General features: G+C 47.3%; 1 protein-coding gene across 7 annotated transcripts; it reads right to left on the reverse strand.

The window, feature by feature from the left end:
- Window positions 1-35,416: 35,416 nt before the first annotated feature.
- On the reverse strand, window positions 35,417-59,626 carry TENT5C (terminal nucleotidyltransferase 5C). Of its 7 annotated transcripts, none has more exons than XM_020906165.2 (4): window positions 58,827-58,910; window positions 44,376-44,421; window positions 43,071-43,233; window positions 35,417-40,943 (listed from the first exon to the last, which is right to left on the reverse strand). In XM_020906165.2, the coding sequence occupies exon 4, from the start codon at window positions 40,915-40,917 to the stop codon at window positions 39,742-39,744; it is 1,176 nt and encodes a 391-aa protein (XP_020761824.1). In that variant the 5' UTR covers window positions 40,918-40,943; window positions 43,071-43,233; window positions 44,376-44,421; window positions 58,827-58,910; the 3' UTR covers window positions 35,417-39,741. The 7 variants fall into 7 exon arrangements, with proteins under 7 accessions (XP_020761824.1, XP_020761821.1, XP_020761822.1 ...); XM_020906162.2 differs by lacking the exon at window positions 43,071-43,233 and adding an exon at window positions 43,355-43,472; XM_020906163.2 differs by lacking the exon at window positions 43,071-43,233.
- Between the last annotated feature and the right edge of the window lie 12,165 nt (window positions 59,627-71,791).

Consider the following 71,791-nt stretch of genomic DNA (forward strand, 5'->3'; position numbering starts at 1 on the left):
GCATCCTTCTGTAAGATGTACCATTGATTTATATGTAAGACAGACAAACTTGTGGTGCTCAGAGAGGTTAAATGGCTGGGCCAGAGTCACACACCAAACCTAGGGTTCAATCTGAGTGTGTTCATTTGCCCTCAAGAATCCTGAAGAGGGTAAACGGTCTAAGCAGCCCCCCTCCCTGCCTTGCTTTATGTGACCCAGCTTTCTGTTTTGAGGGGAAGCAGCTTATTTCCAAAAGGCAAAAAGGGAAGCAAAGTCAGTATGACATCTGGGAGTCTGAGGAAGGACCCATACGGGTCAGGCTCATGCTGACAGCTCACAAACACCAGCAGACATCTATGGTCTAAAGCCCATGACTCTTTCCAAAGTCTAAAGTCCATGGAAATGATCATCCATCGCAGTGCAGCACCAAGGATGAATATCTTCAAATATCTCATTTTCTTAAGGGATAATACAAGGCCATGAAATCACTTAGTTTTATACAGAAAGTAAGCAAGAAACTACTTTTATTATTATTAAGTGGAAACAAAAGAAGCTTAGCAAAGCAAAACTGATTCACTAAAGCAACCCTACAGGGAAGTGACTCATGACTTCATATCTACAATTGTGGGGTAAGAGAGGCAGCCCTGGATTTGGGGTCAGAAAATATGGGTTGGGTGATCTTGGGCAAGTCACTTACCCTCACTGGGCCTCAGTGTCCTCCACGGCCCTGCACGTGCTTCAGGGGGATGGCGATGAGCACAGGGCCAGCACGTGTCCTAGAGGGACAGGTGGGGCCTCTCACTGTTTTCCCCAAACACTCTGCTCATGACATCACCATGCCCTCTTTACCTTGTGGGATGATTTTCTGCCTGCTTCACCGCAGGTCTCATCAGCTCCACCACCTGCTGCACTGGCATGTTTAATGAAGTTGTTTTCCAAATTTATTATTTATTAATTTTTGGCTAGCCGGGTCTTCACTGCTGTGTGGCTTTTCTCTAGGGCTACTCTCCAGCCGCGCTGCTCAGGCCCCTCATTGCAGAAGCTTCTCTTGCTGGGGAGCACGGGTTCTAGGCTGCACAAACTCAGCAGTTCAGCTCTAGGGCACAGGTTCAATAGTCGTGGCCAAGAGCTTAGCTGCTTCGCAGCATGTGGAACCTCTCCAGACTAGGGATCAAACCTGTGTCCCCTGCTCTGGCAGGTGGATTCTTCATCACTGAGCCACCAGGGAAGCCCTAATGAATGTTTTTTGAATGAACTAACAAGTCTGAGGAGCACAATGCAGATTCTGGCTTTTTTTTTTTTTAACACAGATAACACATGAATCAAAATGCAAAGAAACTCATTTTCTAAGCCTTCCGATGACCCCAGACCTATGGGATGCAGCAAAAGCAGGTTTAAGAGGAAAGCTTATGGCAATACAATCCTACCTCAAGAAACCAGACCTCCCAAGACCCATTCTTCCCTTTCCTGGGATCCACCCTGTGGTCCCGTCATCCTGTCTGTTCCATGACAGCTGTGGCCAGTGCTTTTTCCTCCCTCAGGGATGATGGAGGAGGACAATGATGAAGGAAAGGGTCACGACACTGTGACTCTGGGGACAGGGCCAGCCCCTGCATGTTCCTTCTGTCTGGCAGCCACCCAGGACTTTCCCCTTCACACTGCTTGTCCTGTGGCCTCAGGAGACTGTGACCTAGAGCTGAGAGACAGCCGGGCGCCCTGTGCATCACTGTGCTCCAGGCAAAGATGGTTTCTTAGGAGAAACAGAGCCAAACAAACAACAGAAAAGAAAACAGCAAACGCCAGGAGAGGAAGCAGAGGCAGGGGCAGGGTGGAGCAAGAGGAAGTGTGTGCAGAGCGGGCTTCTCTGGATGCTTGCTCTGAGTCTCGATATGGCTCAAGGTTACAAGTCTGGCAGGGCTGGAAGAGGCCTTGGAGACCGTAGAGTCCACACTCCTGCGTCACAGATGGGGAACCCAAGGCCCAGAGAGGGGAGGGAGCCACCCAAAGCTGCACAGCTGCATAGAGACAGGGCAGGGCTGGGCTCACTGCGTTCATGGTCTGGAGTGCGTCTGGGGGCCTCCGTCATCACCTTCTCATATCGCCCCCCCAACCCCGCCCACTCTGTTCTTGGTCACCAACAGAAAGGCAGCTTTTCTGATGGTATTCTGCAAGTGTAAACCCAGTTGGAGCTTCCCAGGTGGCACTTATGGTAAAGAACCCGCCTGCCAATGCTAGAGACATAAGAGACAGCAGTTCGATCCCTAGGTCGGGAAGATACCCTGGAAAAAGGCTTGGCAACCCACTCCAGTATTCTTGCCTGGAGAATCCCATGGGCAGAGGAGCCTGGCGGGCTACAGCCCATGGGGTCTCAGAGTCAGACATAACTGAAGCGACTGAGCATGCATGCAGACATAGTTGATCCTGATACAAAAGATGTGTCCAAAAATGTGTGCACTGACATTAGGGGGTTGTGACATGCAACTCCGCACCAGCTGGAGCCTAACCACGGTTTGGGGAAGACACAGGGAGGTGTGACCAGCCTCTGACTGTCCCCAGAGCACCTGAGGTCTTCCAGGAAGAGGCAGCCGGAGCAGGGCAGCTGCACCCTGCACTGACCAGGCTGTGGGAGACCACTTCCACCAGCAGTTTTCCAAAGGAGGAATTTACTCGGGACACTAATGTAAAGCCCCTCCCCCGGCCCATCCATCCTGCTCCTGGGGTCTGATGGGAATGGAAAGGACAAAGGAAGACAAGCAAAAATCCCCGGGTTTCATCCCAGCTGTGCTGTGCAACAGCTGTGTGACCTTCGGCAGATCCCTTCACCTCTCTGGGCCTCCTTCTCCTCACTTGTGGTGTGAAAAGGTGGTCTGCCTGAGCCCTGAGATCCTTCCAGCCCCTAGACTCTCTGACTCACACCAACTCAAGGAAGACTTACCCATGCCCGCCCACCAGGGACTCTCTCCTTAAGTGGCTTCCTCTGTGGCTCTGACCTCAGAGTTTTGATCACGGGAATCCTCACCCCTGGAGTGTGGAGATGAAGAATGACTCCATCATTCAGAGAGAAAATTCTTCTGTAAGGAGAAGCTCCTGCCTTTCACTTTCTCCCATCCGGTTACCTATGGAACACGCAGCTTGTCGTAGCTCCCAGCTAACCAGAGTTAAACCAACTTCCTCTGTGGGTGAAACATCAGTTTGTTTGTTTGTTTTCAATTTTATTGAAGGATTATTTATACACTATCATGTGGAACATGGATAGTTGATGGGTGAGAAGTTGCTGTTTAACACAGGGAGCCCAGTCTGGAAAAATTAGCTTTTATTTCATCCCAAGGGCCTCAGCAAAGAAACCACTTGGTTTCTTGATGCTGAGGACATTCTGTATCTAGTTCTGTGTGCTCTTTCCCCCATCACTGAAACTCTTCTTGGTACTCATGATCTAGCTGCACTTTAACCTTGTATATTTGTCCTTGAGTTTGAAAGGGGGGGGGGTGTCCCTCCTCTATTCATATACAGGCTGCATTGCTCTCATGTGCACCTTACACTGACACTGTCAGTCCCCATGTAGTGTACAGCCTGGGTAACTGTCCATGGCAACCCTGGTCTTTAGAGTGTCCTGTCTCATGCTTCCTCAAACAAAAGTTTAGCTTCTCTTTACTTGTGACTTCTCAACCCTGACAGCTGAATGGAAACCTTTAAGAACTGGATTCCTGGGACTTCCCGGCGCTCCCAAAGCAGAGGGCCTGGGATCCATCCCTGATCAGGGAACTAGATCCCACATGCCACAACTAACAGTTCACATGCCACAACTAAAGATCTCATGTGCCACAACCAAGGCCTGGCACAGACAAATACATAAATAAATTTAAAAAGAAAAAAAAAAAAGAACTGAATTCCTTGTACAAAGCCAAGTGGTTCATCTGGGATGGGTCATCAGCCTCTGCTTACCCAGCACCTGGAACAGAAGAGGAATGGGTTTTGGGCGGCACAGTACCAAATTTGCACAGCTCTTTCTGGAATACCTGGACTTACCTGGGCTTGAACCCTCTCTCCCATCTTTCCTTCTACCTCTATCACGGACGCTGTCTATCAGGGAGCTCTTGTTACAAAACTGTGAAATACCAAACAACCAGAATGCTTCAATGACATACTCAAGGCTCCTGGGGGCTGGGCTCAGGGCTGTGGCTCTGTCGCTGCTGCCTCAGCCTACAGACTGAAGTTCTGCCACGTGGAGCAGGAAATGCTGTGCTTGAAGTGGAGGAACTCCAGAGTTGCATGGCAAATGGCCTGGACTACAGGATAGGTAAAGAACTGGGGCCTTGATGAAATTAATCTATGACACACCCAACTCTTGTGTGGTCATCAGACCCTCCCCTCCTGTGTCTTCAGCTGCTCCCTCTCTATTTGATCAGACCCCGACCCAAAATATATTTAGATTGTCCTTGTCTTAAGACAAGTGCTTGCCAGGTGGCTCAGGGGTAAAGAATCCACCTGCTAATGCAGGAGAAACAGATTTGATCCCTGAGCTGAGGAGATCACCTGGAGGAAGAAATGGCAACCCACTCCTGTGTTTTTACCTGGAAAATCCCACGAGCAGAGGAGCCTGGTGGGCTACAGTCTATAGGGCCATGAAGAGTCAGACACAGCTGAGCACTGTGTTTTGAGACAAAAGTATTATGTAGCCCCCTAAGCATGGCTTCCCTGGTAGCTCAGACAGTAAAGTGTCTGCCTACAGTGCGGGAGACCTGGGTTCGATCCCTGAGTCAGGAAGATCCCCTGGAGAAGGAAATGGCAACCCACTTCAGTATTCTTGCCTGGAAAATCCCATGGACTGAGCATCCTGGTAGGCTACAGTCCATGCGGTCACAAAGAGTCGGACACGACTGAGAGACTTCACTTCACTTCTAAGCATTTATCACTTTGTGATTCCCTACCTCCATTCTTTAGGAAATTCTTTCCAAGAAGGAAAGAAATAAGGACATATGCATATAGTATAAAAAGAACATAAAATACAGAACGGTGCTGCTCATAACAGTGAAACTGGAGGTAATGTAAATTTCAAAAGAGGAGCAAGAATTTGGCAAACTGCTACATATGGTGGGTGGATGTTCATTTATACAGACATTATAAATGATGGTTATAAAGATGATGCAAAAATATTTTTTTAAAAACCCTGTGAATCAAGTAAATTGAAAAAATAAAATTTAGGCCACACAAACAAAATATTAACAAATGTAGATATTAAAAAATGTTAACAAAATAACCATAACATGTGAAACTGATGAAATCCAAATAAAGTCTGTGGATTTTACCAAAGCCAATTTCCTGGGTTTGATATTATATTTATATAGGACATTATTATTTGGGGAAACTGGTTGAAGGGTATTTGAGACCTCTCTGTTCTATTTTGTCAACCTCCCATGAATTTATATTTATTTCAGAACAAGAAGTTTTTTAAAAAATCCCCAACAGTTACACAGAAAAAAATAAAAAAATTAAAATCCTGGGGGGAAGAAAAGTTATATGTATTGTGTGGGTGGTTTTCTTCCTTTTTCTGAAATTTTTCCACTTCCATGTCATAATGTAGGGGAAATATCCACTGTATTTTTAAGAAAGAAATCCTAGATTTTCTCAGCTGGGCCTGTGCCCCTCCTGCCCTAGGCACAATGGCTGATGACTGTCAAGGCCCCACTGTTGCTCTTTCTCTTATTTATCTCTGCCATCTGCCTCCAGACAGCATACTCCCTGAGGCAGGGACTGGGTCTTATCACCTTTGTGCATCTCTCTCTCCATCTTGTGCCCAGACCAGGGCTTCATACAAGTGTACTCAGTATTCAACAATACGTGCTGAACCAAAAAACTCCATTGGATCCTGGGGATCCAGAACCGATGTCAAGGTGTGTGGAAGCACAATTACTTTCAAAGGGCTCACAGTCTCCAGACAGGTATTTGTGCATAACCCAACCCAGCAAAGCTCTATGCAGGGTGGAGAGAGGATGGTGAGCATAGAGAGGAAGAGTCAGCTGAGCTTTGGTGGCAGGGAGGGCTTCATGGAGGTGGTGACACTAGGCTCTGCCAAAGAGTAAAGAGTCAGCTGGCTGCTCAGAAGGGCATTTTCCAGGCAAAAAGACACCTTGAACAAAAACTTGGGGAAGTAGAAGACCCTGGGAGGCAGTGCACAGACATTTGAATCCATCACTTTCATCCTGGGATATTTTAATTGGAACTATTTCTAATCAGAATTACATAAACATTAATGACTTTTTGTTAAGAAAGTATTTTCCAGCATGAACTCTACTGAGCCAAGTTATTTTCTTTGTCAATTTTTCTATCATCATGCACATGTGTTCAGTTGTGTCCGAATCTGGGACCCCATGGACCATAGCCCATCAGGCTCCTCTATCCATGGGGTTATCCAGTCAAGAACACTGGAGTGGGTTGCCATTTCCAAATCCAGAGGTGCCTCCTGACCTCAGGATCAAACCAAGTCTCTTGTATCTCTTGCATTGGCAGGCAGCGTCTTTACCACTAGTGCCACCTACTCTGCAGTTAAATTGTCTCTGATTTTTCCTTATTTTTATTCTACCAGAATTATTTTTGCCATCTCTTCTATTTTTTCCCTTCTGCATTTGAACAGAAAAGGTCTCATTTATCCATCTGTCTACTTTGTTCATATCAAGTTGCACTGATTACTGATGAAAGCTTTTGCCATTATGAAGATGTATATGCCTTTATTTCTACAAGCTTTGACTTTGCTGGGTCAAAATGTATATATATATCAATATGGCCTAGGATTGTTAAAATGTTATTAGTTTTTTGACCAAAAAACCAGTTTTACCAAGTATTATACAATATTTGCCATTTTTGCTTTTATTTTGGTTGGGTTTTTTTCTACCAGAAATATTTACTATAAATTGAGTGAACTCATGAGCATTTTTGTGTCTTAGATTCTCCATAACAAAACTGAATAAATCTGTGAGACACACAGAGAGACAGATGAAGAGAACTATCACACAGGGGCGAGACAGAGACGGGCAAGGCTATGGCGTGTTGGTGACCTGCCTGCTAGCCACAAGAACAGGAGGGTAGAGTTCACTGTCTGCTTTTGTTTCGAGAATGAAACTCAGTTCCCTTTCAAGGAGGCCAAGGAAATCCAGACTCCCTACAGATGATCATTCACAAACTCGAGTGCACGATAGGAAATCACTAGGCGTGTGAAGACACAGAAGAATGCAACACTGTGGACAAAAGGAAAAGGGGTGAGTGGTTCGCAGTGGACATTTTTAAACAGGGGGAAAAGGCACAGCTGTATATTTCAGAAGGACCATCAGGTAGCCACTGAGAAAGGACTGGCCCAGGACTGGCCCAGTGAGTCCTGCTAGCAGAATATCCTGATGGCTCTGAAGGATGATGATGAAGATGTAGACGAGGCCCTGCATATCTGTGAGTTTTGTGTTCGCATTACAATGACGAAATGTCAGAGCTGAAAATATCTTAGACGGCATTCTATCTACCCCTCACATTACATATAGGGGAAGCAGGACTCAGAGACGATAAGTGGTTTCCCTAAGATCCCACAGTCTTTTCAAAGATGAACCTGGATTAGAACCCACACCCCATAATTTTCCCACATCACATGGCCTCCCTACGACTACCTTGTGCTAAAACAGGCTCTCCGAGATGACTCATGTGTGTTCTCAAAGTGACAAGCCCCAGCCATAGACAGCACCAAGGTGTCATTTCTTCTTTCTTCTCCCACACTGAATAGAGAGGTTTCCCTTAAGCCATCACATAGAGACCTAAAGTCACCATAAACTTGTGACACTAATGCCAGTTACTACTTTGCTTACATAGTTGAGATCTGAGGCTTCCGATACTAGGATTTCTAGAAATGTATGTGCTCAAAGTTCACAGTTGAGTCTGTTTAGTTGCTGAAGCAACATGAAGAGGCAGGGACTGTGGCTTTGATTCACGATGCTGCCCAGTTCACAGAATCCAGGGGAAAGGAGCATACATCCCATGACCTCAGTTTGTGCTTGCAAATGACGTTGTTGGAAACACACAGCAGCAAGTGAAGGCAGGCAGTGGATGGATCATGGCCCCTTCCTGATCCTGAGCACAGACATGAGCATCCACAGCAGCACTATAGGCCTTTTCCCTCCCAAGACAGCTGACCCTCACCTAACCCATCCCTGGGCTGCTCTAGTCCAATCTCTCAGAAAGTGCTATCCAAGTGCTTAACAAGTCTGACAGTAAAATGGGCTCCCTCCTGTAGAAGTAAGTGCCCTCCTGTCCCTGGGGCTGGTCAAGCCTGGGATGCACAATCCAGCTGGGTCTTACAGTCCTTCCCTGAGGGCTTGGGCTGGGAACTTGGTGCTGGGACTTGGTGCTGGTGCTCATGGTGGTGTGCTAAGAGGACCAGAGCGGCTCTACTGGGAGTTGGTCATGACCTCTGAGGCTCCTTCCTACTCTACAATGGACGGAATTCTCCTACTGGTTACAGAAGGAAAGAGTCTACCCTTTACCAAGTACTCTCTGGGTCGTGTAGGTGGCATTGGTTTATGTACATCTATTTTTTGGGGCTCCAAAATCACTGCAGATGGTGATTGCAGCCATGAAATTAAAAGACGCTTACCCCTTGAAAGGAAAGATATGATCAACCTAGAAAGCATATTAAAAAGCAGAGACATTACTTTGCCAACAAAGGTCCATCTAGTCAAGGCTATGGTTTTTCCAGTGGTCATGTATGGATGCGAGAGTTGGACTGTGAAGAAAGCTGAGCACGGAAGAATTGATGCTTTTGAACTGTGGTGTTGGAGAAGACTCTTGAGAGTCCCTTGGACTTCAAGGAGATCCACCCAGTCCATCCTAAAGGAGATCAGTCCTGGGTGTTCATTGGAAGGACTGATGCTGGAGGACCGATGCTGAAGCTGAAACTCCAATACTTTGGCCACCTCATGCTAAGAGTTGACTCACTAGAAAAGACCCTGATGCTGGGAGGGATTGGGGGCAGGAGGAGAAGGGGACGACAGAGGATGAGATGGCTGGATGGCATCTCCGACTTGATGGACATGAGTTTGAGTACACTCCAGGAGTTGGTGATGGACAGGGAGGCCTGGCGTGCTGCAATTCATGGGGTCACAGAGAGTCGGACACGACTGAGTGACTGAACTGAACTGAATTTAGTCCTAAGAGCTTCCCTGGTGACTCAATGGTAAAGAATTCACCTGCCAATGCAGGAGATGTGGGTTCGCTCCCTGGGTCAGGAAGATGCCCTGGAGGAGGGCATGGCAACCCACTCTAGCATTCTTGCCTGGAAAAATCCCACGGAGAGAGGAAACTGACAGGCTACAGTCCACAGGGTTGCAAAAGAGTTGGACACCACTTAGTGACTAAACAACAAATTTAATCCTAAATACAACGCTGCAAAGAAGACATCCTCATAGCCACTGTTTTCATTAATCAGGAAAGCTGGGCTCCAGAGATCTAGTCTTTGCCCAAGTTCATGCAGTTCATCACCCACATCCTGAAGGCGGTGTCCTGTCGGCCACGTCACACTACCTCCAAAACTACAGCTCTGGACGCATACCTGGGGAAGCTTTCGGGTTTCTGTGAGTTTGTAACTGAGTGTACTCATGACATACACTCAATGTAATGGGAGGAGGTCTGGAAAAACAAAAATATGTTCATGAGATGTAGCAGCTGACACTTGGGTATTTCTGACTCACATGTTGTGGGGTATTCAAATCTTTACAAACCAACCAGAAAAAAAGTTGAGGGGGGTATGTGTGGTTGTGTATGTGTGTGTGTTCACTCAAACATCAGCATCAGCACATGTGTGAACAGTGCAGGAAGCATGTTTCCACAGGTGAACAGCTCATTTATTTCATTTCTCAACGCACAGAAAATGAAACCAAACCAAAAAAGCACCTGCTTTTGTTTACAAGATGGTCTTCAGAGATCTATATGACTTGCAATTTTAACTTTTTTTCCCCTTGGGGTTTCGAACCATTTATTTAATCGTTAAAAGTTACATGAAGTGGCATAGTCTCAGTTCTTAGAAACCAGTCTCAAGGAAACACTCATCACGACTTACCCAAGGGAGTAGTAATTAAACTCTTGCTGGTCAGGTTCTCAGGAAATTCTTATCTAGGGTTTGCATGCATGTGTTGAGTCCAGGAAAACCAGACTGGCCCAGCAGGCTTAGTGGGGGCCTGGTGAAGGGGAGGGGAGGAGAGACAGGCTGGTAGATTTCAAGCCAGAAGACCTGCATTCTTTATCTGCTTTCTTCTGGAACTGCAAGAACCCAGCAGGACCCAGGGGCAAGCAGCTTATTTTTAGAAAGTGTTTCAAGTCCTCCGCCAGCATACTCGGGCATGAAGAGAAGAGCTTTCTGGCCCAATCAAGAGGCTGCCAGCATCCCCAGAGGGAATAGAGAGTGGGAAGAAGGGGCAGCCTGGTCAGGACTGGCAGCCTGGTCAGGACTGGCAGCACGGGGCCTCTAGCTGAGGATGCTCTCCTGCTACTGCTCAGCCACTGGCAAGCAGGCTTCGGACCTGGAGCAGAACTCCAACTGCCCCAGCAGGGAGGCATCCTGGTAGAGAGGGGGCCTCAGTTCTGATCTGCCCCCCCGCCCTCCTGCCCCATTCCAGGGCCCACAGAGCATCCTCAGCCTGCAGCATACTGCTCAGCCCATGGTGGACACCCAACAGGCAATTATTCCTTTTGACCTGCAGAGCCATCAAAAGAAGCGTGGATATCCTAGCCACTTAAGAGGAGAGAAGTTCTAAGTGGATTCCGTTTCATTCAACCTTTAAAGAAGACGCACAGCACACACGGGTCCAGGGAGCAGAGAGACAACTGAGTTGTGGAGGTAGTGAGGCGGTGGTCCACCCATGACAGTCGTCAGCAACTCAGCACAGCCTTCTTCCTGCAGAACTAGAAGCAGCCTACGGGCTCTCTCAGCAAAGCCACTACATGCGGTGAGGACTGGCCCTCAGGGCGGGATCTATCTGCCATCCTGACAGTGGCGTGTGCTCTGGCCCAGCTTTTGTGCTAAGTTTGGAAAACAAGGCGTGAACGAAAGCTCCTGAACTCCAGAAACTCATAACTAGGGGAAAACAAATGCTTGGGGGGCTGGGGGGCCCCTTCCTACCTGCCTCCCTGACTTGGGCCACCTGCTGCCTGGTGTGGGAAACGAGATGCTTTTCAGCTCAGGAAACCAGGCATGCCCACAGAACCACAGGAGACGCTGGGGGTCTAACGCAGAGTCCCCCATTCCCCACAATGGGGTTCTGCTCCTTCGAGGCAAGCTCCCTCTCTCCTCACATCAGGACCGCGAGTCTCTCCTCTGGGGTCCCTGTCATGCTAGGCTGCAGGCTGTGCCCCTTCCCCACCCCAGGCAGGCCCCCCTTTGCCTCAGTGCCCACCTTCTCCCACCCTCACACTAGAAACGACCAGGTTGCAGTGATCTTCCTGAAAGCTGCTGGATGTGAGATTGCTTGGAAAACCCACACCGAGCTGCTCCAGAGACTGACTTTGAGCCGTTCTTTGGGTTGGTAAAGCTCAGCTTCCCCGGAGGCTGTGGTGTGCTGGAACACCGTGGCCTCAGCGGTCTCTTCAGTTCCTCCAGTGTGCATTTTAGGGCCCAGGGGTCATATGCACAGCCAGCAGCCTGGGGAGACACTTGCCCAGGGCATCCTTACAGGTGATTCCACATGACCAGCAGGGAACCTGGAGCATGCGTACAAGCAGGAGACAGTGCTGTGATATCTTCATTTATGCTGTGCTCAGCACAGCCCCAGGCACTTTGTCATCATCCTCAAACATGCAGGAAGCCCCTGCCTGGGGCACATAGCTTATGTTATGTGGCAGCTACAGTCCTGTGGGAAAGAGGCTATTCACATAAAGTGACAAATGCCATCCAACAGCTTCTGGGCTCAGAGCTGGATCAATAGGACAGACACACACAAGCCCACGCAAGTTCTGGGAAGCATATTAACAAAAATAAAGTCAGAATCTGAATCAAATTCAGGAGGAGAAGGGGGTGACAGAGAATGTGATGGTTGGATGGCATCATCAACTCCATGGATATGAGTTTGAGCAAACTCCAGGAGATACTGAAGGACAGGGAAGCCTGGCGTGCTGCGTCTATGAGGTCACAAAGAGTCAGACAGGACTGAATGAGTGAACAACAACTTAATCAAGTACCAGTTTAACTTACTCATATATCGATAGTTGGTATTTCTTTCAGATTCCTTAGAAAGCTAAGTTGAATCTTTTGGACCCCAGGAGCAAAGAATTACTAGGCAAGGTTTTTCAACTTCTTTTTTTGTAAAAAGGCAATAAATCATTTTATATTTTAAATAATGATTACTTTACAAATGTCAAGTTTTTAAGCATTTGCCTTAAAAATAATATTCTATCAGGGTCTGTGATCTGGACTTTTTTTTTTTTTTTTAAATGATGGGAGAGATTTAGCTCAGGGGTTAAACTGAAGAAACCAATGGAAATTTGGCATATGGTTGTGTCCACATCTGTGTCAACTCACCGACTCACACAGAACATCAGCTGCACCCCCCTCTTTCTGCCAGTATAGACTGTGCCATTTGGACCGTGGAATGGGCTGAAAAACAGTCAGGTCCATCTGCTTGTGGGAAACTCAGATGTTCCTGCTGTCTAAAAGAATCATATCCCCCCAGAGGGTCAACTCAGCCGCACACATATTCTCTACAAAGGGCCTTAGAAGCCTGTCCCTTGAGATGTCTTTCCCTGTGTTGATTTCACCCTGAGTAACCCCTTCTTTCGCTTGGGTAATTCCCAGCCATACACCAGGTCTCAGCTTAAATGTTGCGTCTTCCGGGAAGTCATCCTTGGCTCTTGATCAAGTCACATCTCGACTTAAACATCTGACCACCATTCCTCACATTGGGAGCCTCCAGTTCCATTAGCTGTATGTCCTAGGAGGGCAGGGACTTATCCACCTGTCTTGCCAAGGTTCAGCTCCGCATGAATACCGCATGGCAGTTATGTTAAAAAAATATTCCATGAGTGAGGGAGCGAATGAATGATTGAGTGAGCAACAACCTTGAGGCCTGGGTACTCTCATCACTTTTCAGGCATGAGGCTCTCCATGGCCAGATACTTGGGGGCTGTTTACAGGCAAACATACTTTAGCTCCATATCGAGCAGAAAGAAATGTGAATCTGCCACAACACCCAGCCCCAGCACTCTTGAGGGCAAACTCCAGCCCACAGAACAGACTTGTACGGATCTTCATCCATCCATTCACATACTGTCTGTAGCTCCTTCCACCCCGTGTTGGCAGAGTCAAGTTGCTGCAACAGTGTAGGCAATGACCTGTTCACCATCCAGCCCTCTGCAGAAAGTGTGCCAAGCCTTGCTCTAGGACCACAGAGCAGATGAGGATCAGAAGGGGATGCAGGGACAAGCAGAATTGGAGTAACAGGCAGCACAGGGGTGAAAGAGGGCCCAGTGACATACAGACCTCCTCCAGAGGGTGAAGGTGCAGTGGGGGCAGTGAGGGTGGGAGACTGTCAAGAGAGGAGGTCAGAGCCCCAGGAGGAGCCTCTGAAACCCTACATGTGCTGAGAAGAGTGTGAGCTTTGCTGTAAGACAACTGGGCTGGATCCTGACATCATCATGGTTTACTAGTGACTGATCTTAAGCAGTTCACCTCACCATCTGGACCTTTGATTTCACCTTTCAAAGAGAAACTGCTTACGTCACAAGGTTTTGGTTAGAATTTGATGAAATAAGACTGATCAAGTGACTCTGAGCGCTAATACAGTGCTGAGTTTTCCCAGACCCAGGAATTTGACCCTGCTTCTTCCTTTCTAACTATGGGTCCCTAGGGAACACTCTGCCCGTGTGCCTGCTTCCTCGTCCCTTAGAGGAGGAGGTCGCGGGTCCCAGCAGAGAACTGCTGTCAGGACAGAACGCCAGCCCACGCAGGCAAGCGCCCGGCACAGAACCCAGCACCAGGGGCCTGCTTCACTCTTAGCACAGAGTTGTCTGGTGCAGACCTAGATCCCTCGTGGGTACTCGGAACTGCAATCCCCTCCCAGCCTTCCTCCTGTCTATTGGCAGGACCTGGTGCCAGGGATTTACAGTTCATCCTGCTCAAAATTTGCTGGATGGCTATGGGCAGCCATGGGGCCTCTCTAAATGGCTAGATCTTGGCTTATTCAATGAAGGGATTGGTCCAGGTTGTTTCCAAAATCTCCTGGTGATTAAAAAAAAAAAAGTCTTGGAAACCTTGTATAAAACATCCGGCTTCCCCAACTTCTCTCTCAGGGATTTTGATGCTGGTGGTCTGGCCTGGGACCGAAGTTGGAATCTGTCATTGAAACAAGTCCTTCAGGTGATCCTTGACATCAAGGTGATATGGGAAACACGGATCAATAAGGCTTCCCTGCACACGCCAGTCCCACAGCCCATGCACGTGTGTGTAGGCTGGGGAGTGGGGGAGGAAGTGTGTCCTTGGTTAATGAAACTGTTAGCTGGGCACTACATTTCAAAAAGACTTCAGATTTTAGGTTGTCAGCTTTCGAGAATTAGTCACCACAGGATCACTTTGACGCCCAGGCAGCCAGCATTGCAGAAGGGACCTGTTTGTCTCTGTCCTCTGACTCATGGCTGATTTCTTCCAGGGACCTCTGTCCCTTCCCAGAAGAGCGCTGAGCCGAGACCTGCAGCTGGCGTATCCTGTCAGCCATTGCAGGCTTCATTTCCTCGAGTTTCTAGAAACCCCTCTCGGCACAGGCCAGGGCTCCAGAAGGCCATGTTTGAGGGAGGCAACCCATTCCAGTATTCTTGCCTGAGAAATCCCAGGGACAGAAGAGCCTGGTGGGCTACAGTCCATGGGCTCGCCTACAGTCAGACCCGACTGAGTGAGCACGCAGGCACGCCACAGCCCGCAGGGGAAGCCCCCAGCGGCGAAAGCCCCGTATCAAAGGCAGGAGGCAGACTGGTGGGGGCGGCAGAGAGCGTGGATGTGGAATTAGGGCCTGTGGGGGTGGGGTGGGGGAGGCAAGCTGAGCCCACACCTGCCCATCACAGCTGCAAGCCTGGGGGCAAGTCTCTTTGCATGTCTACAGCTGCGTCATCTATAAACACTCCTGCACAGAACTGCCACGGGGTCAAAGGGAGCCTGTTTGGAGCTCCTGGGTGAGCCCGTTGAGGTGTCGTGCGCCTGTGCCATCCACACACGTCACCACTCTCCGGTGCTCTTGAAAGCTGCACCTGCATGCCACCAAGTTTCTGGTGGCGAGACCTAGTTTTTCTTAGCCCCTTAGACTGTGGAGATGCAAATAGCAGTGCACCTGGAGAGTCGCTGAGGTTAGGTACCCCTCTTAGCCCTGTTTCTGACCTCAGGATGAAGGCATGAATGCACAGCCCTGTCTTTTGAGGCAGGACAGCCCCAAAGGGTGAGATAGATAAGCCATCACTTACCTGAAGAGTGGATGGGGAGGAGACAGCTGGGTGGTGTGTGGGTGGGTTGGAAGAGAGTTCCAAGCAGGGAAGACTCCTCATAGACAGGCCCTGAGGTTTGAAGGAACTTTGCATGTTCAAGGGTGTGAGAAGCGCTCACTGGGGACGGGGAGATAAAAAGAAGCCACCCGCATGGGGCTCTCCAGGGAGGGCATTGGAGCTGCGGAACAAGATACTTTTGTTTTATTTGTTTTTATTTAGGAAATATCTCTTTGTTTCACTGCACTGAGTCTCAGTTGTGGCACTTGAGATCTTTGGTTACCGCATGTGAACTCTCAGCTATGACACGTGGGATATAGTTCCCTGACCAGGTATCAAACCTGGGTCCCCAGACTTCCCTGGTGATTCAGTAGGAATCTGACTGCCAACGCAGTGGACCTGGGTTCGATCCACTGGTGTGGGAAGATCCCACATGCCAGCCAAGCCCGTGTGCCACAACTACTGAGCTCACACTCTAGAGTCCAGGCTTTGCAACAAGAGAAGCCATCACAATGAGAAGCTCGAGCGCTGCAATGAAGACCCAGCACAGCCAAAAAAACACCTGCCCCCATTGGGAATGCACAGTGTTAGCCACAGGACCACCGGGGAAGTCCCACAAGATAAAGATGATTTGGGGGGAACAGACTGACAGGACCAGGAAGCAGAAACAGAAAGTTAGGTTCTGAGCTCCTTCTCAACATGCTGTTACTTGCAACAGTTCATTTAAGTCTCATGGCATCCTTATGAGGTGGCTGCTATTACCCCTGTTACTCTGGGCCTGGGTAGCCACGAAGGAATGGGGCTCAGAGAGGTGGTAGCTTGCCTAGAGACCACCCAGCTGGTGAGCTGTGGGGTCAGCATTCCAAGTCCCAGCTCTTGCCTCCTTAAGCCTCACTGCCTTTTCTGTAAATAAAACATCTGCACTTAGTGGTCCTTACCTCCCATGTACTCTTCGGCCCCCAACAATAGCACTTTGTCCCCCTTTGGTCTCTGCATCTGCCTCTGCAGTCACCAGGATGTGCTATGTCTATTCTCTAATCCATGCCAACCTCTGATGCTGCCAACCACTACCCCCTGCTCTCCTTGACTCCTGAGACATCACACTCTCCTGGTTCTACACCTGCCCCTCGGCAGCCCTAAGTCCAGCTCCCTGCAGGGAACTGAATTCTACCAACAGGTGAGCTTGGAGGTGGGTTCTTCCCCAGTCAAGCCCCAGGTGAGACCCCAGCCCTGGCCACCTTGAGTGGACTGTAACCTTGTCAGACACCCTGAAGCAGAGGACTCAGCTAAACTGTGCTCAGATTACTGACCCTTAGAAACTCTGAGATAATAATGTCTGTTGACTTAAGGTGCTAAATTTGCACTAATTTATCCAATGGCAATAGGAAATGAAGACATTTAGACTCTCCAACTGTTTAAACAAATGGAGGTGAGCTCTTTCTGCTGTAAGCAGGATGTACACCTAACAGAATGCCCCAACCCCGTGGGACCAGCCCATCTCACTGGCTTCTCCCACACACCTTCCCCTATACCTACTTTTCTATCATGCCTTGAGCCTATGCTTTCTCTGTCTAGAATATCTGTCCCTTTTCTTGACCTCACATTTATACCTGGACTATCTGCAATGACACCGCTTCCACGAAACCCTCTGAGATTGACTCCTGCTGGGGGATTTCACAACTATCTACTCTGTCCACCCATGTCCTGTGACTGTGTGAGCTGAGATCTCACCCACCACTCAGTGCCCTCTATCTCATCTTATTATTGAATACCCAGGGCCTATGACATCATAGGGATGCAATAAATGTGTGTTGAATGTATGCAGAATCCAGGCCAGCACACCTCCTCCACCACGAATGCCACTGCCAGCTGAGGAGTCTGTAACCACCTTGAGTAGAAGACAAGGCCTGGCTTTCACCATAGCAGCCCACTCGAGGAGTGTCATCATATGTTTTTATGTAAGTGGGGAGAACTACCTTCACAGGAGAGCAGATCTGGGCGAATGAAGGGCCCTTTTGTTGTGCTTGGAGCCAGGATGGTTTAGGATGTGTAATCTGACTCCCAGTAGAGCAGAGGGTAGGGGCGGGGAACAGTGGCAAGCACTGGAACCCATGGGGACCACAGAGGTGACACAGATCATAGGAAACTCCAATCGGGGAAAGGCCAAGGACAGAATATCTGATGTTCATTTTGCAGTTGTCAGCATTGCTGCTAGGGTAGCAAGATTTAGAAAAAAATATTTGGGGCATGTTTGTGTGAAATAAAGATTTAACTGGATGTTTTGGATATTGTTTGGATATATACTTGCTATGATATAAATACCCATTCCTATAAATTTTCAGTCAAGTCTACAATAAATACTGTGCCTTGTATGATTATATGCTATTTGTGCATATAATTTAAGTAAAAGTCTTTCCCTGAAACTTTTATTATAAATATATCTCGCAGACTTACTAGGTTGCGAGGTAAAACGTATTTCTGAGTTGTGATCCAATTAGTTTGAAGGTCACCAATTTATCAAATGAACACCACAGACCATAACATGGAACATGGAAACTGGGAGAGTAGTCTTTTTCTTATCATCACCCAGAATGTCAGCCCACAGACATTCAGTAAAAGCATACCGCTTGAAGGAATGAAACTAGAGGGTAAGAGAGAGGAAGAAAATAACACATGTCAGAAAACTGATTGGGCAATACTGAGAGCAAGTATGGCCTTATCTCTGTGATTTCTGGGCACTGGGGAAGCAGAAGTCAAGCTGCAGAAGTAAATGGAGATGAGACAATGCTGGCGGAGACTGAGAGGCACTTGTTATGTTTTGCATTGAAAACAAGAACATTCAACATGTGCCCAGAAGTGATGATACAAGAGAAGCACACTCTATTACTGTGCTGTCCAATAGCAGAACCACTAGTCACATGTGGCTATTTAAATGAAGATTAATTTAAAAATGCAGCTCCTTAATCACAGCCGCTGGGCTTCTCAGGTAGCACTAGCGATAAATAATCTGCCTGCCAACGCAGAAGCAGGTTCGATCCCTGAGTCAGAAGATCTCCTGGAGTAGGAAATGGCAACCCACTCCAGTATCCTTGCCTGGAAAGCTCCACGGACAGAGGAGCCTAGTGGGCTACAGTCCATGGGGTCCCCAAGAGACACGACTAAGCGACTGAGCATGGTGCGCGCACACACATACGCACACAATCACAGCTGCTAGATGGCTACTGCACTGTGTCTAATGAAGTGTTAAATGGCTACCATACTGCAAAGAGCAGGTAGAGAACATATCCATCATTGCATAAAGGTCTATTGGACAGTGCTGCTCTAGAAAAACATTTAAATTCCTCATGCCCACGCAGGCTTCAATAAAATAAGCCTAAGTTAAACCAGTGCGCACTCCCCAAAAAACTCCTCCTACCTGAGACATTCTCCAGAACCAGCAGAAAAACTGTTGGGATTCCATTACAATTTATACACAGTGAAATCGCATCAGGTCCCGGTGAATGAGAGTCAACTCTGGGAGAGTTCAGTGGGGACCTCACAGATGCTGCTGGACCTCAGATGTGGTCTGGGGGCAGTCTGGGCATTCCATGTCTTCGTGAAGTTTTCTCACCAAATCCAGAAAAGGCCCGTGATGACTAGAAGCCACTCACAATCTTCTGGACTAAATGAGCAGGGAAAAGGAAGGCTGGGTGTACTGATGGAAGGCATGAGGGTCGTGCTCAACAGAACAGGTTGGAGTATTCAGGCTAGACAGAAAACTGTGAGTAAAAGGCAGTCATCACAGCCAAAGTCCAGTTCTACAAAATTCAAGTGACAGAGAACCAACAAATTCTGTCTGTGATTTCCATGTGTAACATTCATGAATTTCATATGGCATGTTAATAACAAAAAGAAATGTGACAGAAGGCGAGATGTTATTATCCATCAGATCTGTCTACTGAGGCTCTGTTATTAGGGATCCTTCTGACTTGCTGAAGTGGGAAAGTCACTTCTGAAATTTTCAAAATAAAATTTCCAGTGATATGGGAAAATCTCTCTCTTTTTGAAATTACCTTGTTCCAAAAGATATTTTCCCTCCTCTGCTCAATGTAAAGGTGGCTTTTCATCATAAAAAATTGTTTACTTCTGTGATTTATGACACCCTGCATTATCTTATCTTTTCTACAGTAAGATGGGAATTTGGAGGAGGCTCTAAAACCATCTCTGAACCATAGTCTGTGATGAAGCTGATAAAAGGTAAGTAACTTGTCCAAAAACATGAACATGACAAATTCAAAATCCCCTGCAAAGAAAAACATTCTATTCAATAATATAGTTGGATCGTACAAACATTCTGTTGAATGAGAGAAACATGTTCTAAAAGAATGAAATTTTAAATTCATTTCTATCAAGTTCAAAAGCAGGCAAAACTAGACAATGGCACCTAGAGGTACATAAAGAGGTGATAAAACTATAAGGAAAAGGGGGGGAAAGCTGTTACAAAGGTCAGGAGAGCAGCACCTGTGGGGAGGAAGAAGAATGATATAATTCCAGGTTCTTGTGGGACTTCTGAGGGACCAGCAAGGTTTTATTGGTTAAACTGGGTGGTAGTTATAACAAATAAGAAAAAGTGAAGTGTACATCTCATCTCATTGATTAAAAAATTACTTTTTAATAGTACAGATGAACCTATTTGCAATGCAGAAATAGAGACACAGAGAACAAATGTATGGACACCAAGAGGGAAAAGGGAGATGGATGAACTGGGAGGTTGGGATTGAAATATACACACTACTGTGTATAAAACAGATAACTGGTGAGAACCTATGGTATAGCACAGGCGGAAGAAAAAGAAGGTAGAGTCTGTCTGCAGGACGTATATTAAGTTAAGCTTAAAAATGCATTCCAACATATAGTAGGTGCAGACAAATACTGTTTGATTTCACTTATATATGAGATTCCTAGAATAGTCAAACTCATAGAGTCAGAAAGTACACTGGTAGATGCCAGGGGCCAGGGGAGCGACAGGGTGGGGAGGGGGATGGGGAGCTCGAGTTTGAGGGGACAGTTTCAGTTGAGGCAGATGGGAAAATTTGGGGATGGATGATGATGAGAGGTGTAAACAAGGTGAACGTACTTAGTGCCACTGAGTGGTACAGTTAAATGTGGTTAAGATAGGACGTTTTATATGATGTGACTTCTCCCACAATTAAAAAAAAAATGCTAAAAAATTCTCTTTTAAACAGCTCATTCATTTGGATACATGGATCCAGAATCAGTGGGAATTCCTAGGTGGAGCAGGTCATTTTTCTGAGAAATGAACCTTTCAAATATGGGGTGGGTGGCATGTGGGCTCTCATGGAGCTCTGCTTCTCCTGGCAGCGCCTCAGTTGCTCTTCCTCTTATTCTACAGGTGCAGTCCTTGGAGGGCTCTGCAGAGATGAGTCAGAGCTCCTGACGGAGTAATCAGCGCCCAAGTGGGGCTCCAAGTCCCAGGCCAGCTGCAGCCCCGCTGCCCGCCTTCCAACTGCTCTACGTATACTGGGAACCCACAAGGGACTTCAGTTTTAATATAACTTTTGATGCTAAAAGAAAAACGTAGGAGATCCCTGGGGTATCAGTTCTCCCTTCAGTAATAGACATACTATTAAGAAATACTAAAATTACTTTTTAAAAAAATTTCTCTTTTCCAGATTATTCACGAAGAAAACTTCCTTCAGGCTTCCCTCTGGACCCTGGACCCTGAAGTAGGTCCTGCTCTCTGACTCCCCACCTCCTCCACTTCCAACTGCACTCTCTCTGACTTCTGGGCTGAGGAAAAGGCTGCTTCCTTGGGGTTGTTGCTCTTGTTCAGTTGCGAAGTTGTGTCTGACTCTCTGAGATCCCATGGACTGTAGCGTGCCAGACTCTTCTGTCCTTCAGTTATCTCCTGGAGCTTGCTTAGATTCATGTCCATTGAGCTGGTGAAGGTATCTAACCAGCTCATCCTCTGTCACCCCCTTCCCCTTCTGTCTTCAATCTTCCCCAGCATCAGAGTCTTCTCCAGTAAGTCAGCTTCCTTGGAGATTGTGGGCCAATTTCAGCAATGCTGGCTCATCCAGTGGTCTTCTTTAGGAAAGGTGGGGATCCTCAGAGGTGGAACTCCAGTTCACACGAAGCAGTGTGCATAACTAGACCACAGGAGAAAGGAACTGGGGACCAGTTGCAGCCGCTACACTCTAGATTTTGCAGGGCTAAGCCATGTGCTGCTAGGCCTGAGGTCGCTGTCTAGACTTGTCTGTCACTGGGCCTCTGGGACTTTCCAGGTGGTGCAAGTGGTAAAGAATCCACCTGCCAATGTAGGAGGGGCCTCCAGGAGCCTCTGGCATAAGACCTCTGGCCTCCCCTCTGACCTGCTGGCTTCTAGAGCTGCTGACTTAGGAGTCCTTCACCATGCAAGCTGTCCAATCCCAGCTACAGTGAGCTGAGCACAGTGAGAACCAGTCATATGACTGCTTGGGAAGCCAGAATGCAAGGGACTGTGCTCAGAAAGGCTGCCCAGTAGGGTGGCAACTTGGGCTGGAAGCTTGCTGGGCAGCAGCACCAGCCCAGCCACTTGCCATTCAGAGAACAAGCTGCCTCCAGAGCAACTCGCCCATTGTGGCTCCGAGACTACATTCAAAGTCGTGAACGGGATGTGTTATGTAACCCAAGGCAACGGTTCATCTTGGCCTCACTCCAGAACTTCGTGATTAAAAAGAGCTAAGACTATTTACTGAGTTATTACTATATTTCAGTCATTCTATTAAGGGCTTTATGAACATATCTGGGTCAATCCAATTCAGTCCTCTCTAAATGTTAAATATTTTTCCCTAGTTTAATGATATGGAAACTAGTCCATGGAGAAGCTTGGTAACTGTCAAGATTACCCAGGTGAGTCCATGACCGAATGGCCCCATCCAACCCACCCAAGTGTCAACAGCCATCACCCTGTTGCATGCAAAGGGCAAGCCCACAATTGCCGCCATCTGTGGGTTTCAGTATCCCCCACCACCATGTCACCATGATGACATGCTTCCTCCACCACGTTGTTTCCAGTTCCCTTCTCCTCCCAGTCCCCATTACAGTCCCCTGACCTTCATTTTCTGAGGACATTCCCATGTCTTGCTTCTCTACAGGTCCCCATGTAGAGCAAATGTGGCAAATGCAGGGTCCTCACTGAGCCCCTAAGAAACCTAATTTGGGGGACCCCAGGTCAATTCTCAAACTTCTAGACCTGCCATATGTGTGTCTACATGCATGGCTACAGTCTAATATTATATTTTGGACTATAAAGAAAGCTGAGCATGGAAGGATTGATCCTTTTTAACTGTGGTGTTGGAGAAGACTCTTGAGAGTCCCTTGGACTGCAAGGAGATCAAACCTGTCAATCCTAAAGGAAATTAGTCCTGAATATTCATTGGAAGGACTGAACTGATGCTGAAGCTGAATCTGCAATACTCTGGCCACCTGATGCAAAGAACTGACTCATTGGAAAAGACCTTGATGCTGGGAAAGATTGAAGGCAGGAGGAGAAGGGGATGGCAGAGGATGAGATGGTTGAATGGTATCACTGACTCGATAGACAAGAGTTTGAGCAGACTCCAGGAGTTGGTGATGGACAGGGAGGCCTGGCGTGCTGCAGTCCATGGGGCCACAACAAAGAGTCAGACATGACTGAGCGACTGAACTGACAATCCAATATTAGATGACCTGGTGGTATTGCTGAGTTACCAAGAAAGATAAAATTGCCCTTGGTGATTTGTGAGCCTCAGACAAATACTGGAGCTCCTGTGTCTGTTTCCTCTTCTTACAAAATGGTAGTATCACTTGTACAGACCTCACAGGGTTGTTGTGAGAATTATATTAATTAATACACACAAAGTGCTTAAAACTGTGCCCAACTCATCATGTTAGGATTATTACTATAATTGATATTGTCAATTTACTGCTCTCATTAAGGCAGAAAAGTACCTAGTGAATTTTAGAAATAACTCTATCAGGAAGGTAAAATTTTTGAAAGGCTGATACTCAATGGCTAATCTCTGGGTATGTGAGAACCCAGCTGGCCGGGCACTCCTATCGCCTAGGGGCAGGATAACTCAGAGGCGTGGCCCCACATAAGGCCACTGGAGGTGAGAGATAAAGGACCAGGGAGCCCTGGGGTTAGTTTGATCTTTCTCAAATTGCCAAAGATTCCCTAAACAGCAATGCCCCTCCATCCAGTGTCTTCAAAGAGATTGAATAGCAACCACTTAGAGGAAACTTTCTATTTATTTATTTTTAAATTTTCATTTACTTGTGTATTTATTTTTAAATTTTGGCTGTGCTGGGTATTCACTGCAATGCATAGGCTCAGTAGTTACAATTCAAGGGTTTCTTTCTAGTTGCAGCACATGGGCTTAGGTGCCCCATGGCACATGGGATCTCAGTTCCGGGACCGGGATTAAACCCACGTCCCCTGCACCAGAGGGCAAATTCCTAACCACTGGACCACCAGGGAAGTGCCTAGAGTAAGCTCTTCAATCAGAAAAGCAGCATTGTTGTAATGATCTTGTTCTCTGATGGTTTCATTGCTCCCCACTCCCATCCTTTTGCTACAGTGTCCAAAGACAGATACCAGCCTTCTGGCCTTTGGGTGAAATCAAGCACAGCTTCAACTGCTGATTCTCTGGCTCCTACCATGGCAGGTCCCATTGGAAGAGGTGGGTGGATGACATGGGCTTCCTGGCTGGCTCCATCAAAACTGAATCCAACCTCAAGCTCAAGAGTTGTACTCAGTGGACATTATTTCTATCCTGACCACACTGTTATGGATCCTGCCTATGCTGAACATGGCAGGAATAAAGATTTGTTTTTTTACTAATAATTGGTCCAATTCAAAATGAATCTTTAGACTTCCACTTTCAGCTATTCTTACCCTCTTGCCTGAAACCAGACAAAATATGTGAAAGACATTGGGTGTCAGGCAGTGAAAGGCAGTGATTCCTAAGAGATGAGAAACCAAGGAACTGAGCCTGAGAGGGTGTCATGGGGTTTTGGGGGGTATGTTGGGTGAGGGAGAGAAGACAGCTGATTTGGGGAGAACAGAAATGAATGAGAACATTCCAGGACATAAAATACAATGACTGATGAACATAAACAAGTGTGCCACATGCCCATGGGTTTATAGAACAAACTCTATAAAGCTACTTTTGGTGATGCTCACATTTGTAAAGGGCTCTGTGATTGTTCTGGCCCAAGTTCACGTCAACACCCACACCCATGCCACCACTATAGAGCCTCGCTGAGGCTCTCTCCACCTCGTCTCACCTTGGCCCCTCCCTCCACTTCTTGGTGACCACACTGATCTTTGGCAAATCTGACGTTGTCCCTCACTGGCTCAAACACTTTCAATGGTTTCCTGCAGCTTCCTTGGTCCCCAGAGCACACATAAACTCATTCCATAAGACCTAGCTCCAAGGCTGAGTTATTCCCAGTCATTCCTTTCAATGAACCCTAACACCTCCATTTTAGTATGATCCACAGTGTGACTCTTGTGTGCCTTTTTTTTATTATTAAAAAAAGTTTTAATTTTTTTGACATGGACCATTTTTAAAATCTTTATAATGTGTTACAATATTGCTTCTGTGTTATATTTTGGGCTTTTTTGCATGTGGGATCTTAGCTCCTCAACCAGGGATCAAACCCACACCTTCTGGATTGGAAGGTGAAGTCTTAACCACTGGACCAGCAGGGAAGTCTCTCTTGTACGTTTTATACAGTATTTCTCAGGAGCCCACCACCTCCTCCCAGGCTGCTTCTCATCTGCCCTTGGGTCTCCAGGGCCCAGCACGGAGCCTGGCTTGGAGTAAGCACTCTTGGAGCACCTCCTAAAGAGAGTTGACCCATTTCTCCCTCATGAGAAGGCTGAGCTCAGAGAAAGGCCCCAGGGCACTCTCATACGTGACATGACCAAGGGCCCTGCATTAATTAGGTCAGGCCTCTCCTGAGCACCCAAGTCTTTCACAGCTGTTCTGAGTCACAAAGGTCACCATGACATCAGGATCAGCTTAGACCTGTGGGCTAAGGCTTCTACAGATGGGCTGACCCAACACCTGCATTTTGCAGATGAAGAATCTGTGGCCTAGCAAGGGCCAGTGTCTGGCCTGAAGCCACACGGCCTCACACTCCACACTAGGACACAGTCTCCTGAGCTCCAGGCCAATGTCCTGCCAGTTTTTATACCAGGTTTGATGGAACCAGTGGGAAACTGCTGAGTATTTTCCACATAAAGAGAGAGCTTCACCTCCTCCATCTTCCCTTCTCTCCAGCAGTGGAAGGCTAAGGATGGGAAAAATGGGAGGAGACTTGGAAGGTGATTCAAGGCCAATGGTGGAGAATCTAGAGCTTTCTAGAGGTACCAAGGCATTAGCATAGGCTTTTCAAACAGGCTGACTTAATTGGAACAGGGCTTCCCACTGAAGTAGGGCTCAGTTGCGTCTGACTCTTTGCAACCCCATGAACTATAGCCCACCAGGCTCCTCTGTCCATGGAATTTTCCAGGTAAGAACACTAGAGCAGGTTGCCACTTCCTGCTCCAGGGGATCTTCCTGACCTGGGGATCAAACACATGTCTTTTGCATCTCCTTCATTGGCAGGGGCATCCCTTACCACTAGTGCCACCTGGGAAATGCAGGCCACCAGGGACTGTGAGGTTGCTGTAAGTGATGGGTCCTGATTTATGGACGTCCCAGCTAGTAGTACACTGGAAAGAAGCGACTATATCTCACCTGCACATCAAGGTCTTTGCTGGAAACTCTCAGCTCAGTGGATGTAGAAATCCAAAGAGAAGATTCTGGGTAGAGAGCAGCAGGAAATCTGTCCCTGGATTCTATGGTCTGGACTCAGGAAGGGTCAAGAGGTCAAGGAGGTGACCTTGGAGTGGTGGTGACAGTAACTGTGAGTCCCACCAGTGAAGGCTAAGACCAGGAGCCAGCCCCTAGTTGCTGGATCTCAGGACTGGCCAGTCAGGGATGGTGTGGGCTGGAGCCCCAAGGACCAGTGGACCTTGGGGAGCACCAGGAGCCAATACTTGTCCTATAGTTATAATCCTTGCTCTTTCTATATTTATTTTCCTTCTGTTCTCCTTTAAAATATAATAAAATGTTGTTTTAAAACATCCAGATTATCTCAGCTGGCTCTGGGAAACCAAGAGTGTTGGTGGTGCCTGTGCAGGGACGGGGGTGGGGTGAAGCTCCAGAGTGAAGGCTCTAGAAGGGCAGGAAGAGCTGCTGGTCACTTGCCAGGCCCACTGGAACATCCTCCTCACAGAGTCAGGCCCTCAAGACTGGGGATTTTACCATGGGAAGTGAAAACCTTTTACCACCACCCTCTGAGCGGACTTCCAATTCTTAGACTCAGTTTTATTCTACAAATCACAGATCCTCTTGATTTGATTACCATTCAGTACACAGTTCCTCCCCAGGAACAATTTCTTTTTTTAAAAAAATCTGAAGTTAAAATGCAATATATTAACAATAGTCAACTAAAACTACAAAGACAAAAACATCTTTCTGCATCTGATCTGGAAGTCTAAGAAAATGACAGGCAGGTTGGTCTCTCTTATTGAATATGGGTGGGCAACTGTTTAAAATTCAAACTAATTCTGAGTTTGTGTGGATGTCTAGCTTATTGGTTTGATGTTTCTGGTTATCTTTTTTCTTGTTGAGAACTGTGACATGTGATCCCATTAATGAGTGTTTTCTGTGCCCTGGAATGTCAACGTAGGAGACTGGGACCCCATTTCCAGCTCTTAAGGACCCTCTGGCCATCCGTGTTCTTGCTGCACATCTCCTCCTTAACCCTTAGGGCATGCATGCATGTTAAGTCACTGCAGTCATGTCCGACTCTTTGTGACCCTATGGGCTGTAGCCTGCCAGACTCCTTTGTCCAATGGGATTCTCCAGGTAAGAGAAATAGGTTGTCATGCCCTCCTCCAGGGGATCTTCCCGACCCAGGGATCGAACCCATGTCTCTTATGTCTCTTGCATTGGCAGGTAGGTTCTTTACCACTAGTACCACCTGGGAAGCCTAGTCCTTAGGGCTGTGGTGTCCAAATATCAAGTGATGAGAATTATCTGCAGGTGATTCTGTGGTGTGACCCCAGACCCACTGAATCAGAATCTTGGGGTGGGGACCTGGGGAGCCCAATTTTTAACTAGCACTCCAGGTGATTTTACCTCGCAATCTGAGGACCAAAATGAAGGCTGAAGAATTGCACTGTTTACTGAAGAATCACCCTGTTTAAACACACAGTAGATGTACCTACATACACAAGCTATCACTTATTAACTATCTATTTGCTGCTAGGGTCTTTACTAACCTTAGCTCCTTTACATGAACCATAGCAGATAAGCACCCCCCTTTCTACAGCCAAGGACACCAAAAGGTTAAATAACTGACCAAAGGACACGACGTTGGGAAACAGTGCTAAGTCCATCCAACTCTTCGGCCCCCACCCACTTCTCGTTCTCACTGCCGGTTCCCTCTTGAAAAGACAGGCACCCAGGAGGAACTGAGCGCGCGGGCTGCTGCAAGGCGCCACCATCTGCTCCACCTTCTCCTTCCCCAGGTGGTGGGCTTTGCCCGTCACGTTCCAGCTAGCGAAGCCCAGCGTCCTTCAGATAGTCTCTTCATGTCTTTGAGCCCTCTTGGCCTATTCTTGGCAGGGCTGAGCCCGTCTCTTATCATGGCCCCTCCATCACTCTGTGCCTTGAACACCTGAATGGCCGTAGCCACACTGATGTCATTAGTACCCTTCCATCCCCTTCTGGGCTCATCACTTTTCCCATTTGAAACCTCCATCCTTCTTGAGGATTTGGTAGGTCAGGCCATCACTTCTCTGAACCTCTGACACCCCATGTGCCTGCTGCAGAAGTGCGGGCTGAGCTCCTGGGGCAGGGCAGCCTGAACCAGACGGGACAGACCCTGCTGGACATCCAACTGAGGCCACAGTTAGCTGCGCTTTCAAACAACCGCCCCAGGGACCCCAGACAGAAGTGGTCTCTGGAGTCTGAGAGTCAGCCCTCAGGATGCAGAATAAAGGGCTTGTTTTAACCTCAGGGGAGCATTTTGGGATTCTGGGGGGTTATGGGCAGGAAGGGCACATTTGACTCAACACTGAGGGGTACAACTTGAAAGTCTCAAGCAAAGTGTCTCAAGTTCTCTGAGAGGAATTATAAGGAGTAGAACCAGCCTACTTAATAGGAGTTTCAACATTTGAGGGCTCTATGAAGAACCTGGGCTTCCTTGGTGGATTAGTGGTAAAGAATCTGTCAGCTGATGCAGGGGACACAAGTTTGTTCCCTGGGTCAGGAAGATCCCCTGGAGAAGGAAATGGCAACCCACTCTAGTATTCATGCCTGGGAAATCCCATGGACAGAGGAGCCTGGCAGGCAACAGTCCATGGGGTCACAAAAGAGTCGGATACAGCTTAGCGACTAAACAACAACAAAAGAACCACCAAGGGCGAGAGTCCAGCCTCTCTGGGAACACAGAAGAAATTGTGATCCTCATGGGGAGTAGGAGGTATGGTTGAAGCTGGGCCAAGAGGACCACCTGGGGTCAGAGGGCGGTGATGTCTATGTGGCTAGACACCACCCCCCCCCATTCAAGTTCAGAGTCATGGTGACAGCAACTCACGCTGGCAGGTGCAACGGGTCATCACAATGAGGCCCTGAGCACGGAGATCACTAGGGGGCAGTGACATATGGGTGGCAGGACTGGTGGTCTGCCTTTCCCTCTGCTCGGGGGACATGGTTGGAAGTGGGGCAAGAAGGAAGAGTGTTTTTCCCTGTGCAGCAGCCTGTCATCTAGAAAAAGAGCTGCCAAACTATAGCCAGGGGCCGCATCTGTCAAGCTGCCTGTTCACTTATAATAACTGGCAAATAATAATGGATTTTTGCATTTTAAATGGTTGGGGTTAAAAAAAAAAGGTATTTCACGACACATGAAAATTATACAAAGTTCAAATTTCAGTGTTTGGAAATAAAGCTTTATGGGAACACCATCATGCCTATTTATCTACAGATTATCTTCAGCTGTTTTTGTGATTTAAAAAAAAAAATCAGAGAGGAATAATTGTGACAGAGACTGAATGGCCCACATAAACCTAAATGATTGCTAACTGGTGCTTTACAGAAAATGATTGCTGACCCTTATGCTAGAAAAATCCTTGTAACATTCCCAGTAAGTTATTTATCCAATTGGTTTCCATGATGGTGGGATCAAAAACTCCCCCAAAGCCAATCCCACGTGGCTGGGCAGAGTGCCCCCTCCACCTGCCCTTCCCCACAAGCCCTGGCTGCTGATGCTGCTAGAAGCTACTGAATGCTCTCTAGGTCGAAGAGGCCCCTGTCTGGCAGAGAAAACATAATAGTGTGTGGGGGGGAAGCACACGTGTGAAATCTCTGGTAGGGAAAGCCCTGGCTCCCTCCAGCTCCATTTTTGCCACTTCCCTGAGCTGCTAGGTCCCCGTGGGGGAGCAACCCTGATGGGGAATGAGGGGGCTGGCTCTGGGGCTCAGGCAGGAGGAACATCTGAAACAGCAGCTTTGGAGAGAGGAAACGCCCCTGCCATGCAAAGTCCTCTTTGTTCATCGTCACCATTATTAGAAATGTGCAAATCCCAGCAAAACCAGTGGGTCACAGAGTTACAAAAGAGCCTGCCACACTGGAGCAGGAGGGTTCTGGGCTTTTTCAGCATGTAGGTTCTAATTCCTGGTACAGGGAAGTTGTTCGGTGAAAGAACAGAATGACTTCATTGTACAGTGAGTTCACTGTGGTTGTCCAGAACAGTATCTTTCCTTCTCTGCTGACCCTCTGCCCGAGGGCGGGGGAAGGAGGTCTGAAGTTCCAGGGAACTGTGTGAATTGGCAACCCCCCAGAAATGAGGCTCATTGGTTGTATAGCAGGAATTATGATGATATTGCAACCCACGGGCCGATGGGCAACAATGGGGCAGTCTGCCAGAACACAGCACTGGCTGGCACCCCAGCTTCAGCCGAGCAGCTGGGCATGGTCCACATCATCTTGGCTCCAGGTGTGAAACTGTTCAGCCCAGGTCGATCAAGCCCTCAGCAGTGGTGTGGGCTGCGACACGACACTTAACATCTCTGAGCCTCGGTTCCTCATCAGCTAAGTGGGAGGTGGGATGAAGGGGGAGAGACTATCCCCTCGCTTATCTGGCAGAGCTATCATAGCATTATCGATGGTACAGGTGACACCCTTAACTGACCTTGTAGATTTCAATAAATTGTAGCTAGTGTTACCATTAACTTCCTGATGTCCAATAGAACCAGGGAGTCTGCAGCACACGTGTTAATGCTTTCACACACAGTCTCTCTTAGTGCCCCAAGCAGACTGTAAGCTCCTGGAAGGCAGAGGATATCAAGGAATAGATATCATCTAGGAACGTCTGGTACTGGGCTTGGAGTTTTAAATCACATGCTTGTTTTTCTAATTCTCAGCAACCCCAAAGTGTGTACCATCATCATCGACATCATCCTGAGGGAAGCTGGGCTGGGAGCCAGTATGAGAGCATGCAGGAGTCGGGGAGGCATACTGAGTTTGGTGCTCTGGCCCTTCTCCTCACCTGGGGTCCCTGGCACCCTGCTAGGTATGGGCCTGGCACTCCAGCAAGAGGTTGGTAGCATAAAGCACACAGCCTCTGATCTGACATTTCCTGAAATAGAGGCTGTGGCCAAGCAGGAGCCAAACTTCAAAAGTCAAAGGCAAGGGAAGAATCCTTTTCCTTTGAGTACTACCTGCAGTAGGATGGACAATGAGCCCCCTGGAGAGCTGCCTGTGGGACTGAGCTGTGGAGACGGCGGCTTCTCCCCCGCCCCACACTGATCATGTGAAGGCCAAGGAAACCGATCCCTCACCTCGGGGGAGGGACAAAAGGCGCAAGGACAATCAGGTGCATGGAGCCAACCTAACAGGAGGGAAGAAGCACGGAGGGAACCTGAAATAGCAGGGGTGGCCGAGGAGTAAGCGGCTGCCAGGAGGCTGCTTCTCCCAGCCTCCAGCTGACCCGAGCCAATGTCAAGATTCTTTCTGAAAAAATCTTTGCCTAGCTGGTGTTTATTCAAGGATAAGATAACTCAACTACCACTATATTTAGTGCATGAAAATCTACAGGTGTGTGACTCCAGGAACTGCTTCAGGTTTTGCTATTAGTTTTCTGAGTCCCCTCTCCTGTGGGTTTCTGGTGCCATAGCTGTGGGTGAGCTGATTTCCTGACTCCAAAACAGTCTGCCCGCACTCCCTCTTCTTTGGCTTGGGGGTAGTTTAAATATTCCTCTATTGCGTAACTTTTTCTTTAAGGGAAAAAGGATGCTGTTTCCATTTTAATTGTGACATTAAACTGTATGCCAACCCCAATCCAATAGAGGCACCTTATTTCAGCTTGGTCAGTTGGCTTTATTTTTGCTTTGAATTGATCAGTTTAGTCAGTCTCTTCGGCCTCCATTTAATAATGTTTACTAACCACAGACTCAGGAGGTGTGCACTTTGCTTTCCAAACGCTCCTGTTGGAAGGTGGGATATTTGTTTTCCTTGCCTCCTCCGCATGCTACCCTGTAAAATACAGGTTGAAGGCCAAACAGCATATTGTAGAAGGGCTAAAAGCTTGAGTCCCGAAGTTAGACACCCTATGGCCCTGTCCTGGCTCTTTCAGCTGTACGATGGTCTGGTTTCCTCTGTAAACAGAATCGTCCCCTTCCTGAGTTGTCATGAGAGTCAGTGCAAACACTCAGACAGGACACGGTGCTCAGTGACATTCCTAGAACATGGTAGCAAGCCTGCAGTAGGTCCCCCCACCATCCGTCACCTCATTGACAAAGGGATGGTTGTCTGAGAAAAGCTGCTGGCCTGTCCAAGGAATGCCTTTCCTGCACAAGTGGAAGCGGATCTATTACCAGGCAACTCAACACCTCCTCGGCCCTTAAGAGGGCCTGGCGTGACAACAAATATTGTGATCTGTGGTTTACAGAGTGTCTTTGGGGGCTTAAGGGGGGGCCTTGGAGAGGGCCTTGGAACTTCTGGTCCTTGTCTGTAATGTGGGAATACTGCTCCCTGCCACCAGGTCGCTGAGGTCCACAAGCTGACAAGCATGTAATGTGGATGTGGTAAACACTAAAGCCTTGGTCAAATGTGAGCAACTGTCATTCCATTTTTTCATGGCTTTAGCTTTCAACAGACCCCTTGAGCAAAAACTCAAGACACTACGCATTATCAAACAGATGCAAATTATTTAGGAGAGTCACTGTTCTGTTGCCTGTCTCCATCTCTGTTTCTCTCTCTCTCACACACACACACACACAGTACAGCTTCAGAGCCCTCCTTCCCAGGTAAGGCATCTAAAAGAAGGCAGGTGACACTTGCTTCTCATGCTTTCCCCTGGGACCACTTGGAAGACACTTCCTACAGGAAGAGGCAGCCTGAGTGGTGACTCTGATGAAACAGACCTGTGACGCAGCCGTGGCCAGAACAGGTGAGCCGGCTTGCTCCTAGCCAGGTGCGGAATCACCTTCCCAGGCATGAAACCTAGCCTCCCACCATGGCCCAGCTTCCGTGGCTTTCTGGTGGCACTCACAGCCATTTCAAGAGAGGGATGCCGGTCAACCACATGCTGAGAGACATGTGGTTCATCTGCCCAGCCAGCACATTCTTCCAGACAGCATTCACCCTCGGGAGGGGTCCCAGCCCTGTGGGCAGGAGAAAGCACAGGGCTGGGAGGCAGGCAGCCAGCACTGCGGGCCCAGCTCTGAGGCTGTCACTCGGGGCAGGAAGTCACTTGACCAATCCCCCCTTAGCTTTTGGGAGGTGGGTTACCAGACACTCACCTTGGAGCTTTCCACCTCTTTACTACGTCCCACCTTGACTTGCTTCTCGGCTCTGTCTGCCATCATGTGCACAAGTAGGCAGGCCTTTTGAGAGGATGAAGGTTTAATAGAGGGTGTGTCCATGAAGCAGTTGGCCTGTGCTTCTCCCCAGGCACAGGATAAACTCTCTCAGGTGCTGTTAATGCTCTTAGCATCTTCCAGCAAAAGCTAATCCTCAATTACAAGTCTGTGACTCTTCCAGCCAAGTCACTTCTTGGAAGGAGTGAAGGAGGAAAACTGCCCACTGATTGCATGTGTGCTCCTGGAGATCCTGGGTGGCCATAGAAGCAGCCCTCCAACGCCGAGGAATTACCCTCAGAGGTGATTCAGGAGTTCTACTAAAACACCATGGGGGAAAAAGTCTGGGGGGGATATTAGGTGGGTGGGGAGTTAGGAAGAAAATAGCAGAGTGCGAAGTTTGCAGCCGGTAAGTATTGACCTTGTTTAAGAGGTCGAGAGCTTGTGGTCAATGGTGTTACAGCTTTCAGGAGATAACTACTCATTCCAGGGAACTGAGCACTGCCACTGTCCACATCAGTTGCTGTGTGTATAAATACTGGTCTGGACGATGCCTGGACTCAAATGTTTCCTGGCATGAGAACGAGGCATGATAACACATCCATGTTAGTATCCAGGATTCAGGCTCTTGGTTGCTAGTGACCCAAGTTCAACTCCTCTAGGGGCAAAAAAAAAAAAAAAGCCAAGTTCAACATTTGCACATGTTCAATCTCTGCCAGTTGTGTGGGAGGCAGGCAGGGGAAACGAAAGAAGCAGGTGTTCACAATTCAGGTGAGGAACTAATGTAACCCAGTAAGTGAGCGAGTGGGAACAGAAGCAGGGGAAGGTGGCCTGGGAAGCCAGGAAGGTGCGACAGGTCAGCTTGGACCAGAGGGAGGCCTGCTCGGCAGAGGAGGTGCTGATGCAAGGCTGAGCTGGCCTGCATACAAGGCGAGCGACTCTCCCACCCTGGCACAGCAGAACCTTAGGCAGGTTTTAATGTCTGGGAGGAGTCAAGGCAAGTCTGTATTAGAAACAGCCCTCAGATGAGTCAAGAAAAATGGAGGGGAGACCAATGACCTGACTCATGAAATAAACCAGGCGAGAGGTGGAGGCAGTGCCAGAAAAGGCAGAGCCTAACATTTCAGAAGGAACACTCAGTGCAAGCGAAGAGGAAAAGGATCCTGGTGCTGGCTGGCAAGCAAACAGAAGAGTGGAAAATTGCTCTTTGATGGATCCTGATGCCTGTGGCCATGGAGGGAGCAGAGAGAAAGTCACTCTAAGCCTCAGGAGCAAGTCGAGGCCCAGACTAAGTCCAGCCAGGGTGCGTTGGTAGCGAGAATGGAGGCAGTCTACCTGAGGCTAAAGACGCCACTGACTCGGTGTTGACAGCGCCGGGATGAAGGGCAGGATGAGGAGGCAACAGGGATGGTGCAGCTGGGAGTTGGGGCTTCCGGGAAGGGGTCATTAGATAAACATGCCAAAGCAGTAATCTGGAACAACCCCACATAATGGACTCCAGAGAATTCCCATCCTCAGACTGGAAGGTTTAAGAAGGAGCAGCAAGAGGCAGGTTGAAGAGAAGGGGATGAAGGATTTTACACAAAGACAACCACTCATGTTATCACTTCATCACTTCTATACTTCTTTTCAAGTGTGAAGAAACCATGATAGCACTGGTATCTAGTACAGCTGAGGTTGATTTGGTTCTTACTGAAACAGGTCTGGGGCCAAAGTCAAACTCCAGAGAACCGAGCCTTTAGCACTGAATCAAACATGGTGCCATTGAAGATGGATTTCACCATCTAATGTAGCCGTTAATAGAGATGCTGTGGTCGACAACAAAGCTCAGTTTAAATCCAAATATTGAAGGAACTACAGCCCCCAAATGTAACCACACATCCCTTTCCCTAGAGAAAGCATCATCTTTCAGACAAGTATCCAAGGCTGATCATGTTGATAAACGCTCACCTGAAACCTAAAATAAGTTCACCATCCAGGAGCCACAAAGAAATGAGCAGAGCCAACACGGTCTTTTTAAATAAATCTTTATTTCTCAAACTCAAAGCTTTATTTCATCAAGTTCTAACACATTTTGCATTGACAAGTGATTTCACCTGCATCCCATGAGAAGGTCAGTGGCCATTACACCAAAGAGGAAACCTCACACAACCTAAGAGATTAATATTGGAAAGGCTATGCAAGAATAGAATTACAAAAATCTTTCAATTTAATCTAATTTGTATCTTTTCATCTATAGTAATTTGGAAATTAATGGATAAAGACTTAATTTTCCTAAAGCAGCAATTTTTCTTTTAATTTGCTAAAAAAAAAAAAAAAAAAGACCAGATGGCTTGAGTTTTAAAATGCCCAGAGATCCATATTATTTAACGACTTCCTCTTTAGTGGATGGTTTTCTCACCTTCCTATGCAAACACCCTTGACGATTTGCACCAACTCCCACTAGCCCAGGCAAAACTCTAAGCATTTTCTTTTGCTTCCACTTAAAACTATTTTTTAAGTGATAGGTAAACAAGATTTAGAACTTGACCTCACAAAAAAAAGCATTTTCTTTCCTGATCCTCACCTTGTAAGTCTCCACAAATAATCCTGAAAGGTTGCTTGATCTTTTTAAATATATCCCCTGCTACACACCCCTCCACCGGTGCTCTGAATGGAACTGGCCAAACCAGAGTATGTTCCAAAGTCAGCTGTGACATTCTGGTCTCTGCCAGATGAAAAAGCCAAACCCAACCTTGGCAACTGGAAGCTCTTTCACCTCACAGAGTCCACCCCAAGGGTTCTTGCCCAGTGTGGAGCCCCAGTCAGATACCCAGGAAGCAACTTCCCTGGGGAGCATCAGGGTCTCTGCTCACAACTACAAAACTCTCATTTGTTCTCTGGAAGAGGAAGTTTGAGCTCAGAATCCAGTTGCATCCTAAAACAAGGCACCGGGACCAGAAGGTTAACTGAAAACGAGGTGTTCCTAAAGTTAGGAGGTCGCTTTTGAGTGGCACCACTTCCCAAAGTTCACAAAGCAGTACTAGTTGTAATCTACTGTGAAGCTAATGGACTGGGGCTAGCAGAGGGTGAAAGACAAGAAGATCTGGGGTTTTAGCAACTTCATTACTAATGCATCACCACAAAACACAGGTTCACACACAGCTCTCCTGTGACTCTAATCCCCACGGGGTAAAAAAAAGTCAAACTGGGGGAAAAAAAAAAACAAAAACAAACCTTGAATGCCAAACCACATCTGTTACCACATACTAGGAACCTAGCATCTTTCCTACCCACATCTCCCCACCTGCCAGGTCCCCCCAGCTGTGAGCCATGCCACCTCCCACATGCAGTCAGCAGGAACCCTGATCTGAAGGTGTCAGTGATGCAGTTTGGTTTCAGAGCTGAAATTATGGAGTGAGGAACAGCATCCCACTGCCAAGGGAAGATTTAAAGGTGAGATGAAGCTCGAGGCCAGGAATTTGATGCGTCCTCTTCCGCCAACACAAGGGGGGAAAGGTACTGCTTTAATACCGTGGCTGCTCAACCTGACTCCAAGAAGCAGGCTGGGCTAACAAGCTGCATGCCTGCAAAAAGCATCAGAAAACTGCTCAGAGCCCTGAAGCCAAAGTGAGGCTGCCTGTGTTTATATTATAACTTGCACTTGAACTCTAGTGCCCTTGGCCCCTGCCAAGTTTCACATTACTCAACACACAAAGAAGAGGAACCGGTGGACTCAGTACAGGTTCTGAGTACCTGGTGCTTGTGCGAGCAGCACGAAAGGCAGGTTCCAGCTAGAATTTCCAGACACCTGAAATTCAAGGTTACCTGGTTTATTCCGAAGCAGGCCAGAGATAGCTTCGGTGAGTGCACTTTTTTACCCTGGTGGTTCTAGAACACAGGTCTGCTCTCAAACTTCAAAACGGCTGGGCTGACTAAGAACTTCAGGTGAAGGGCAATCGTGCAGTGGTGGTAAAGAACTCAGGGGCTTGAGATTTCTAGCAACTTCTGTGCCTCCTTTCATCCTTAAAGGACTAGTACCAGACAAGAAGAAAAAAGGTAAGTAGAAAGAACTCCAAGGACAAACTGGAAATTTAATTACTTGATGCAGTTCTGACCCCATCTTCAATCTGGACCCTGGTTACCCTGATCCATGAGCCTTCCAGTGGAAGCAATACTGACTTCTGTGAGCAAGTGCTTATGTTGGCGGCTTCATCACATTTCAAAGCTTTGGTTAAACAGATCTGTTATCTTTGTGCAAACATGTTGCCAACTGACCACAATGGCAGCCTTTTAACGACGTGGATGATCACATAGTTTTTAAAGCTGGGGTTCACTCTTCATTGCCCTTTTTAACACTGAAGCACCCCAGGGCCCGCTCCATGCAGAACCAGTCTTGACTCAAAAGCCAGCGGATTCGACTGTAACTATCGGCTCACAGGCAACAGGAGCTGGTTACACTAAGAAGTGGCTTCTATTCGCCTTGTCCACAACAGGGATACCAACTAAGCCCTGGGTTTCAGTCACACTTGATCTGCTTTCCAGAGGACCAAGACATCACATTCCAGAACAACAACAAGAACAACAAAAAACCCTGAAAATATAATCTTTAGAAAAAGGTAAACCACTCCTTTTCTACTAAACATTACGGTAACTTCATTGCTTCAAGCAAGGAGAAAACAATCACTCAGGGCTTGGGGTTTTTATGGCCACAGGAAAACACCCAAATCAGGAGCATGGATTTGATTAAATCACGTAAGAAACCAAGCTGGCTGGCAACATGGTGTTTCTCTGCCCTTGATAACCCTAAAGTGATGCTTTCTAAGAGATCCCACAAAAAGCTTCAAAACACAAAGTCCCTTATCTAAACCTACTGGGAAAGCAACAGTAGCCTAGAATTCTCCCATTTACTAAGCTTGCTTCAGACTAGAGAATAACACTGTTTTCCTTCTAAAGTGCGAGTATAAACAAGTATGGTCAATCTACCAGCGTAAGGAAGATTCTTCTTCATTCTCTCAATTCTTCCCAAATACACCAGAAATAATCCTCTCGAGGTGCCTTGGGGGCTTGCTCGTACACGAGGCCCCACCGATGGAAGGAGCATCCACCTCCCACACAGCACAGGGACGGCAGGTGCGAATCTAAAGCAATTTTAAACCAGGTTCCGAGTACCTGGTGCTTGTGTGAGCAGTACAGTCTGCACACGTGCGGCCCATTCCCCAGGTCACTCTGATCTACTGACATTCCTGCAATTCACCTGCTGTCCAAAAAGCCTGGGGAAGGAAACCACTACTTTTTGAAAAGAAAAAACAAAAACAAAAATCAGCCAAAGTACTCCAGAAAAAACAGCCAGTCAAACTTGGAATGTGACCAGAATGGGTTTCCAATTAAAACATGGGAAGCCCCTCGTGTCAATGACTCTAGACTCGGCACCGTCCTTCGTCTTGGGAAGAGCAAAACAAAAGTGATGAGCTGATAAACAGGAGGAAGTGTCATTCAACAAGAATTCCTTACTTAAGAAAAGAAAGATTGAACATTCACGTTTCCTATTTACAATCACCCCCCCCACCACCACCACAATTCTACTTAACGTTAAGTTGCACATTTTTATTTTGTTTTTCAAGTTACATTTCAAGAAAAGGTCATTTTTTTTTTTTCTCTCAGCAATACCTCACAATTCCTCGAGATAGCATAGCATCTAAACCATAAACCATATCCCACCAGATCATAAATTCTCCAGCTATCGGCTTTGGTTTATCGAGGAGACAAATCCTCAGCTCCACTGACAGAGAATAAACATAAGCAGTTTAGCCCCTTGAACAAAAAATTAAGGCACAAGAGCACCCTCATGTTTATCATTTTTTTCTGCCTGACTAAAACAGATACAAGAAAATAAGACCATCCACACGACTTTCACATTAAGTGCTGAGAATTCCAAGTGAGGGCTCCTCCGACATCGCCTCCCCTAGGCTCCAGTGAGGAGCCCAGCAACTGAGGCACCTCTCGCACTGCCCACGTGCTTCCCAATCTCAACAACTGCCCGGAGCTCAGACGTTCAGGACGTGGCATGTTAGTGTCTTTGTCTTGGAAAGATGTGGAGAGGTCATACTTCCTATAGCCTTTTCCAAAGTGGCCCTGGAATAGCAGGTCCTTTTACAATTGGCTCATGATACACTGGAGACCCATTCCAATGGGCACACAAAGGAAAAAAAAAAAAAGCCGAATCAGAGCTGAGTTCCGCTTTAAAAGCCAAACACCTACATCTAGAAGGAGGCTCCCCTAACTGAGAGCCCTGCCCTACCCGGGGTGGGGGGTGGAGGGGGATTCCCCGCTGCGGAAACCCTCGGGTCTCGAGGTTAGTTACAGGGCAGCCAGGTGGGGTAGGGCTGGCTGTAGGTGAGCGGGGGGTGGGCCACGTAGTAGTTGTTGAAGTTGCCGTCGCTGACGTAGGGGGCGGGCTGGTAGTAGCAGGTGACGGTGGTGGCGTTGGGGATGATGTTCTGCTCGGCCAGCACGCGCAGGGCCAGCAGCGAGATGAGGTTCAAGGTCTGCCTGCGCTCGTGGCCCATGAGGCACACGGTGCTCTCGTTGACCACCCTGCGCAGGGTCATGAGGTAGTCGTACTTGCTCCTCTCCTCCTCGGCGAAGTGGTTCTGCAGGTAGGTCTCCAGCTTTCTCTGCTGCTCAAGGATGTCGGGGAAGTCGATGAAGAAGCGGGAGCACATGTAGCGCTCCAGGGTCTTGATCTCCTCCTGGTCGGTGGGCCGGAAGTCCCGCACCAGCAGGTTGCTGTACTTGAGCAGCCCCCCGCCCCGGATCTCCTCGGGGTTCTTGGTGGCGATGAGTCTGTTCTGCAGGTGGTCCAGGGCTTCCTCGAAGTCCCCATACACGCTCTCCCCGATGACCGTGGGGTGCAGCTGCTCGGACAGGGGATGGCCGGAGCAGTCGTAGAAGAAAAGCAGGGAGTCCAGGATGATCTGGAACGAGTCCACGCTGAACTCGAACTGGCGCCGGATGGAGTCGACGAACTTGAGCTCCACGTTGCGCCCGTTCTTGTTGGAGAGGGAGATGAGGCTCCAGCGGTCCGTGTCTGTGCACACCTTCACCAGCTTCTGGACGTAGGCCTCCTTCAGGGTCGTGGGGCTGATCTTGAGCTTGTTCACGCCCTCCGGCAGGAAGTTCAGCAGAGAGCACAGCACCACATCCCTGACCAGCTGAAACTCGGCCTCTGTGGGCAGAGCCACGTGAAAGATGAGGTCCAGGTCTTTGCAGCCCAACCCATTGTCTTTGACCAGGACATGCCCGGCCGCAGAGCCGTTCAGCCGGACATCCTGCACTTTGATGCCTGCCTCCTCCAGCCGGCCACGGACAGTCTGCACGATGTCCTTGAGTGTGATCTCCAAGGTGGGGAAGTTGCCTCGTCCGTGGATGGGTACCACCTCAGTCAGGACCTCGTGCAGACGGCTCACCTGGTCCCAGGTGAGCACGCTGAAGGACACGCAGTCCCTGGTACTGCTGCTCTCCTCTGCCATCTTGGGGGATGTTGTTGCCAGGGAAACTGAAAGGGAGGGGGGGAGAAACAGAGTTAGGGTTCACTTCTCTGTGGCAAAGCAGCTCCGGGGACTCAGAAATGAGGTTGGTTTCTCTCTGAACATCTTCCTTACTGCCAAGTGGTAAAGCGTACATACTGCTGGGTGCTGTGGTGAGGATTAAATGAGTTAAACACGTCTAGAACAGTGCCCATGTGGAGTGAGGTCAAAATATACATAAGCTTACCCTGTGCCAATCTGACAACTTGAGCATTTTGTTTTCTATGCGGTGTGTTTGCTTTGCCCGTTTTGTCTTCATGAGGGTAGGGTGGGGGTAGAATCTGTGTGTGAGGGCAAGCAGACAAACTCACTAAACCAAGTAACCAAAACACAGCATTATTCAACAGAGGGTCTTTAGGTTTTGCTAATTTTCCTTGTTTTCCATGGAAATCGCCTCTCCTGTTTTTGGCTCCCTAACTACATCCTGAGCTGGTTGACACCCAGGCCACAATGCCAACACAGACCACAGGACCCACAAAAAAAGATTTCTTCCTTCCATGAGTAGATGGATTCTCAACTCTAGGCTTAGAACACAGGACCCACAAAAGAAGATTTCTTCTTCCCGTGAATAGTTGGATTCTCAACTCTAGGCTTAGTCCTGCTAGAATCAAGTATGCTGGTACCCTCTTCACTTTCAGGAGACGTCAGCCCTGTAACAAACACTCCTGTCATCCAGGGTTGGGCCAAGGAATTGTCTGAATGACAAAATTCCTGAGGAACAAAGGGTTAGGTCAGCTAAGTACTGGAACTGCTGACCCAGCAAGGAGGCCCCACCCAGGATGTGGAAAAACTCCTCGGGGAAGTGTGATTTTTCAACTCTATTTTGAAAAAGAATCCCTTCAACCTACCCAAGGAAAACAAAGCTAGCACTCAGTACTAGGAGAAAAAGGTTTCCCTGGGGGCTCAGTTGTAAAGAGTCCATCCACCTGCCAATGCAGGAGCCACAGGAGACACAGGTTCGATCCCTGGGTGGGGAAGATCCCCTGGAGAAAGAGATGGCAACACACTCCAGTATTCTTGCCTAGGAAATCGCATGGACAGAAGAGCCTGGAAGGCTTCAGTCCATGGGGTTGCAGAGTTGGACACGACTGAGCACGTACGCAGTAGGAGAAAAGCATGCTTCTCCAACATCGACTGCTAGAACCACAAAGTTACCCTGGTAACTTTCAACTACCTTATACTGTTCAGAAAACAAAACAACAGATCCCTGGAAATCCTGATGTGGAGTGAGAAAAACAGATATATTAGAAAGTCCAGGTGCAGCGGCTCCACATGGGCCACGCATTAGCTAGATGGATGGAAGAGACTGAGGTGCTGTCCTCAGACTTCGCAGCAGAGAGGTTTGCCAACCGCTTCACTTTTCTGACTTGGAGACACACAAAACCCATCCCAGGGACCTGCAGCTTCGCTGACTGGAAGCTGCCGCCTTTGCAAGCGCACCCAGCATGCGTAGGCCTGGGCTTCCAACTTGGGCTTTCGGCCCTGTGCTGGTGGTGCCAGGGGCCCTTGCCTGATCCAGAGCTCAGACTGATGGGGCGGCTGTCGGTCTGTGTTGGGGGCGCTACGGCACACACCAAGACAAGCCGCTTCCCAGGAGCTGGCCAGCAAGGAGAGTGGCAACATGACATCTCAGTACGAGAGAGAAAATGTAATATGAAGGCAGAAGAAAGACGTGTTCGTTGACTGGGGCAAACAGGAAGGGCACAGAAAAGCTCATTTATGGGGCAGGGATACAAGCCAGCAGAAAGGCAACGAGAGTGCTCAGGTGTGGTAGAAGGCAGCAGGCAGTCGAGAAACTGGTGAGCTGTCCAATCTGGCCATCATGCGCCTCTCTCCTCAAGTGAGATCACAGGCTCCCTTTAGCAGGGAGGTTAGGGGACTGAATTTGCTGGTTGGCAATGGGAAGGTGGATGACCATGTGATCCAAGCTGGCTCCAGGAAGACGGATGGGGGATGGGTGCCCTTCTGCTTGTTGCTGAAGCATACTTGCCAAGGGGAAGATGAAATTTTCCCTGCAAACCTGTTTGGACAGCGTTAGAAAGCCCTGGGCTATCTAGATTATCCTATCAAAGCACTTCTAAGTTAAGGATACCAACCGAAATTTGTGATGAAATGCTTGGTGTTTACTGCGGCTGGCCTTTGGCTTTAAGTCAAATGTGGAACAGTAGAGATGTCTCTTTAATGTGCTCTCAGATACACTTGGTTCTTTACGGTCCCTTTAATGATGATGGGCAGAGCATGAAGTACACTCGTCCAACTCTGCAGGACACCACACAATTAAGTCCAAATGATTATAGAAAAGTATGGCTCCAACTCTGCTTTGACAGCCTGCTAAATTATGATTCTGTGACATAGATTTCTGCCAGGCATGCTGACTTACCGATAAAAATACAACTTGCTTTACACTGTGTATCTGATCTTAGTGGGTTTCCAAGGCTCATGTTTCTGATATGGGCATGAGAAGTCACAGCAACACAGGAACTGCGATTCAATCAGTACTTGGAAAAGGAGGAACAATTAATTTTAAGAAAATCTCCAGGAAGAAACTCAATAATCCTGTAGAGGTGAATACCTGTAGGAATCACTTTTGTCCTCACTTTTAAGGACTTGTTTTTTAAAAAAAAAAAAAAAAGTCATCTAGAGTTAAAGTCAGGACTGCTCCCACCTCTAGAACAGTGACTTTTAACATCAGAACTAGGACATCTTAGACCTGGGAGAATATGAGGAAAGCTATCACTTGTTCTTGGGGGTGGCGGGGGGTGGCAGAGGGGGCAGTGGGAAGGTGGGGGAGTACATATGCATGAAAATTTTCATATATTTTTAAATCTCTGAACTTGTCATAGATTCAAAGTTAGAATCTATTTTAGACTGAAAATTTGTAAGGTTCTAATGGGAGGAGGGGGAGGAACAGTCAAAAATGTTATGAAAAAATCGAATGAGGTCTACTAGCCTGGTAGGAGATATTATGAAGCCACAAAAATTGAAACAGCATGGTACTGACACAAAAAGATGGACAAATTTATAAAACAGAATTTTTAAAAATCAGAAGGAAATAATAAAGAAGGCATTCAAAATAGAAAAGGGAAAATTGAGACATCTAGGTAGTTATTTAGATTTAAAAAATAAGATGGCTCTTAGCTTGTGTCAATCTAAGATCTAAAAGATGAATCAAAGACTTCATCTCCTAGTGTAAAAAGATGAAGCCCTAAGAGTACTAGAAAAAAACATTAAATTTATGTAAATTTACACAGAATAGGTATTCCTTTCTAAATCACACAGCAGTCACAAAAATTGATGCATTTGCCTATATAAAAATTAAAATATCTATATGGTGAAAACACTATAAAGAAGTGAGAGGACAAAAGTAGGAAAATACTCATAATATTAGACAAAGTACTCACTTCCTTAATGAATAAGCAGCTCTCATGCATCAGAAATACTAGAACCCTAAGATAAAAGAAAGGGCAGAGGATATAACAGTGGCTCAGACACCTATAACATATTCAACCTTACCTTAAGGGATGGGCAAACTTAGACTTCATGTATCAGTTTTATCTATCAGACTAGCAAAGACCAAAAAGCAGACACTTTTGGTACACTGCCCATGGGGTCCCTCTGAAGAACAATGTGGGACTCTCAGTTTTAAGTGGACCTATTCTTTGGCATAGCAATTCTACTTCTGGGAAGTCTACCCTGGATTTTATTCTATGAGTATACTTGCAAGTATGCACAGGGATATTCACTGAAGTATTCTTTATAAAGCTACAAATAGTCATCAGTAAAAAAGGTTAAATGACTTGATGCGTCTATACAACAGGATACAAATGCATGCAGTTGTCCCTAAGAATGGTGGTAGCTCTATCTGTATGAATATGAAATGCTTATCAAGATTAATAAAAAAGCAAGTCTGAAACTGTGTGTGTAAAGGCACAAGTCTATGCTTATACAACCAAAAATCCCTGAAAGAATACATAAGCTCAGCTTACATCAAATACCCCTTCCAGGCTAGGGTACAAAGAAAACTTGTTTTATTTCTTTTGAATTTGGAACTTACATATATATTAATTGAAAAAAGTTACAATCTTATGAGCCATGTTCCAAAATCTCTCCCCTATGAAACTTCTAATGTGCTACCTTGTTTAGGCTCTTTAATTCCTTTCCTTGCAGCCCATCCCACCATCCCCACACCCATTTATCAACATCAAATGCACTTAGAAGCTTCCCCCACTTTCAGCCTAAAAACTTATCCCTAGAGGGGCAGGATGAGGGGGAGGGACAGTTCTGATCTGGAAGGGCTTTTATGCAATTTTCTACTTATGTGTTGTCTAAAAGACGACATCCACTGTGGGTATATTATTTAAAAAAAATGACTTTCAATGGGTAAGCCATCTCATCTAGTGTCATTCTATTTAGCACACAAAAATGTTTTCTGTAGTTTCACAAGAATTACTGTTTCCCATTTCAGATGTACTATAGCTATGTCTATACACATAGCTATAGTGAGAGAGCTGTATATCTATAGCTATATGTGAGAGTTGGACCATGAAGAAGGCTGAGTGCTAAAGAATTGATGCTTTCAAACTGTGGTGCTGGAGAAGACTCTGGAGAATCTTTTGGACTGCAAGGAGATCAAACCAGTCAATCTTAAAGAAAATCAACCTTAAATGTTCATTGGAAGGACTGATGCTGAAGCTGAAGCTCCAACACTTTGGTCACCTGGTGCAAAGAGCTGACTCATTGGAAAAGACCCGGATGTTGGGAAAGATTGAGAGCAAGAGGAGAAGAGGGCGACAGAGGATGAGATTAGATAGCATCACCGACTCAGGGGACATGAATTTGAGCAAACTCCAGGAGAGAGTGAAGGACAGGGAAGCCTGGCGTGCTGCAGTCCATGGGGTCACAAAGAGTTGGACACAACTGAGCGACTGAACAACAATAGCTATCCTCATGGTGTTGCTGATTATTGGCTGCAGTTGCAAGAACCTTAATAAATGCAATAAACACTTTTTCAGGAACCCAAGATGCCTGTGGTTGGCATCTTCCATGTCAACAACTTCTGACACATACATGAATAGTGGAGTTAATTCTCAGAAAAAAAAAAAACAGTCTATATAAAAGCACAGCGTGGGACATATGCTAAGTCCATGGTATAGTTGTTTTTTCTTTTTTGGCTAACCTTGAATTGGTCTATACACATTTGTCCATTTAGTTACTCTTTAGATTCAGTCGTGAAGCCTGAGGTTTTCTCTGTTTGTTGAAGATACATACATCATTTAAAAAAAAGCTTTTATTTATTTATTTGGTCATGCCGCTTGTTATGCAGGATCTTAGTTCCCCTACCAAGAATTGAACCCATGCCCCTTGCAGCGGAAGCAGGGTCTTAACTACTGGAACGCTAGGAAAGTCCCCATGATATAGTTTTTAATTCTCTCAATTTATCATGACTTAGATCTGGAGAAGCTCTTGAAGCTATTGAAAGTTCAAATTTAGGTTGTGTTTGTATTTGTGGTTTAGCTCATGAGAAGTGTCCCAAATAAGTTAACAATGCCTATTAGACATAAATCCTTTGTTTTCCCTCATCCAGCCGAACAATTTCAAATACCAAAGTACATTTACAAGTTCCTTAGACAAATGTGGCATGACTAGAATAAATCTAAGTCATAGGCCTCAGTGCTTAGATTACACACCAGAACTTTGTGTAACAGTTTTTAACGACTAGAGATTAACACTGATATAATCCCCATATAAGAGAATTACTTGAAACAGTCTCAACTCATGAAAGGCCCTGGTTAAAGGCAAATTCTAATTAGCAGAATTAACAAAATAGTAAACAGAACACAAAATAATTTGAAGCCTGGTAAATTCAAATGAAAGTGTTTTTACTCTCTTTTCACTGTCTTTACTGTCCTTTTACTGCCCTTTTACTGTCTGAGAAGCATATTCATTGAATTTGCTCAATAGAAATTGGGAAAGGTGGGAACCACTATTTCTCATTGATTTGAAAATTTAGGCACCATTTCAGGCACAAATGAGGATGAACAGTTGCCTGCTCAGTTTAAGCTACTTAATCTTCTAAAAAGTTTGGCTCATGATGAACAACTATCTTAGGCACTCTTAAATTCCCTTTTCTTTTAGCATCTGGCTGCAGCAGCAGGATAAAATACACACATGAGTGGAAAACAGCTTTGCAGAGATGGCAGCACAAGGTAAGAGGAGAAGATGAACTAAAGCCCAAAAGATGACACCAAGCTCCCTGAGGACAAGAGGATGTCTAACTTATCTTTGTTTCCCACTGCCTAGCACACTCAAGGCAGTTGGATCTGAAAACCAGTCTGAGCCTTCATTGAAAAGAAAAAAAAAAAAGCCATTTCCAGTCCTGGTGGTTCAGAGGGTAAAGCGTTTGCCTGCAATGTGGGAAACCTGGGTTCAGTCCCTGGGTCAGGAAGATCCCCTGGAGAAGGAAATGGCAATGCACTCCAATATTCTTGCCTGGAGAGTCCAATGGACGGAGGAATCTGGTGGGCTACAGTCCACGGGGTCGCCAAGAGTCGGACACGACTGAGTAACTTCAGTTTCACTTTCAGTCTTGCTCCCTAGCTTATCTAGACCCCAGAAACTGGAGTGACAAAGACTATGAAAGCATGAAGGGACTTCAGGCGAGCAAAAGGACAGGCAGGTGGACAGGCTGGAGACAAACGCTAAGAGCACTCGTAATACTTTCAAGCCTTTTGGTCGAGGGCCAGTGTCAAATCGGCATTGATTCCTCTGTGTGCCTGGCATTTAGAAGTACCCAGAGCCCTCAGCACGTGTGGAGAGGTACATCCGTGAAGTTAAAGACTGGTACATATTTAAGTCTAGGTCCCGACGTTTGTCATGGAAGTCCCAGAAGGTTCTGTGGAAAACTGCAGTGTGAAACAGGGTGCTCTTGGCTATGGCAGCCACTCCATCCAGCCCGCAGACAGCTAAGCGGCTCCTCTGCCCCTGACCCTGCTGTGGGCTTAAGAACACAAAGAAACTCAACCCAGTTCAGCATTCCTTTGATGACAACATGCCCTCATACTGCTAACCGGTGTTACCTCAATGGTCTGGATCTTCCTAGTGACCCTTTCCAGCTCAGGGTCAGAGACCCGGCTGTGGATAGTGGACCAAGCCTGGTGTCAGAGTCCCAGGGAGGTGTGTGTATGTGGAACAAAGACCCTCACCACCCTGGTTCCTGGCCCTGGGGGCACCCATGTGCCCATAGCTGCCACGTTCCACATGAACTCTTCTCCTCCGTGTACAACCAAGGGCACTTTAAGCAAAAAGGAACTACTTCCTTGCTTATAAAAGCCTAGAGAATTTAAACAGAAGTGAAAGCAGATGGCAACACCCATCATAACATCCCATCCCACCCCTTCCCTCATCTAGCTGAGTGAATGGAAACCACAGCTCTGGGCCTATTTCTTTTTTCCTATAAAATAATGGTGTAGAGGTGTGCGGGCAAGCAGACAGAAGAGTACTTAGTACAAGCCACTCCATGCCTAACCCCATTAATCCTTACAAGCACTCTACATGAAAGTGAAAGTCATTCAGTCATGTCTGACTCTTTGCATGGATCCCATGGACTGTAGCCCACCAGGCTCCTCTGTCCATGGAATTCTCCAGGCAAAAATACAGGAGTGGGTTGCCATTTCCTTTTTCAGGGGATCTTCCTGACACAGGGATCCAACCCGTCTCCTGCATTGCAGGCAGGCAGATTCTTTACCATCTGAGCCAGCAGGGAAGCCCACACAAAGAATAAGAATCAGGAAAGATTAAGTGAATTGACACCAGGTCCTCAACTTGGAGCTAATGTTCTGACTCTCAGAACTGGTGGCAAATTCCACCCAGGTCGAGTTCTGCCAGTAGTGAGTGGCAGGTGGGGAGAGGACAGTAAGCTCATGCTACAAAACCACATGTACACTGGGATGACCAGTTCTTGCTGCTACCAAAGTGATCTTTTCTGAAACAGAAATTTTATTGGTCTTATCCAAATAAGGGAGAAAGCTGCCTTCTGCTAACTATGTAACCATGATACCTTGTCTTCCCATCACCCCTCATCCCCACCATATACACTAAAGACAGCAAAGCTTCAGTCAACCAGCCTTCACTGCCAGCTTGACTGCAGACTCCAGCTAAGCAAAAGATGTGAGTCAGGATTCGGTGGCTTAGAGGTGCCCCTCAGAGAGGCACCAGTGAACCGAAGCCCTTGCCAGGGTGCAGGAAATCCCAGCTCTCGGGGGAGGGGGGGGGCAGTGCCTGCACATCAGCTGTTTCAAAACAGAAACATTTAACTATTTCTCAACCACATCCTTTCCTCACTGGGTTAGTTTTACCATGTGCTCAGATGCTCTGGCCAGTACTAATAGGTGCAGAGCCTTCCAGGGGTTCTTCCTATAGAGATGGCTGCAGGTAGGGGACACCAAATGGGACTAGAGCTTTGGCCAGGTGCCCTATGAGCCACTAAACCAAATATCTGACAATGTCCCAAACAGATGGCATCATCTACTCAATGGACATGAGTTCAAACAAACACCGCGAGACAGTGAAGGACAGGGAAGCCTGGCAAGCTGCAGCCCATGGGGTCACAAACAGTCGGACACAACTGAGTGACTGAACGACAACAAACAGGCAGCAAAATAGTGCTGGAAGTTCATGGGGATTAACCTGTTTGATTCCTAAAACAATCCTGCAAGGGAGATACTATTTCCTTACTTTTAAAGGTGGGGAAGCTAGGGTACAGAGAGACTACACGTTAACTGTCCAAGGACACACCACTCAGGAGACAGAAATGGGACTTAGGAGGCTTCCTGGGAGGTGGGTAGCTTTGGTGTACATGCTGGGGTGGGAGCACGGCTTTGAAGGTAAGCTGGTTGCTCAGGAAGTTGTAGGAAGAAGATGGCAATAGAAGAAAAGAGAGAAGAAAGCTATGAAGCTTTGTTATAAGACGGTGGCAAAGAAGTTGGCCACAAGTGCTAAGGCCCCCTAGGTGGAGTAACGCCAGACGGCAACTGCCCAAGCAAGGCCTTTAGAACCAGAGAATCTAACAATTGTCAGCACAGAACACTCACCTTCAAAAGCATCACGGATGTGAGGGTGTACCCAGCCTGGTGGGAGCCACCAGAATTGCACGTAACTAAGTACAGACATGCTACACAGTCATGCGAATGCATGTCGTAAAGCAACATTGGCTGAGAGGTGAAGGCCTGGGATCCTCCCTTCTGAGGAAGCTCCAGGATGCTGGCCAGGTCAGGCGTGATGGTGATTTCAGAGAAAGCAAGTCAGGAAGCGAGAGGGAAGCCAGGAATGGAAGGAGCTGGGGCAGTCAGCTTGCTGAGCATTAAGAGGAAACAGTAATAGCACAGGAAGGAGCTTTTAGGAATGAACTGATCCGGGTCTGGATCTGCAACTAAGGTGCATGCCCTGCTCACAGAATAAAGGAGCAGCCTTTGGGAGTTGCTCTGGTGGCTGGAAGATCAGGACTGTGAATCTGCTGATGAAGCAACAGAACAGGATACTCCCTGCAGACAAGAGGGCAATTTGATGGGATCCAAGAACAGATAATCCCACTGGAGCTGCGGAGAGGAGGTAGACAAATTGGCAAGAAGTGACCAGAACCCCAAGGGCTGATGCAGGATGGAGAGCTGGAACACACCTGAAAACAGAAACAGCCTGGAACAGACTGATAAACGCCTGCACGTTGAACCTAAGGCTGGACACCTGCCTCTTTTCCCACCAGCATGCAGTATGACCCCTGACAACCTTTTATCCTCGAGAGAGAGTCAGGCGCTTGGAGTGACCATGGACTTGATATATGCTGCAGCAGATAAGTGGGCAGAAAGCAGAAAAACCAGGGTCAACAGGGATTCAGTCTTCTGCAGTGAAATCCTCCTTCACTCCTTGAATTCCTAGGGTGGTGAAGGTCGAAGTTATCTAGGACCAGGGAGCAGCCTGAGGAAGCCTTCTGTCTGCCAACCCCTTGGCAGGGCCCTGGGTCAGCCCACCACCTGCAAGGCAGCCACATTCTGGAAGCTCTCCCACCAGCCCAAAACACACTACAAAGTCACAGATAACCAAGACGCACACCTGTGGTTTATGTATATGGAGTAAGAGTTTACATTAGTCAACTGCCCAGAGCAACAGAACCAGATACAATAATGCCCTGTTTATTAAAAGGATAAGTAAATACATTCCTTGCTGAATTTTTCCAAGAAATTATGTTTACAGCTGAAGTTATGATGTTGAAGCTGAAGCTCCAATACTTTGGCCACCTGATGTGAAGAGCCGACTCATTGGAAAGGACCCTGAGGCTCGGAAAGAATGAGGGCAGGAGGAGAAGGGGACGACAGAGGATGAGACGGTTGGAAGGCATCATTGACTCAATGGACATGAGTTTGAGCAAACTCCGGAAGATGGTGAAGGACAGGGAAGCCTGGCGTGCTGCAGTCCATGGGGTTGCAAAGAGTTGGACACAACTGAGCAACTGAGCAACAACAATAATGTTTACAGCTGCTCACTCAGCCACCTGCAGACACACTCCACCTCAGTCAGAAGAAAAAAGTGCCCCTTGCCTCAAAGCCATGCCCAGTTCTCGGGTCAGTGAGACAACAACTCAGCAGGTGGTCTTTTCTCATCCAGCTCCGGCACACTCAGCCAGAAGCCTCAATCTATTTTCTCAGAGTTATCAGCCTCCTCCTGGCCATTTAGCTCTGATGTTTACTAGAGTCAAAAAATTTGGTTCAGTTCCCACAGCGACTGCAATGCTGCCTGAGCCAAAGGCAGAGTCTCCCAGGTGGAAGCGGAAGCAGGCACAGAGGCTAGTGCCCCCTCGCTCTGCCCAGGTTTTCCCAGAGAGAGGCATCTACAAGCAGCCCCTCCCCACTGATGCCAACATATAGTTTTTCCTAGCTATCAATGCCTGGGCCCCACCCACAGACACCCACCCTACTCCAAACAGAAAGCTCGCTCCTGTCTTTCAAAATAGGACGCTTAAGCAAGTGTGGCTGGAGAGATAACGCTGGAAGAAGTCATGCTGTGGCAGCAAAACAGCATGAGACAGAATCAAAACACTGGCCCAGATGTTACAACAGGAACACCACAGAAGTTCAAGTGCTTAAAGGAATACCCTGAATCGTGGCAAATGCAAATATTAACAAGATCAGAACACAGATATCTTTGGAAGGGAGAGAGGCATAGAAGCCTTGATGTTTCCAAGGTGTCAGCATGATTAAGTGCTACATACACAACTGGAAATAATCCTTGTTGCTACTGGGTACCTCCCTCCCTCCTACCAAATGCCTCTTTCTGAAGCAGAGATGTTACCAGTCTGAACTCATTTAAAGAGATCCCCAGAGCCAGTCCCACAGTTTTAGACATTGACTAGGCTGAGAAAATAGGATGATTCCAAGGAGACCTTACAATAAAGATGAACAAGTTTACATACAATCCATAGGGTATAAGGGCTGAGAGCTTCCAGGTTTGATCAAGGGTTATGTCCACAAGCTACTTTACCATTTAACTTTCTGGTTCAGAGCTTTGAACAGTTGTCAGCTGTCTAAACGGACAACTCAGTCAGCTAAAAGCCCCATCTCATCACAAGCAGCATACTTGGGCCTTATCAGCAAAGGGACAATCAACTCTCAGTTGCTCAAATGCAGCACAGCACTTCTCCTACTCTGAACATATACAACCCCCTTCACTGACACCTAGCAGGAGCTGCCTTCATTTCCATGAGGATGCTAATTACATACACAGTTCCATGCCAGTTTTAGTTTTGCACAAATCCTTCCCTGCAGAGTTAACTTTCACATAGCAGGTACCTGACCCTCCAGGTACTGAGCATGGTGGCGGCCAGAGTAAAGATCACCAGGCTCAGTGGTCCCTCTGATATCATCATAAATACTGCTAAGAACAGAAATTTATTAGGTAGGAGGATGGGGAGGCGGGGAGGAAGTGAAGGGATAGGATTAAAATGAAGGAATGAGACCATGGAGTGATGTCTATTTCTGCACCAATGGCCAAACCACCCCCTTGTCTGTGGTGTCCCCCACTGTGTGAGCCCGATCACGTATATGGCTCACTGGGATGCTTGTCATCAAATTAGCATTTACCAAGTAGCATCAAACAAGTTGCTGTTATCAGGCATCTTGTAGACACCTTTTACATAACAGCTATTTCTTCTCCCATTTTCAAGTTTTAATTGTTGACTAATTAAATTTTGGATTCCTGCTCCCTGGCCAGTCTCAGAAAATTTTACCTGCAGTTCTTTGAAATTCTATAATATTATGGTTATTCTCTATAAAACTATAGAAAAACAAGAGAATGCACGCAGGACTAGGACTCAAACATCCTGTATTCCATGTCAGGTCTGACACACACAGTGAATGATCACCAGTAAATAGGCCACAATGACTGAGCTTCCTTTCGTTCTTTTGGGTATCAGAGTGCCTACAGCATTCCGAGTACTGCTCTAGGAGCTTACGATCCATGAGGAAGCAGAGACCAAGATCTCTACCCTCACAGAGCTTACATTCTAGCTCACACTCCTTCTCTAAAACCTCCTGTTATTAACTCTTGACTCCCATGCACAGAGAATCAGGATTTGAGAATGAAACATTTTTTGCAGATGGCCTGGATCTGTGCCACCTGATAATGTACACAAGCTGTAGGGCACCTGAAATGGGGCAAGTCCAAACTGAGATGTGTTGTCTACATAAAATATACACTGGATTTTAAGCACCCCATACAAGAGGGAAAAGTAAAATAACCCATTAATATTTTTATATTGATGACACATTGAAAAGATAATATTTGACATGATGGGTTAAATAAATTTTTTTCACCTGTTTATTGTAATGTGACTACTAGGAATGTAATCGTGATTCATATCTCTATTGTCCTTCTTACAATGAAGAAACTAAAGAGGTCGAATCTGAAGAAACAGTGGTGCTTCCAGGGCCAGAACCCAGGTGTCCTTACAACTAAGGCAGCTTCAGAGGTGGGGGAGGGGTGGGGGAGTGGAGAAGGATGAAGACAGCAAAGGGGCTAGCAAGGGAGACAGCAGAAGTGCCCATGCCTCACCCAACACCCTCGGGCCAGCAATGGACACACAGCAGGTGCAGGCAGCACCCAGTTCATCTCAGGGCTGGCCAAGCCAACGCAGAGTCAGTTGACTGAGGTGGTCCTGACAACCTCAACCATCACAAGCATGGGTCAGGGATAAACAGGGTATGTCTGGGGGAATGGGGTAGCATTCCAGGCAAGGTGGAGGATCACCCCTCCTCACATTCTAGTAAGGGCTACACAGGGCGAGAAATGCTTACGATGCCAATACGAGATGGTGGGAACAGTTAGTTCAAGGCTCATGGATAATTTTCTTCTCAAAATGCGTTTACAGGGAGTGAATATAGACACAGATATGGAATTTTCTGTGCTCATCCAATGTTAACATCAGGTTAAAAAAAAGAAACAAAATAAGGTACAAGGTAGAACTGTAAAGAAGTACTGATGAGGAGGGGGTGGGATACGGGCATCCCCCAGTGGGGTAAGAACATAAGTTTCTGAGAAGGGTCCAGAACTAGGTCAAAACAGAATATGGGGAAGGAGGAGGAGCACTAGCTTGTTCAAATATTTGAATGTGTGTTCCATGAGGTAAGGGAGGGCAGTTAGGAAGGGAGGTCAGGAACAAATGGAAGGTGGGAAAGGTACAGGTCCCAGAAGGAGCCAGTCTTCTAGAGGGATGGGTAGTGCCTATGAGCTTGTGAAGGTGCTAGAGGTGGCTGGCGGGTGGAGAGCTGGCCGAGGGGGAGGGAGAGGCGCTGGGCTGCCACTCTCATGAAGCAGCTGTCTGCAGACTGAAACCAGGTCAGCGATGGCAGCGGGAAACAAAAAGTTCAAAAAGAGAAAGACTCAGCAGATCGAGCAGCCGAGTGAACATGGAGAGAGAAAGGCTGAGTGAGCGTTGTGGGGCTGTGCTGGGTGGATGCACAGAGGGAAAGAGCTTGAAGGGAGTGGGTTCTGGAGCTCGGCCTGAGGACTTCCAGCTGTCGGCCAATTAGTCGTCACTGCCCATGGGCTCCAAACCTACACCCTGGAGGCCTCTGTTTTTAAAGAGGCCCCGAAGCCACCCAGCATTTTGGGCCTGCAGTTTTCGATCCAAAAATGTGTTCCAGCACCTTGGCCCACCAGGACACCATCCCCTGAAAGGTGCTTCCCTCTCTGGAGGAATGGCAGTAGATCTAGTTAACAGGTACACAGGCCCCGCATCCGGCATTCGGCAATGAGCACAGACTCCTGCCCCTGGGGCTCACGTGCCAGTGGCTGCAATAAATCGGCAAAATCCGAGTGCCCCAGGGACATTCTGAGGCTGACCCAGCTCCATTTGCATCCAGAGCATCTCCACGGGCCTTTTCACATACCATTCCCTTGGCCTCCTTGGCACCTGGCACAAACGCCTGCCTCGGAAGCACTTAACCACTTACGAACTCGGTCCCTGTTATCCAAGAAATAAACACTTTACACAGTTGGGTGACCAAGACTCCCAAAGGCTCCGAGACTAAAAAACATCCTACATGGAGAGTTGTTTAACGTCAGCAATTATTTCTTCACATTTGTTTTCCCCTATTGTTCCAAGAGGTTCTGCAAACAGTTCTAGAACAGGCTACAGGGCCCAGCTGCACAAAATCTATGAATTCTAAACAATTCATAAGGCTTTCTTATACAGTTGGGGCTATAGAAAGATGCCATTCCCATTTAGAATTCCTCTAAACAATTAAAATTCCAAAATTAAGCTTCCTCATTAATGCATGTCGTGAAAGGATAAAAAAGTTCGAGACCAGAAGCTCCGGAAGCATCACAGATCCGCACTACTGCTGTACCCAAATGAATTTAAACACAGAAGCGTTTCTTGAAACACAGAGGTGTTGGCTTCATCACAATACTGCTTATGCCAATTTATTTAACATGTTACAGTCAAAACACCAAGATGGCAGAAAGCATTTTTCTATATTGCCTCGTTTACCTCAGTGACCACACACAAAAGCAATGGACCTTATCTAACTGGAGTAATGTTTTATCCCAAGAAACATCAGACTCTGCCGTGGCTTCCCCTTAAGCCCTACCCCCATCCCTTAACAACAAGATGCAGCCCAGAGTCTGGGACGGACTGTGAAACCCAAACACAACATCACAGGTTTAACTTAACTCATGAAACTAGTCCTGGGTATCTACAAGATGTCTTCTTGGTAAGACTGCAAGGGTTTACCACATCCGTTCACTGTTCTTGGCTTGTCATTCTTTAGGGACTGACACCACACACACGACACATCAAAGATGAAAATGCAGACAAGGGTACGACATAATCGAGCAGCTGAAAAAATCGTGTTATTTTCTAATTTTGCATCGAATGTGCCAAGTTTCTGGCACTGGGAGAACAAGGACGCTCCAGTCCACAGGAAGCTATCTTTACTGCCGGGCAGTTCCTCAGACTCTCCTAAATGTGAGGACTTCTCTGTTCTGATGGGCAGTGCTCAATGTGTACAAGCTGGTCTGGCCCTGAACAGGGCCACGCGCAGGCTCAGTGGGGCACTGCTGGGGGTGGGGGTGGGGCCGGCCAGCGGCTGTAACTCAGGATGTGATTGGGTGGCTACCTGCACTCTCAGGAGAGCTGAGGATGCTAAGTAGGCAGAGCCCGGGTGCTGGACTAAATCATGGCCATTCTGACAAACAGGCCAAGTGCCAGCCAATCCTTTCCTTCAATTGCCCCAGCTTAATCTCTGGGTACAAGGTAGGTATCGTGGAAGAAACTCAAAGAGTGCTGCTACTTATTCCCTGAACACACAGTAACTTACAAAATTTGGGACTGTTGTTTGGGGTAACAATTTAGAGGCAGAAAAAAAAGTGTTTGTTTTTTTTTTTACTTTGATGTTAAAGTTATCCCCAGCTACCTGAACAATTATATACAATATACCCAAATCTGCTTTACAAAAACTCCTTATTGAGAATAAGTGGACTCTAAAGGTGTCAGTATACCTTAAGACACGAGTTTTTAGTTATCTCAAGTAAAAGCTTGACTCCAGAGATACTAAAATTTTCTATCTTCACAAACAAGAATGTCAAAGGGCAGAACTCCTGCTGCCCCACCTCCAAGCTTCCCTGAAAGGGAGAAAGTCAGCGTTTTCCAGTGCACACCCCACCCCCTTGGATAGCAGGGTCTCAGGGTCTCCAGTTCGGGACTCAGTCCCCCCATAACACCTCTGCGGATTTAAGAAGGAACAATTCCTGGTAAGCACTCCTACCACCCTGACGGCTTTGGCTCACTTCCCAGCTGGCTTCCCAGCCAAGTTACTCACGTTGAAAGGTTAGTGTAGCCAACAATGGCCACTCACATCCCACCCCCACCATCACCACCCGCTGCAGGCAGCTGGGCCAGGCCAGGAACCTACTTCAGGAGGATTTAATGATCTTCACTTTACTTCCTGGGGAGCTTCAGGTTCCCAACCTCCCTACCAAATCTCCTGAATACCAACTGTCACAATACAAATGATTACACAGTCTTTATAAAGCTTCCTGTAATAAGTGCCCTGTAACACTCCACGGTGTGCACGTTATAACTCCATTACAAACAAATGGACATTTAAATGGCAGCTGGTCCCTACCTAAGACAAAGATTTAGTCAGCCCTTCAAAAGCCTCCCTTCGGACCAAAAAGAAAAATAAATAAAGAAAGAAGGGGCAGGCGGGCAAGGCGACTGAGCGGATCCCTCCCGCGAGGTCCATCCCTAACAGTCGGTTCTAGTGAGCTCGGGTCATCTCGCATTCTTCAGAGAAACTCGCCAGGCATTTCCCCGGAAATCCTCCCTTTCCTTCGAGGTAGCTCCGTTCTGTTTTCTCGGCAAGCGTTCTGCGTTTAGGTGTGCAGGTTACCAACCTGTATCTCCTCAGGTTCGTCCCCCTCCTCCGACTCCCTCCCACCTCCGCGATCTGGACTGCGACACCTCCCGGGCACCGTGCCTCTAAGCCGCCCGCGGCTCCGCTAGCCGAGTCCGCTGACGGCCGTGGCTTTCAGTAGACAGGCTAAGCAAGTTTCACTCCTACAAGGGGAGGAACCAGATCACCGACGCAGTATTCCCGACGAGTTTCCGAGAGAGGAGCAGCGGCGCGCCAGTCACTCGCTTGGATCGCTTTGCGGCTCTCGGTGTTCCCAGTCTAGTGAAAACCCAGGAAAATTTAGGGATCTCCGCCCTCTCCTCCAAAACCCGTCTCGGGTTCCCAGGCTAGATACAGTCACGGACCGCTGCGTCCCTAACTGCGCCTTCCGAAACCGCCGCATTTGAATTCGCTCTTGGCCGGCTGGCCAAGGTATGCAAGCCCGCGGGAGCGCCGGGGCGAGCCCGAATGACCGCAAGGGAGGCAGGGGTGGCGCGGGAGCCGTCGGACCCGGGGAAGGAGCCGAAGGCCCCCATCACACACTCTTCGGCCGTCCGGCCCGCGCCCGGCCACTGCGCAGTCTGCGGGACGCGCGCAGCAGGAACTCGCTGAAGTTTGCCAGCCCCAGCCGAAGTCTCTGGAAAGTTGTAGCTCCCTCTCGGAGCGTCTCGCCTGGCCCACGGGGTTGGTCCGTCTAGGGGGCGGGGGTGACGTCGCGGGAGCTGGAGGCAAAGGGAGAGCAGGGGCCCGGCACCTGTCCGTACCCACCCCCTCCGGTCCCCGCGCCCCCACCGGCTCGGTGAAGACTAGAGCTCTGCTGGGCCAGGGTAGACCCCCGCGAAGGCAGAGCGCGCGGCTCTCCGGGACTGCGCATCCTCGCACCTTTAGAGGAGGGGGCCGTGGACTCACCTGGGCGGCGGCGGAGACCACAGAGGCAGGTCCTTGGCGTGGGCAGCCCCCCAGCAGGAGCGGCGCGGTCACTACAGCCCCCGGGCAGCGGCACTGAGTGAGCCGTCTTGCCGCCGCCCCCTCCGTTCTTATACGGCCTAACCACGCCCCCGCCCTCCGCCACCGCCCCCACCCCGCCCCCGCCCCTTAGCCTGCCCTCCCGGGGGAGCAAGGGGCGGGGCGGGGCGGAGCCGGCGCCCACAGGATCCTTCCGCCTGGGCGCTGACGGCAAGGGCAGGGCAAAAGGTGCCCTCTGATTGGCTCCTCGAGTGAATGGTTGCTGAGAGACGAGTAAATCTTCGGCGGCGGGAAGGGGCTGGGGTGCCCAAGAAGGTAGCACTGCGCAGGCGCAATAGACAGGGGCTGCGTCGACAACCCCATAACTTTGGTGTTAATGGGACTCCTTTCTTTCCACTTTCCGCTACCCTCTTTCCCCCCTTTCCTATCATAACTTCTCACCCAAGTTTTTCCCATCTCTAGTCCGCTCCCTCGCAGGCCTGTTTTTCTTTAGCTTCTCTGTGGATTTTCGCTTTAGGTCTCTAGGAGTGGTGAGTGAAACCCCCAAGCCTACCTCCGACGTGTGTTTTGAAGTCGGGGAAAACTTCTGATTGCTGAGCAGGGCGAGCCTTCCTGATTCCCCACGCAAATTGCCTGGAGGTCGTTGGGGAAAGGACCGGCACAGTTGGTTCTCTGGCGCAGTTACCACCTGTGTGCGGTTAGAGGGACTGAGGGCCTGGAGGAATCCATCGCCAAGGCTGGCAACCGTGACAGCGTCAGCCCAACTCGGAATGTCACAGGGCTCAGCCGTGTATGTTATACAACATGCAGGCGGGGCTTGGACGCCGTCCAGTCACTCGATAGCAAGTGGTTTCCGCGTCCAGATTCTAAATTCAGATTAACTTGAGTTGGAATCTCCATTCACCACCTAACTATCTGTAAGGCCCTGGGCAAGTAACTTAACCAACCCTCCATAAATCTCCGTTTCTTCACCTGTACGGTGGAACTAAAAATGAAACAGCTTTGTAGGGTTATATAAGTATTAAATAAGAAAATGGAAAACTAGCAGTGCGGTGCCTAATGTAAAGTGTTTGGTAAATATTATTTATCAATAAATAACTGATAAATAACTTGTTATTTATCAATAAACATTTTTGGAGCTTGTACTAACCTGCTAGGTTGTGGGGAAAAGATTACTTCCTACACGCAGTATTTCTCTGCCTTGCCCCTTCTGTCCCTGTCTGATACAAGTGTGGTTCTCACTGTCTACCAGGATAGAGCTCTCAAATATATGCCTTCCCTGGGGAGAGGAAGGTCCTCTGGAACGCTTAGGAAATAGAATATCAGTATGAATGCTTGTAGGGAAAGCCACAGTGACTATTATTGTACATGAAATCAGGATGGATGGTCTAATTCTTTTTTTCTTTTACTTTTCGTTTTTGAGGGTATAAATTTGGTTAAGTGCTTATATGTACTGACAATGAATTTCTACATATGTGTACCCCCAAATAACTGCCACCCAGATCAAGACATAGAACATCTCCAGCTTCCTCATGCCCCTTCCCATTCAGTATCACACAAAGGTAACCACTCTCTGATCTCTATCACCAATATTTGAACTTGATTTGGATGAATTACATAGTATGTGCACTTTTGTGTCTGGCTTCTTTCACTCAACAGTGTCTGTGAAACTCATCTATGTTGCATGTAACAATGGTTCATTCTTTCCCATTGCTGTGTATTATTTCATTATGTAAATATTCAGTAGTTTATGTACATATTCTACTGGTGTATGTTTGAGTTCCATCAAAGTTTTTACCTATCATGAATGAAGCTGCTGCAAACCTTTCTTTTTCTTCCAGCTTTAATGAGGTATACAAAAATTGTATATATTTAAAGTATACTACATGTTATTTTGATATACATGTACACTGTGAAGCTAGTTAACAGTCAAACTAATTAACTTATCCATCATTTCACATAGTTACTTTGTGTGTGTGTGTGTGTGTTTAAGTATAGGGGGAGGTGAGAATGATTAAGATCAAATTTCAAGTATATAGTACAGGATTATTAACTATAGTCACCATGGTGTTCATTAATTCCCCAAAACTTATTTTGAACCTCTTTACCCTCTCACCTACAAACATTCTTTTTTTTTTTTTTATTTCCGTGATATATGTCTTTTAGTGGACATAACATCCATTTATGTTGGGTTTACACTCAGTGATTGGAACTGCAGGATCATATGAGGCTTTAAGTATATTGCCAAACATTTTTCCAAAATGACTTAACAATTTATATTCACATTTAGACCTATGATTCATCTTGAATTAATGTTTTATGTAGTCTGGAATCAAGATTTATTTTTCCCATATGGATATCCAATTAGTCCAGCACTGCTGTCCAGTAGTTTTGTTGAATGGTTGAATGAATGGATAGTTATTGAATGAAAAATTCAATTAAAAAAACAAAGTGACCAGTTACTTAAAGTATAGAATGCCCAGAAAAATCCAGGATACATGATCACAATAAGATGAATGCCAATTGTTATATTACATTGGCCCTAGAACGATTTTTACTTTTTTGATAATGTCATGCATAATATTAGCACAAGTAACCTCAGAAATTCCAACCTAGAATCTGATCTAGCCTGATTTGGTTATACCTTTGCTTAGATCAAATTTTGTTCAACTCCCGGACCCTTAGTCAGGTTTGTGGTAGGAAGGAGGGAAGAGCCAGAAGAGAAATTCCTTATTTGTATATGTGTATATATTTTTCTTTGAGCCCCTTTTTTCTCTGGGGCATTACTTGACTTTTATAGAATTTTATTATTTCCATTTTCAAAATTTGTTTGTTTTGTTTTTGAAAATATAGCTCCTCCTGGAGCTGAAGGAGTCTTTAGAAGTCACCAGGTACCACCCGTTGGACACAGAACCAGATATTGAAACTGTCGTTCCAAGACTCCTTCTTGCCAAATCAAAATGGTTTAAACACCTTTGCTTTCTAAGCAGCTCACTGATCTGTACCTAGAAAAGTTGAGAAAAGGAAAGAAAAAAGAGGAAATAGACTTTAAAATGTAGGCGTGACTCAACTGTGGCCATGACACTGGAAAAGTTGCATGTCTCAATAAGATTTAATTTAAGTACTTAAGGAAGCAAAGAGATTCTATCATTAATCCTCTTTTTTAAGGCAAGAAAAACCTTTTGCATAGTGCCCAGTTATCCTCACTTAGCAGTTTTCTGAAGTCTTGTGTATTTGTATTACTTTATCCCAAGATGGATCACCTTAATAAGCATTTATTAAAATGCCCTTGTCTAAACATCTTATCTTAAAAGGATTCTTAAGTAAAGCTTTTATTGATGTAAAGAGAAGCACATAGAGAAGCACACAGATCGTGAGAGCACAGCTCAATGAGTTTTCACAAGCTGAACAAGCCTATCACTAGCACACAGATCAAGAAACTCAGGAGCACCACAGCACTAACAGACCTGTTTTAAAACCACTGGCATTGTCTACATCCTTGCAAGTCTCTGGTGGAGCCAAGGCATGACAACTTTCCACTTCCCACTTGGAATCCTCACCAGTAAACCTGTCTCTTCTCAGGCTTCTTTAGGCCAATATTTTTCTTGGGTACTGCAGAATGAGTGCGAGGTTAGATGAGAAGGTGTGAGTTTTATCAAGAGCAAAGCACAGGAGGAAAGGACCTAGAATGTCAGATCTCATGGGGCAGGGAGGAGAGGACGGCTGCATCTTTGGGCATGGCTATGACAGCAGCCTAAAGTACAGCATGGCAGGGAAACACTGGGGCACAGAGGCAGGATGAAGCAAGAGAGGGGACCAGAAAGGGGAATGGAGTGATGGTGGCACTGCCAGAGAAATGAGCATGCCAAATATGAGCACAGCTGACCTCATCTCTCTGAGCTAGTGTCTCTAGACACCCTTCCTGCTCAACACCCTAAAGGAATCACTGGAGAAAGGATGTAAGATGTATCCAGAGGGCTAGTATCTCTTTCAAATGGCTTAACCCCTCTGAGTCTCAGCTCCCTAATCCCAAAATGGGGAAGATAACAAACTTCCCGGCTTCATGGAGGTCTCTGTGTGTGCTGATCAAGTGAGGTAGTGAATGCATGTGACAGCAGTTGCCCTGTTCACAAAATTGATCTCTTTGCCAACCTTGGACTCTTTTCTCCCTTTATTTAGAAGAGCTTGGCAAGCAAGTTGGATAAGAGCAGAGGAGGGTAAAATCTCAATGCCTTGCTGTGACTGCCTTTACTTCTAGGGCTCCAGATCTCTTATCTAAGGATTAATGTTTTCAAATCTCCCTTCAGGGAAAAGGGATTCCATCAAAGTGTAATTTGTTAACTGACCATTTCATATCTGTTCTGAACCTGCCTTGCATTTAAGGCCCCAGATGTCTGTCTCACCAGCTGCCATAACGCCTGAACCTCCCAGGGCAGGAGTCTGTGTCTCTTGAGGAAGAGGCTCTTACCATTCTGGTACTGCTTGCCAGAGGAAGAAGATGCCCACCTGCTAATACTATCTACCTCACCTCCCAGGGGATCTCAAACATTGTCCTCCAGCCCACCTATTAGTCTATAGATTTTTAGTTGCAAGCAATCACAGTGACTCTGGATGATTTAAGAAAAATGAGATTAATTTTTAAGATTTTGGGGAGCCCACAGAATCAGCAGGATGGCTAGAGAACTTGGCTGATTGGCTGTGCTACCAGAACAAGGCTTAAAAATCATACTGTATGGAGGTAAAAATCATACTGTAGGTCCAGGGAAGACGCCATGATGTCACCATAGATATAGTCATTGCATGTTGCTGCTGCTGCCCCTGGAAATGATGTAATTGTCACTCTGAACACTGCTGCCACCCACTGATGGATGGACTCTTTGTGTCCCATAGCTAGTTTCTGATCCCAAATCTGGGTGAGGGCAGCTGATCGACAAAGCCAAGATCATGTGCCCAAGCCCTAGTCACAAAGAAGGCTCAAAACCTTCTGATTACTTGATGTTTTCAGCTTTAGCTCTGAGAAGTGGGCTCTCCCTCTTCAGGTAGGGAATTCTCCAGACAGAGGAAGGAGGTTCAGATGCTGGATGGCCAGAACATGTGCCTCTTCCTCTCAGCCTTTACATCCATCTTTGTGAGCATGGCTTGAATGAGTAAGCATCCTCTGGTCCATCTAGCTCTGGGACACAGATCCAGATAAATTTGTGAAGTTCACAAGTTGGAGGACCAGGAAATGGATTATTGGAAAGCTTTTGGGATGGAGGTCATACAGCTGGCCCCACCTTGCTGATACTCTCTGTTCTTGGTCCAGTGATACTTTTCCTCTTCAAACTCCTTAAAATAGATCCTGAGTGGATGATGTTCATTAAAAGAAAGAAAGAAAGGAGGGAAGGGAGGAAAGAGAAAGAAGGAAAGAAAGAAAATAGAAGAGGGAGGGAGGAAAGGAAGGAAGGAAGGAGACTTTAACACATCACCCACCCTTCCCTAAGTCTCAGATTTCTTCCCTAGATCTGCATTGCTTTAACCACTGCTCTGGGCCTCAGTTTCCCCATATGTTAACAAACAAACAAAAAAAAGGAACCCAGTTTGGCTCACACCCAGCACCTCCAGCTCCAGCCTCATCATGAAGGAAGTGAATAGTGTGTGGCGCGGCTGCCCAGCACACCATGGGGTTGGCTGTGTATAATGACAGTGTCCCAGAGTTGGCGCTTGTGTAACAAGCGGATTTACCGAGAGGGTACGACTGTTTGCTCAGCAGCTGAGAAGTCTATAATTAGACTGTCACAGCATCAGCAAAAGTACAGGATCAATGTAATCAGAGAAGAAATGGAAAAGAACACGGCATCAGTCAAAGTCTCCAGTGGGTCCCCGTGGTTTCCGGAGCACTAATCGCCCAGGCGGTTCAATGTCCCACTTGTGGGTTTCCTCCTGGTGATGACCAGGTTGGTTTGGGCATGACTGCCTCTCACCACCACAAAGCTCTCCTCCTCTTCTCCCTTCTCCCTTCTCCCCTTCTCCCTTCCTCTGCTCACTGAGTCTTAGGGATGAGAGTTCGAAGGAGGCAGAAACTCTGCCCCAAACTCAGTGCCTGGGGCACCTTTATTCCTCGTGAGGTGTGCGTGTGTGGGAATGGAGGACAGCCAACTACAGAATGCAGATGCCTCAGCCCCATCTTGGCCCTACTGGGTAAGTGCCTTAGACTCTGCATTTAGCACATCCTCAGGTGGTTCTATGGGCTTTCCTGGTGGCTCAGATGGTAAAAAATCTGCCTGCAATGCAGGAGACTCCAGTTTAATCCCTGGGTCAGGAAGATCCCCTGGAGAAGGGAATGGTTACCTGCTCTAGTGTACTTGCCTGGAGAATTCCATGGACAGAGGAGCCAGAAGGGCTCTAGCCTATGGGGTCACAAAGAGTCAGACGTGACGGAGCACACACACACACACACACACGCACAGATGGTTCTATGTGTGTTGAATCTTGTAGGCTACCAGGCTGAGCCATGCCCCCTGCCCCATGACAGCCCTGCCCTCTTGCTTCTCCTCTGCACCTGGCGGGGTTATAACACCATCAGGGTGGCAGCAAGATTCAGGGCAGCCAAGGTTGAAGGGCCCTTCCAAAGCCAAAGAACGATAATGGGCCTCTTATTTTCTTTTTAATCACATTAAGAATTCCAAGCTGCAGACATGTTTATCTCAATAATCCTCATGACATCTGATCTAGGGGGCAATGGCCAGTGTCTTTATTTTCTTTCCATCAAAGTGGATCAGGACTCAGCTCTATCCCTGAAGAATGTGAACCTGATGGCTTCTGGTCTCCCCTGACTGAGCCCAGCCCTCCTAGATAGAAACCACTGGATCTCATAAATCTGTGAATCTTCGTTTCTCACACAAATTTTTTAATATAAATAATGCATGTTGCCTTGTATAAAAATCAGAAAGTGCAGAGAAGCAAAAGAAAGAAAGAAATCATGGCTAGTCCCACAGCAACAATTCTGTGAATACTCTGGTGTTTATCTTTTCACACTAGTGTGTGTATGCACACACTCTCACACATGTGTGCTGTCTCTGCTTCAGTCAGGTTCCCAGAGAAAACAGATGGCACGCTTGATCATGGTTCTTGAGGAGAGCTTGATGAAGGGACCATTTACCCCGTCATGGGCGAGGTCCAGGGAAATCTTAACAAGGGGTGGGGTCCTGAAGACTAGCAACAAGCAATGAGCCATTTCCACACAACGCCTGAAGGGATGATAAGAGGGAGGTAGCCAGAACCTAGGACAGCTAGGAGAGAGACCCCGGACAGGAGCGGTACCCGCTGGTTGAACAGCAGTCTGCTCCCAGCAGGGAGGGAGCCAGAGGAAAACCGCCTGACTGCTCGTTCCTCATGCCCTCCACCCTCCTGCCTGAGCCTCCCTGTGTGCCGACTCAACCAGAAGGCAGGTGAGTTTAGTTACCAGAAGGCAGGACCCCCTCTACCCCGTGGTGCAGAGTGGAGAGTTATTGATAGAAGAGTGGCCGGAGGGTCTGGATGGGCAAACGGAGACTGTCCAACACACTTTCATAAGTGCACTTATGAGCTTGATGATTGGTTTTGAATTTCCACAATTCCAGATCTAGGAAATGCAGTGTTCTGAGTTAATTCTCTCTTTGACCACAGCCGAAGAGTGAACTGTTGGGACTTTCCTGATGGTCCAGTGGTTAGGACTCCATGCTTTCACTGCAGTGGGCACAGGTTTGATCCCTGGTCAGGGAACTAAGATCCCACATGCCATACAGCCAAAAAAAAAGAAATAAAGAAAGAAAGAGAGAGAGAGAAAATTTCTTAAACAGAATAAAAATACAGTATATTAACTTAAAATTATATGGGAAAAGTGACAAATTAAAAAAAAAGTGAACTGTTGCTTTGTGGTGTCACTCTCAATGCAGTGAGTTAGGAGCCTGGCCACTGGCTCTGACTCTCTATGTCTCATTTGAAGCAGAGTCAGTTATTGACTTCTGCAGCCAGGGTGGCCTCCTCCATGATGTAAGACCGAGTACTGGAGAGTAAGGTGGACTTTGAGCAGACTGGCCCCCAGGAACCCCCGTGCTCACAGAGAGCTTAGGGTCCCAACAGCAGTATCATAAGCCAGGCAGAGGGACAAGTCCTATGGGGATAGCACAACCATCGACACTAACAATAGCCAGATGGTGATAAAGGCTAATGTTTTCAGCCAATAGCAACTAATATTTATTAATAATAGGTAATGTTTACTATATATTAGTCTGTTCTAAAGTGCTTTATAGGTATTTGTATTATTTAATTTTCCCAGCAGCCCCCAAAACAGGTCATATTATTAGCTCAATTATTGAGCTGAAGAAACAAGTCTGGAAAAGTTAATGAACTTACAGAGAAATTGAGGCATGGACAGCTTAAAGGGTGAAGCCAGAGGGTGAACCCAGGCAGTCTGGTTCAAAAAACCCGCCCTCTCAAAATTGATGTTCTATTTCAGTGAGCCTGGCACCAAAATGATGATGTTGATGATACTAAGTCATAATTTGCCTTTTGAACTCCCATCATCTCATGAATGCCTAGGGAAGCTTCCAGAAGCTGCATGATATGATGACATCACTCAGGCTATTGGGATGTTCTTTGTTTTAAAACTTTCTCAGTTTGAGTTTCTGACACAGTCGATACCCATAGACAGAACTCACATAAACAAGCTCCTCCATGTCTTTAGGTGGGCCCTGCAGGGCCCTTTCAAGGAGTCTTGAGACCCAAAAGCTTGAGAACTACTACAGCTGTTTACCTGTGGGGTTCAGAAGAGGGCATCCCGTTGCATTATGAGATCAAATTTATTATCGCTAGTTTCCTCGCCTAGGTCACATGACAGTATAAGATAGATTCTATGCTAGAAAATGATAGAACCTGAAAGTTCCCAGAGAGGTCAACAGTCCATTTTCTTGGTTTGGGATGATGGCTCCAGCTGGGCTGTGAGCTTCTCTGCCCCTGGTTGCCTTGGGGGCTTGCTGATAACAGAGAGTGCCCTGATAGTATTAACCAGGACCCCTGGGCCAAGTCCAGATCATGTCAGGGTTTGCAAATCTCCAGGGGAATTGAGAGCAATTGGTTTTAAGACCACACGAGTAGTATTTGTCATCTCATTTGTGAACAAGAGTGGAAGTTTAAGGCTTTGTGATTTTTCAGTTAAGTTCATTTCAGTCGCTCAGTCATGTCCAACTCTGCATCCCCATGAACTGCAGCACACCAGGCTTCACTGTCCATCACCAACTCCCAGAGCTTACTCAAACTCATGTCCTTCGGGTCAGTGATGCCATCCAACCATCTCATCCTCAGTTGTCCCCTTCTCCTCCTGCCTTCAATCTTTCCCAGCATCAGGGTCTTTTCCAATGAGTCTTCAGTAGAAAAGTATAATTCTAATTATCAGTCAAGATGTATAAAACATAACTGCAAGGTACCCTAGTTTTTTTCAGTCTACGAAATGAGGAGTACATAATAATAATTGATTCTTAATTAGTTGTTTTTGTTGTTTGGTCACTAAGTTGTGTTCAACTCTTCTGTAACCCCACCAGGTTCCTCTGTCCATGGGATTTCCCAGGCAAGAATATTGAAGAGGGTTGTCATTTCCCTCTCCAGTGGATCTTCCCCACCCAGGGATTGAACCTGCGTCTTCTGCATTTGCAGGCAGGTTCTTTACCACTGAGCCACCAAGGAAGCCCTTTTAATTAGTAGATAATGGAAATTATAGCAAATGAACTTTAACCAGTCATGGTGAAAGACTAGAATCTAACACTAAGGATGGCATAAACTAATTGATGTTCCTTACTTAAAAATGAAGAGATGATAGAAAAATATGTATAGTAGGAATTCTACACTGGTGCCAAGCATACATTTCTCCTTTCCCAGCTGGGAAGCTGCCATGTTGTTTGGGTTGAATTGATGTGGCCATCCCAATGTCCTGATAATGGACCTATGGCCATCAATGTAATCCTACCCCTTGCTCTTGATGAGTCAGGGATGAGGAGTTATCTCAAGTTCATGTTCACCAAGCCACAAATTCTCATCTCTTTTTGGACAGGATGATGTGCAGATGAGTTCTGGAATCTTGTTGCCATGTAGCCGCCATGAAATAAGCCAATGTATGAAGAAGTTTATACGCCAGAAAGAGCAGAGCCAAAGACCCAAGGACTAGCAGCCAGAAGACCACACTGCTACCGAGCCCTTCTCTTCCGGAAGCCCATGATTGATTCCCTGTGTTTTACCCAATTTAATTATTTTCTGATACTCAGCAAACAAAGCATCTGATATAATTAAATAACCTTTTTTTCCAACTTAAATACTGTCAGGTAGAAAAAGTAGGACTGTCATGTTGACCAGTGTCAGATCTGACAATTTAAGGACAATCAATCCTGATTTTCTATCACCTTCATTCAAGCCCACCTTCTAAACCTTCCAGTGTCCCAAAGTGCCCTGGCCCCATCTTCCACATAAGCATTTCCTATTTCAGTCTTTCTTTCCAAATAAGACACTCCTTCCCTCTTTTATTGTGTAGTGACCAAGTATCAGATACTTAAGTCTCAACATTCAAAGCTTATCAAGTGCAATGGAACATGGGGGCCTAGAAGGACAGCACCACATGTGTCATGAGCATCATTTGAGCTGAATTCTCTGCAACAGGACGAATGTGGCAGGGCAAGGGGCAGACTCATCTGACAGTTGAAAGGTGGGGGGCAGGGATGAGGCTCCCGGTCCAGACTTGCTGGCTTCAAGCTCTGCCTTCTGTCCTTCTGGGAGAATATTTGACCTTGCTAATTAGTCACAGCTTCCTTATCTCAAGATAATAAAGGTGGTGATAATAAGAGGACCTCTCACCTCTAGATGTATCATGGATTAAATGAGATAATGGATGTACTGTGCCTTTGTGTGGTAACCAGGAATTTTTCCCAAAATGTCTGTTAGACACAATCCAAGAGACTTCCCCTCCCTGGGGCTCAGGCTCCTCTCCTAGTGAAGGAGGAGGGATGTCCAGGGTCCCCTCCAGCTCAACATGCTGCCCTTGGCAGAGACAGGAGCCAAGGGTTTTCTGGTTGAGCAGCAAGGGGCCCGAAGCAGATGGCTCTCCTGCAGGGAAGTACCTGCTTTACCCTCAGAAATGACGCATGGGCCATCCGTCAGGTGACCTCCTGGGCCTCTGGAAAGACACCGATGTTTGTTTGGTTTTGGTTTTAAGTGTAGAGGCTGCGGCAGAAAAAACAAGGCCGTCCATGCTGATCCTCATGTCCACAGCAGTTCAACAGCAGGAGCAAGCATGCAGAGAGCATGGGTTCAAAGGTCTTAAAATACTGTGTCGTTCATTCTAAAATACTCTCATGTCGTTCATCCATGAATAAGGACACCCTTTCTGTCGCTCAGAGGCACTGTGTGCATTACAGAAGATAAGCCACGCGATGTGGGAAAAAGCCTGTCACACTTTGGTGCTTTGGTGTCAATGCTCTCCCTCCTCTCTGGAGCCCAAGGCCACCAGCTGCCACTTCAAAGGGGAAGAGGGCTGGAAAGTGCACCCAGTGGGGTTCTGCCAAGTAAGCCCTCTAAGCTTCGCGTGGAGAGCTGCTGGGGTCCTGTGGAGGCAGGCATCTCACTGAGACCCCCACCAGGGAAGAGCTGAGTCTGGGTCCTCACGGCACCCAGGATCCAGTGTGGGAAGGAACACATGAAGGTGGGGTCTGGGACTCACGTTCCTTGTTGCCCTCTCAGCAGTATATTGATGATTCTGTTAGCTCGCGAGACTGGCGACTTTCTTTTGGCTCAGCTGGTAAAGAATCTACCTCCAACATAGGAGACCTAGGTTCAATCCCTGGGTTGGGAAGATCCCCTGGAAAAGGGAAAGGCTACCCACTCCAGTATTCTGGCCTAGAGAATTCTTGGACTGTATGGTCCATAGGGTCGCAAAGAGTCGGACATGACTGAGCGACTTTCACTCCCCCTCCGTAAATCCCCATTTCCTATGCTATTTAAAATTCAAACTCCCAAAGATCGACATGTACACACTGCTATATTTAAAACAGATAACCAACAAGGACCTGCTCTATAGCACAGGGAACTCTGCTTCATGTTATGTGGCAGCCTAGATGGGAGCGGAGTTTGGGGGAGAATTAGCTACATGTATATATATGACTGAGTCCCTTTGCAGTTCACCTGAAACTATCACATTATTGATCAGCTATACCCTGATACAAGATAAAAAGTTTTAAAAAAAATAAAATGCAGACTCCCAGAGGGAGAGTATGAGGGGGAGACTGGCATCAGCCGTCACCATGTGAGCACCTTCCCTCTCGTGGCCTCCCTGGACCAGGCGCTCTCAGTCGAGGTCACAGGGATGGGATCACAGGCACAGGTGACCTAGGGACAGCAGAGGGGAGCCAAGAGCCTGAGGGTACACAGCTGAACGGGGCTGCAGGGATGGCAGAGTGACACAGCTGTCACCAGCGTGGGTGCCTTCCCAGGGCTGCTCCCTCCCTCCTTCCTCCTTGTCTCGTTTTGGGACAGCTTCACTCCAGGCCAAAGAGCCTTTCCTGTCATCCCCAGAGCTAAAGGGATCATGCTGCGAGAGCCTGGAAGCCAGAATAGCCTGTCTCCCAAAGGACTTGTTTTTGTATGAGTAATCACAGACCTGCCGCTTGCAGACTATGATGGTGACGATTTAGTCGCTAAGTTGTGTCCGACTCTTCGTGACCCTATGAGCTGTAGCCCACCAGGCTCCTCTGTCCATGGAAGTCTCCAGGCAAGAATACTAGAGTGGGTTGCCATTCCTTTCTCCAGGGGATATTCCCAATTCAGGGATCGAACCTGGGTCTCCTGCATTGCAGACAGATTCTTTATCGACTGAGTCACCAGGGAAATCCGTCTGCAAACTATACCAA

This window comes from Odocoileus virginianus, chromosome 5 (genome assembly GCF_023699985.2).
Source record: "Odocoileus virginianus isolate 20LAN1187 ecotype Illinois chromosome 5, Ovbor_1.2, whole genome shotgun sequence".
NCBI classification, from domain to species: Eukaryota; Metazoa; Chordata; class Mammalia; order Artiodactyla; family Cervidae; genus Odocoileus; species Odocoileus virginianus.

Bases quoted from the DNA above. Each gene is read 5' to 3' on its own strand.
- TENT5C (XM_020906162.2), bottom strand. From the start codon at position 43,415: ATGAGCCTTGGAAACCCACTAAGATCAGATACACAGTGTAAAGCAAGT. The intron at 40,944-43,354 runs GTAAGTCAGCAT...CCTCCCTTTCAG, and splicing joins AGCAAGTTGTATTTTTATCG to TTTCCCTGGCAACAACATCC.